Source organism: Bos mutus, chromosome 13 (genome assembly GCF_027580195.1).
Source record: "Bos mutus isolate GX-2022 chromosome 13, NWIPB_WYAK_1.1, whole genome shotgun sequence".
Lineage (NCBI taxonomy): Eukaryota > Metazoa > Chordata > Mammalia > Artiodactyla > Bovidae > Bos > Bos mutus.
This window is the reverse complement of record NC_091629.1, coordinates 45121579-45192033: the sequence shown is the minus strand read 5'-3', so window position 1 is coordinate 45192033 and position 70455 is coordinate 45121579. Positions and strand designations below refer to the sequence as shown.

Here is a 70455-nt window from a genome sequence, read left to right as displayed (position 1 = left end):
AAACAGTGAACTGCAGAGTGTGGTAACTGCAAATTTTATTTTTAGTAAAATAGTATTATATATAATATTATTATTTAGAAAAATTATGTTTTACAAAATTTGAATCATATATTTAACATTAAAGTTGATTCTTAAAGTATTTTCTTATTTTTCAATTTTAATGTAATTAATGTAATGGAATTATTGCAACAGATTGCTATGTGGGTATGTTTTTTTATTTTCTTTATCTTTGCAAGGAAATATATTAAAGTAATTGGAAAGTATGGATCAAATACTCTTTCCCTTTTTTTGTACTACAATATTTACTTTTACTGACATGATTACATATACAAAGTTCAATAAAGGAATATTTTCACCATCCACATTTCTTATCTGGCCATTACCATTAGTATTATTCATTGTGTTTCATGCTTACTGAAAATACTGTCATTTAACGAAGGTGGATGTTAAAAAATTATCTGTTCTGGGACTTGCCTTGTGGCCCAGTGGTAAAAGATATCTTGCAATACAGGGGACACGGTTCGATACCTGGTCAGGGAATTAAGATCTCACATGACTTGGGGCAACTACGTGCACCTCGACTACTGAGCCCACAAGCAAAAACCCAAACCTGAGCACGTGAACTAGAGAGGAGTCCCCACTTCCTACAACTAGAGAAAGCCCACACACACAGCAAAGAGGCTGTGCACCGCAACTAAGACCCAGCACAGCCAAGTAATTTTTTTTTTTTAATTTTCTGTTATAAGTATCAGATGAGCTAGGCAGGTCACTGGTGCTCTGAAGAAAAGGAACATGGGGTTAGGAGAGCTCTAAAGAGGCAGACAAGAGGCAGGAGTGCTGGAAAGGTGAGAGAACAGACTTCCTAGCACCCTGGGTGCGGAGTCAGCTCAGCCTTTTCCACAAATTGAAAGTGACTCAAGACTGAGAAACTCAAAGAGGAGAGTCAGATAGGTGAGCAGGGTCAGATCATGCTTGGCCTAGGTGAAAGTCCGGTGTTTATCTTGAGAGTAATGGGAAAAACACTGATGGGTTTTAAGAAGGGAAGATGCACAATCAGTTTTGTGACTGAAAAACAACATCCTTCTAGCTTCAGTGAGGAGAATGGAATGGAAGGAGACATGCTGGGTACAGGGACCAGAAAGGAGGCTGGACAGGTACCAGATAAGAGATGATGGTGGTCTGGACTAGAAGGGCAGTGGTGGTGAGCATCTCTCTGAGAATCTTTTTAAAGATATTTTTAAGAATAATTTTTTGGGGGGCTGCACTGCATCTTCGTTGCTGCGTGCAGGCTTTTCTCTAGTTGCCACGAGTGGGGACAACTCTCTAGTTGTGGTGCTGCAGATTCTCACTGCAGTGGCTTTTCTTCGGATGCACCAGGGCTCTAGGGCTTGGGGGCTTCGGTAGTTGCAGTTCCCGGGCTCTGGAACACAGACTCAATAGCTGTGGTGCACGGACTTAGTTGCTCTTCAGCACGTGGGATCTTCCCAGACAGGAATCGAACCCGTGTCTTCTGCACTGGCAGGTGGATTCTTACCATTGAGCCACCAGGGAAAACCCTGTCTGAGAATTTTACCGTCTATCTGCCACAGTCTGGATTAAACAGTTCAGCGGTGAGCCCGACCTTGAACTCCTGTGGCCTGCAAGGTTTAGACTCTGGGACCCCTATTTGAAATGATTCAGGGTAATCTGTGTGCACAGATAAATACCACATCTCAGTGGCAGCCTGGAGTTTTGGGGTTTGGGTTTCAAAATTTCACTTCCTTCCCTTGGCTCCCAGAGGAATCTGAGCACACTTATATTAGACCACTGACTGTGATTCATTTAATAAATATGTATTGAGTACCCACTGTGCACCAGGCACTCTCCTAGGGACAGAGCAGGAAACAAAAGACAAAAATCTCTGCTGTCTTGGAGCTGGCAGTCCAGTGGAGGGGAGAAGGGCAAAAAACAACTGAACAAATAAAATATTCTGAAATGCGGTGAGTGGTACAAAGCAAAGAGAAAGGGTGAGGAGTTAGAATATTGCAAGCAAAAATTAAGGAGTCTAACAATACCAAACTTTGGACAAGATGTCCAGATGAAGAGGATCTCTTCTATGTTGTTGGTGGAAAAGTAAACTGGTACAGCATTCATATATCTCAGATGCAGCCACCACATTTCCCATAAGATACCTGAGAGACCTTCCAGGTCCTGGGAGACCAGGAACACATTTAGGATTGTTAACAGGAACACTCTTCATAAGACCAAAAACCTGGCAATAACACAGATGTCCAGGAACAGGACACTAGATAGAAAAAGTGTAGTACATGGGATGGAATGGAATGGAAAAATGAATGAACCCTACACAGGTGCAATCATTTAGATGAATCTTACCACTATAATAATGAGAAAGTAAATATCAGAGTATTACATACAGCATGGGAAAGTTGCTCAGTCATGTCTGACTCTTTGCGACCCCAATGACTATACAGTCCATGGAATTCTCCAGGCCAGAATGCTGGAGTGGGTAGCTTTACCCTTCTCCAGGGGATCTTCCCAACCCAGGTCTCCTGCATTACATACAGCATACCTTCATGCTAAAGCTAAAGGCAAGATAATGTATTTTTAAGAAAACATTTTAAAAAGAGAAAGGAGAAATCAAAACCCTCATACACTGCTGATAGGAATGTAAAATGGGGCAGCAAATCCATTGAGACAGAAAGTAGATTTATGGTTGCCTAGAGCTGGTGGTTACAGCAGAGGAAGAGATGGAGGAGTTAATGAGTAGAGTTTCTTTGGGGAATGATGAAAATATTCTAAAACTGATTGTGGTGATGGATGCATAGCTCACTTAATATCTCGTTGAATTGTATATTTTAAATGAGTAAATAGTCTAGTATGTAAATTATATCTCAATAAAGCTGCTCAGCTTTTTTTAAGTGTAAGAGAAGACTTAGGATAGACATTACATCAGTTGAGAGGAAGCAGGGGATGGGATGGGAAAGGAGTTCATAGGGGAAGGTAGGTTGTTATCCATGTTCCAGTTCTTGTGTTGGGCTGCTGATGTCACCAGGTTTTACTGTATTATATACAAATAAGTATATACAACCATGACCCGAACCAATCATGGGCAATGATAAAACTGTCACAGACCTACAATTTTGTGTACCTGAGACACAGGGGAATGGGTGGGCAACAGCAGAGAGTGGTCAGGGCAGGCCATCTCCGGAGAGTCGGTGTGAACTAAAGCTAGAATGAAATGGACCAGCCATGTGGGGATGGGGGTGAAGAATTTTCTAGGCTGAAGAGACAGCGTGTACAAAGGCCCTGAGGTTGGTCCAAGCCTTCTGTGTTTGAGGAATATTCAGGAGACCAGTACTTGAAATTCTAATATCTATATCCCATTTAATCTGTAAAATAACCATATGAGGAAGAAACTGCTTTTTTCTATTTTAAGGGCAAGCAAAAGGAGGCGTTGAGATATGAATACAGGAATCCTCACTCCATCGAGCACTGAACCGTCCAGGCTACCGTTGTGAAGGTTTAAACTCGGGGATCGTCAGACCTCAGCTTCCAATAAAAGGCCGGAAGAATAGTTTGGTTGGGAGCAGAGCCTTTTCCTTCCGAGAGCCCTGTGCCTTTAAGAGTCGCCCCCTCCCGCCACCAAAGCTCCAATTTCCCTCCCGGGCACCCAGAGCATCACCCCGCCCCCAGCATCTGCGGAGCCGCACCCCGACCCTTCCTCCCCGCTACCCCAGACTTCCCGGCTGCGCTCTCAGCCCCCGCCCGCCCAGGGGTGGGTGAGGTCTACAGCCTGAGACAGGCACCTTCCAGCCTGGATACTGCCCACTATGCCCCAGCAAAATGCTACCCTAGAGACCCTCACACCGACCCCTCCCAGCTCCCGACTCCGTGGAGCGACGCTTCAGCGCCCCATCCCATCGTCGGGCCCACGTGCGCGCGGTGAAGGTGACCTCCCCCAGGGGCAGCACACGCCCCGCAGTGCCCGAGCGGGCTCACACGTGGTGAGATGGGAGCGCGCAGCCCCTCCCCGCCACGCGCCTCGAGCGTGCGCCTCGTACACGCCCCTTGGCCGGGCTCCGCCCCCGTGCCCGCGCACGCTTTTCCAGACTCGGGAGGGGCAATCGCGCCCGTCTGGCACCCGGCTGGCCGCGATGTGGGTGTGGGACCTGAGAATGGGGCACCCACGTATCTTCGAGCCTCGCCTAAGAACTGTGAAAAGCGGGAAGTTCTTCCTCCTCAGGACCCTCGGTTGGTAGGCGAGGTGTCCCGGCCCCTTCGTGCGCTGAGCAGGGAAGAGAGAGCTGGGACCGCGAGCCTAGAGTCCTAATCTGCAGATCTTTGGTGTTTCGTACCTGGAAAGTGGGCGGCATGTGCCCTTCTTTCTCAGGACTCGCGTGGTGCCTCAAAGGAGAAGAAAAATGTGAAAGAGGTTTGGTTCATCGCACCCAAAACATTTGTTGAGCCCCTATGTGGCTGGATACTAGGCAAGGGTTACATCAATGACACGATGAGGTTGTCCCCTTAAGGAGCTTTCCTGAGCCTACGTCTCCTCACCTGTTCTGGGACGGTTCAAAAGGACGCCCCCTAAAAAGGAGGGAGCCGAGGTCCTACCTGGCGGCAGGTGTCACTGAGTAAGCTAAAATTTCAAAGGCTACGCGGGGCGGGGACTGTCTTTGGGAGCCAGATGGGAAGCCTGCTCGGCGTCCCCTCACCCTCCCGCTAGTCCCCAGCCTAAGAAAAGAAACCGACTTCATCCGACACCCCCAATCCCAGCCACCAGACCGCCCAGCCTGGCAGCCCGAGCCCCGCCCCGCTTCGGCAGCCAGCGATTGGGAGATGCAAATACCAGGTTCTCTGCCCAGCAACGGGTGACGCGTCGCCCGAACGCGAGGCGTGGCCCGGCCGCAGCCCGAGCGGGCACCTCGGTGTTTACACGGGGCGGCCCCGCGCGCGCCGCAGCGGCCCGCAGACGGCGAGGGGGAGGGGTGGCGCGCGCGCCGGCGGGGCCGCGCGGGGAGAAAGACACTGGAAGGCGGCAGGGTGGGGAGCGGCGCGCGCGGGCCGCAGCCGAGCAGGAGGCTGCAAGGAGAGCCCGCCGGGGCCTGAGGGGTGCCGTTCCTCCGCCCCCCGCAAAACAATGTGTGGCGTGCTGCGGGGCACAACTTGCCGGAGGCGGCGGGGGCGCGCTGAGCCCGCCTGAGACCGCGCCGCTGACCTTCTCCCCCCCGCCGTCCGTTGGGCCGGAGCGCCCAGCTCCTCGCTCCCTAGCTCGCGGGGGCCGGGCTGAGCTGCGGGGCGGGGCCGCCCCTCCGTCGCTGCTGCCTCCTCCCCCACCCCCAGCCGCGGAGGATGCGGACGGCCCCCGGCGGCGTCTAGCGGCCCCGGGCCCAGGCGCGATGGTGCAGCAGCGGGGCGCGAGGGCCAAGCGGGACGGCGGGCCACCGCCCCCGGGGCCCGGGCCGGCCGAGGAGGGGGCGCGTGAGCCCGGCTGGTGCAAGACCCCGAGCGGCCACATTAAGAGACCGATGAACGCGTTCATGGTGTGGTCGCAGCACGAACGGCGGAAGATCATGGACCAGTGGCCCGACATGCACAACGCCGAGATCTCCAAGCGCCTGGGCCGCCGCTGGCAGCTGCTGCAGGACTCGGAGAAGATCCCGTTCGTGCGGGAGGCGGAGCGGCTGCGCCTCAAGCACATGGCGGACTACCCGGACTACAAGTACCGGCCGCGCAAAAAGAGCAAGGGGGCGCCCGCCAAGGCGCGGCCCCGCCCCCCCGGCGGCGGCGGCGGCGGCGGTAGCAGGCTCAAGCCCGGGCCGCAGCTGCCTGGCCGCGGGGGCCGCCGAGCGGCGGGAGGGCCTTTGGGGGGCGGCGCGGCGGCGCCCGAGGACGACGACGACGAAGACGACGAGGAGCTGCTGGAAGTGCGCCTGGTGGAGACCCCCGGGCGCGAGCTGTGGAGGATGGTCCCGGCGGGGCGGGCCGCCCGAGGACCAGCCGAGCGTGCCCAAGGGCCGTCGGGCGAGGGGGCGGCTGTCACCGCCGCCTCCCCAACTCCGTCGGAGGACGAGGAGCCGGAGGAAGAGGAGGAGGAGGCGGCGGCGGCCGAGGAAGGCGAAGAGGAGAAGGTGGCGTCGGGGGAGGAGCCGTTGGGCTTTCTGTCCAGAGGGCCCCCCGGCCCCGCGGGCCTGGACTGCAGCGCCCTGGACCGCGATCCGGACCTGCCGCCCCCCTCGGGCACGTCGCACTTCGAGTTCCCGGACTACTGCACCCCCGAGGTTACCGAGATGATCGCAGGGGACTGGCGCCCGTCTAGCATCGCCGACCTGGTTTTCACCTACTGAGCCCATCGTCAGCGGGGCGCGCACGCCCCCAAACCAGCTGTTTACATACAGGAATCAGGTATTGGGGCCCCTCGGAGGCCGAGGCTGGCACCCCATCTCCCGCACAGCCTCCCCCCTCCTAGACGTGCCCATCCCCCTTCAAATCCAGACAAGCCCTTCCCCCGCAGACACACCCCAAGACAGCCCAACCCCCACCCTTTCTCCGACATCCGAGCCCTTCCCCATCTTGCCCCCTCCCGCGAGCCACCAGCAGCCAGCCCCCTCCTCCGATACACCTCCCATCCTCTCCGAGAGACCTGTACCCCTCCCCCATATTGCACACGCCCCTCCTCTTGGCCGGAGGACACGCCCCTGCCCTTGGCTCTAGACTCCCTCCGCCTGCTTCCAGCCCGCCTTCTGTCTCGTTTAGGGGGGCGCTGCAGCTGGGCGGCCCTGCGCCCTGCTCTCTTGCCCTTCCCTCCCTGGGAGGGGGAGGGGCACGCTCCTTTTCCCCGGGGAGCACTGGGACCCCGCCCCCTTCTTGCGCATGCTTAATGCTTCTTGGGAGGAGGGGGCTGGTCCCTGCTGAACCACTAGCCTCGGTCAGCCGCTCTGGGAAGAAGGGGGGCGGATATAGAGCGATCCTGAGAAATCGTTTGATCCAGGAGCCACGGCTTCCGTTCAACCCGACGGGGCGTCACTGCCTTAAATGGGAGGAGCAGTCGGAAGGGGGAGAAAGACTAGCCAGCCCGGAAGGGTTGGTGTGGAGCTTGGAACTCCCAAGTGGCATAGCCCCTTTCCCCTTACGGGGTCGCCCAGCCCATGTGCACCCCCGCGCCCCCCCCCCCCACCGACTGCTTGACTGCCTCAACAGCCTGTCTTGGTTCCAAGAAGCCAACCTTTCTTTCCCCCACCTGGGAATTGGGGGCCAGGGTTTTTCTCTGGAAATCCTTCAGGAGAGAAAAAGAAAACTCAGAATCAAGACATGTAGTCGTTTGTGTGGGGACAGGGTCCTTTTGTCTGCCCCCCCCCCCAAGTGCCCTTGTCACCTCAGGGCACACTTCCAGCCTGGACTCCCTCCTAAGCCCACCGCCCCTTCCTGTCACCCAGATCCCTTTGCCTACAGTGATAGTATTCAGTGGGAGAAACAAACACGTCGGTACTCAACTAGGGGGTTGAGACTGAGGCATGATAGCAGATGAAGAGGCAAGAAGAGACTCCCTTTTTCAGCAGCTGGCTTGAGAGACCATCACCTGGGCCAGTGAGCCTGAAGGGAGGTTCAGAGTAGTGTTGTGCCATTGGCGCCCAGCGCTACTGTGTCCAGTTTGGGGTGCTCTTGGGAAACCCTGCCCCTGATGCTGTTACCCCTCTCCCTCCAACTCCCAGCTCAAGCTCCGCCCCTCCGGCCTCCCCATGCCCCCTTTACCCTCACTACCTGTATCTCACCGGCGTGTGTTCACCCTCCCGGGTGTGCACACACTCTCATTCACACACACAAATCTCAGGAACAAACGGTCCCAGAGTCCTTCGGGACCCCTGCCCAGGGTCTCTGCAGGGCTCTGCCCCACGCGTTCCCGTCGCTGACAAAGCCACCAGCTGCCTCCTTTAAGCTTGGTGCTCCGGCTCTGGGCCTTTTTGCGCGCGCTCTTTCTCTCTCTCTTTCTCTCTCTTTTTTTTTTTAAAAAAAACAACAAAAAAAAAGACAATGAAAAATCCCAGAAAACGTCATGTGAGTGAAGAGATGTCACTGTCTGTGGTCTTGGAGAACTAGTCTCGTAGCTGAGGGGAGGGGTCCCTCTGATCTGGGGCACTGGCACCCACAGCAGGACTTACGCCAGGACTGAATAAAGTGTATTTGCCCCATCTCGCCCTGTGGTTCTACATGTCTTTGCCTTTCCTCAACCCTCCCCAAACAGTTTGACAGATTCAAGTCCCTGTGACTTAGCACCATACAGGAAGAGCTCGAGGTTCCAGGCAAGGAGGCACCTGGCCCCTCTAGGCCTCTCTGCTCCCTCTGTCTCAGGACTCCTGGTCTTCATTAAGGATGGCAGACTTGTCCCTGCAGAGGCCAGGCAGGTGACATGAATGAATGAGAGTCTGGGTGGACACTGGCTTCATGACCCACTTCAAGGGGAGCAATTGCTCACCTCCTGCCAGTTGTGACCCTGTGGGAGTGCAGCCCGCTGTGGCCAGGGGGCTAGATTTTTCAAGAGAAGATGTAAATCTGGATGTTTCTGTGAACATCTCAATTTCAAAATGAAAGCTGATTCAAATACTTTTTTTAAATCCTTAGGGACCAAGTGAAACACGTGTGTAGGCACACCTGGTTCCAAGGGAATCAGTTTGACTCTGACCTTAATGAAGATTAAGAATCAGGGTTGACCATGGCTGACTCATGTTGATGTTTGTTAGAAACCAACACAATACTGTAAAAGCAATTATCTTTCAATTAAAAATAAATAAGTTAAAAAAGAATCAGGGTTGAGCCACAATGTCTGGGCCCAAAGCCTGATACCACCACTGAGCACCTGTGTGCCCCTGACCACATTAACTTTACCCTGACTCTTTTTTTCCATTTATGTGACATGGGGATGATAACACCTGCTTCAGAGTAAAGTTTGAGGTGAGAGGCATTTAACATGGTGCTCCATAAATTGTATTACTCCACTGTCCAGAGGAGGGATATTAGGGCAAAGGTGCAGAAGCAGCTTGTAAAGGGCCTTCAAACAGCCTGGGTCAGAGACAGGGCCCTAAATTTTGGTTTCTGTCTCCTAGTGAAGTGCTGTTTTAGGGTGCTGCCTCTCCCAGCTTGAATCTGCAGATGGTGTTAGGCTGGTAGCTCGGGGTCTGGAGCTGTGTGGGGCTGGTCCTCACGCCTAGCATGTAACTGGCCACTAGTGTAGATGTACTGAATGATTGAAGAAGAGCAGCAGAAGCCACGATGATTCCAGTCCTTGAGATTCTTACCTGTGTGTTTTGGGAACTGAGACCAAGGCTTTTCAAAACTTTTGTCCCACTGACCCCTGTCCCCCTTATTCTTCCTCTACCAGATCCAGTGAATTCCTTAGGTTGGACAAAGTGTGTTTGCCCAGTAAGAACCAAGGCCAAGTGTTCAGACCTCATTTAAAGAGGGTATTTGGGACTGGAATACCCATAGATGTTTTAAAAGAGGACTAGAGCAGGTTTGGGAGGTCTGGACATCTACAGAAAGGGCGTCTGGGAGTACAGGAATTATAGTGAATGCTTCCTCATAGTCTCTGTGATTGGAAACAAGATGGCCACAAACCAAAACAAAACCTTTAAGAAAGAAAAGGTGAGGAAGAAAACTGATTCACCCCGGGGCAGCCTGCATCTGGTGTCTGAATGTATGCAAGTATAAATCCCTGCCACTTAAGTTTCACCCTTCAGGTGGGACAGACACAGTATCTGCCCTGCCCTGCACCCTGGGTACTCACCCCTTCAGGGTGGCTTGGGCTTGTCCATGCTGGCAGCACAGTTTGACCTCCTGTACCCAATTCTGCCTCCACCCTCTTCTTTTCACAGGTCTTTATCCCTAATAAATATCTTGCACCTGAAACTTAGTCTGTGTCTGCTTCGGGAAAACCCAGTCTGCAACAGAGGGTGGAAGGGACAGGACAAAGGGAATAGGGTCACTGGCCCAGCAGCTGCAGCTGAGCTGGGCACCTTTGATGCCCACCCCATCAGGAGGAGTCTCATTTCCACCAACACTGTCTCCCGACCCCGGGGCTGCACACGTTCCACTCTCCACTCTTTCCGGTCGGCGTCAATTAGAAACCCCAGCCTCAGCCTACAAGCCACTCCAGAGTCCTCTGCTGGTGGTGTTCTCATTTGCAGTCTCCTAGGCTGGAGAGAGAGAGGCTAACGGTCTGTGTTTGTCCTTCACAATGCCCTGGGAGGGGGCAGGGCAGGGAGTGTATAAAACCCCAAGCTAGAGATGGTGCTCCTCCCTTCAGAGGCCTTAGTCCCACCCCCACTCCCCCCCCTGCCCCGCCCGCCCCCAGGGTGATGCGGAGGAGAGGGAACTAGGAATAGAAGAGAGATCATTTATTGTTTTGGTTCCTTCCATTTCAGAAGGAAATGGATTCTGACCTGTGAAAGGTGCAGGCAGACCTGCTTATGTGGACTCTGGGGACACCTAGTGGCTGAAAGGAGTAGCACGCATTGGTCGGGGATTGGCAGGGTGTGTCCCACCTACTCCAATCATCCATTCATGCTCTCTGATACATCTCTGGGTCAGATTCTTGGCATAGGCTGTTTGAACCATTTGGTTCCAGGGCTTTAAAAACGCCTATAGGCTGATGTATTGACCATCTGTTCCTATGTAACAAAATGCAACAACGTTAATGGCTTAAAACAACATGCATTTCTTATTTCATAATCTCCATGGGCCTGGAGTCTCTGGGTTCTCTGCTCAAGATCTCTCAAGGTTGCAGTCCAGCTGTTGGCTGAGCTGTGTTCTCTTCTGGAGCTCAGTGTCCTCTTCCGAAAATCACGTGGCAGTGGGCAGAACTCAGTTCTTTGTGGTTAAAGGACTGAGGCCCCCGTTTTCCTGTCAGCTGGTGCCATTCCGGATTCCTAAAAGCCACTCACGGTTTCTTTCCTCACAGGCCCCCTCTCAGCATGGTGGCTTATTTTGTCAAGGCCAGCAGGAGAATCTCTGCAGCTTCAAGTCCCTTGGCTCAAGGAAGACTTTCTTTTAAAGGGCTTACCCAAGGAAATGGCCCTTTTGATTCACTAAATTTCAACTAATTTAATCACTTTTACTTTGATCACATTTATGAAATTCCTTCACCTTTGCCAATAATGTAACTTAATCAAAATAATGCTGATTAGGACTGGTGCTGAAGCTGAAGCTCCAATCCTTTGGCCACCCGATGGGAAGAACCAACTCATTGGAAAAGACCCTGATGCTGGGAAAGATTGAGGACAGGAGGAGAAGGGGATGACAGAGGACGAGATGGTTGGATGGCATCACCGACTCAATGGACATGAGTTTTAGCAAACACCCCAAGATGGTGTAGGACAAGGAAGCCTGGTCTGCAGTCCATGGGGTCACAAAAGAGTTGGATGGAACGCCTGAACAGCAATCACAATAATGACATCTATCATACCCCTTGGTCTCACCCACACTGGGAGGAGGAGTTTGTGTTAGGCACACACAGAGGGGAGAGGGGAATCTTGGGAGCCATCTTAGAATTCCATTTATCAGGACTGTAGAGTCTCAAGCCTATATCTCCATCCCAACACTGTTAGAGTCAGTATGTCTACCTGCCTTTTTGTCGTCTCCCCTGGGATATCTAATTGGCATCTGAAACTTGGTATATGTAAAAATGAAGTCTAATTTCCACAATCTGGCCAAGCCTGATGCTCCACCCACATCTTCACATCTTATATTGCTAATAGGCCAGCAACCTACAGTCCATGGGGTTGCACAGAGTCAGACACGACTGAGCAACTAAGCACAACAACCTCTCGGTCATCCTTGACTCTTCTTCACAGCTTCCTTATCCTTATAGACCATTGGTTTTATCTTTACAGTGTGTCCTATGTCCTATTACCTCTCACCTTGTCCATGGCCACTCTCCTGGTCCTAGCCCCCACCATTTCTTGCCTGGTATTCTGTACCAGCCATTTCACTGAACTTGCTTTGTCTTAATTACAAAGGCTTGTTATCCACAAAGCCATCAGAGAAATCTGTTTCAATATAGATCGGACTATATACTGTCTCTGCTCAAAACTCTCCAGTGGATCCCATCTCATTCAGACGAAAAGCGAAAGAAAATCCTCATCATGGCCTGTGAAACCCTGTGGGATCTGGCCTGTGGCCTACCCTGGGACTCATCTCCTGCCACTTTTCCCTTTTCCCACCACACTCCACACGGGCTTCCTTGCTGTTCCTCAAAACTGCCAAGCACACACCCACCAGAGGCCCTTTGCACATACTGTTCACGCTGCTTGCAATGCTCTTCTCCCAGATATCCACGTGGCTTACTCTCTCACTTCCTTCGGTCTCAGCTCCAACGTCACTAACTCAGAGTGGTCTTCCCTGACAGTTCATATAAAGTATTACCCTCCCCCCGATGCTAGCTCCTTACTTTGCTTCATTTTTCATAATAGCATTTATCGCTATCTGGCACTTATCACATACAGTTTTTATTTTGTATGTATCTCTCCAACTAGTGTGTAAACTTCATAAGGAAGGAATGGCCTCTGCATTGGGCTCCATGCCGTAGATCACTGAATCACTCATTTGCTTACCCAAGCAACAAACAGTTATTAACATCCTGCTTTGCCACACTCTGCTAGCAGCTGGGTGTACAAAGGTGAAAAAAACAGACATGATCCATCCTCACTGAACCCTCAGGTCAGAGGGGCAGAAAGACCAATAAACACAGGGATGGAAATGCATTGATGAAGATGAACAGTGGGGTTTGGGGGGACACAGAGGAGGGCCTTAATCCAGTCATGGAGCAGGGTGTGGTTCGGTCACCTCCTTGAGGAGATGATGTGTAAGCTGTGACTGAGACCTCCGTGGGTTGTTGTGGTTTTAGGACATGGCTACCAGTTCTTTGACATCCGTCCCATGAAGTTCCTTCCCCTTGAATCTGAACTGGTCTTTGTGATCCGCTTGTTACTGCTAGGATGCAGGAATGATGCTGTAGGTTTCCAAGCCTAGGTCACACTGGACTACTGTAAGAAGTCCAATAACCCTGAGATTGTCACGTGATGAAGAAGCCCCCAACACATATTGTGCCAGGTGATACAGACACTGTCAAGGCTCCAGACACATGAATGAAGAAGACTTCAGATGACTCCAGCCCCTAGTCATTCAAGTCTTCCCAGGCAAGGTTCATAGAGCAGAGAAAACCACCGCCTCTTATTGTTGTTGTTTAGTTGCCAAGTTGTGCCCAGCTCTTTTGTGACCCCATGGACTTTAGCTTGCCAGGCTCCTCTGCCCACTGTATTTCCCAGGCAAGAATACTAGAGTGGGTTGCCATTTCCTTCTCCAGGGGAATCTTCTCGGCCCAGGGATCAAACCCGTGTCTCCTGCTTGGCCGGTGGATTCTTTACCCACTGTGTCACCTGGGAAGCCCCCACCCTTTCTTGCGTTGTCTGAATTCCTGAACCACAGAGCCCATGAGCAAAATGAAACGGCAGCTATTAATATTTGCACTATTTAATTTTGGGGACAGTTTGTTATGCACCGGTTAAAATCAGAAGAGTAGGATGAGGCAGATGCAGGGGAAGGAAAAAGCTTTCCAGACACCAGTAAGTTCAAGAGGGAAGACTTGGCAAGATATAGGACTTGGCTGATACAGGACTTCCCTGGTGGTTCAGTGGTGAAGAATCCACCTCCCAATGCAGAGGGATACGGGTTAGATCTCTGATCCAGGAAGATCTCACATGCTGAGGGGCACCCTGGAGCCCACGTTCTGCAACAAGAGAAGCCACCACAATGAGAAGCCTGCATGCCGCAACTAGAGAGCAATCTCCACTCGAGGCAACTAGAGAAAGCTCTGGCACAACAACAAAGACCCAGCACAGCTAAAAATAAATAATTTTTTTTTTTTTTTAAAGAGAGAGGCTGACATGGAAGGAAGTTGGTTGTGGCTAGAGGGAATGGTGGGAGAAAGGAGATAGACTGGCAATAGCGTCAATAGCAAATGCCCTGAAGGCATTTAGACTTTATCCCGGGTCTCCAGATTGCATCCCAAGGATCTTCTGAACACACAAAGCTGACCACTGTTGAAAACTTTGTGGTGGCTCCCTATCACCTACAGGATAAAGTCTAGATTTCTTGGCCTGGCCTTCAAGGCTGTTTGTGGTTGACGTCTTTACCGATTTATAGACTTCATTTTCAGCTACCAGCTCTATCCAGTGACAACGCCCTCCCATGCCATCTGTCTTTACTTTTCTTGAGAAATTGGAGGGACTTTGGGCTAATCACCTTGCCGTCTGAGGCCTTAGTTTCCCCATCTGTACAGTTAGGTGGTCGGACCAGACGTCTTTAGGAGAATGTCCAGCCTGGCATTCCAGGAACCTATGAAACCTGCATGTCTAACTTCTTCCAGGTTGCCTAGCAATGGACGCCAACCCTCTCCCCCATCCTCAGAGGTTTCTTAGCAACCCAGTTTCTCACCCTCGGTTGTTTTCGGGGTTTTCTGTTAACTAAATGAATCTCAAGTGCTGCTTTTTCTCCTCAAAAAAAGTCTGAGACCAAGGAATCTCTTTGGAGACCTGGATACAAACTCAGAATGAAAAAAAGCCTTTTTGAGTCAGTGGAAGATTTGCTATGAGAAGTTACACAGCCCCCGCATAATTTAACATTTCTCCTGCTGAGTGTCTCCTCTTGAATCTGGCCTCTGTGACCAACAGACTAGAGTTGAAGTGACACCGAGCCACTTTCTAGACTCTGCTGCTGCTGCTGCTGCTAAGTCACTTCAGCCGTGTCCGACTTTGTGCGACCCCATAGACTCTAGTCTTGAACTTGCAACTTTCACCTCTCCTTTCCTGGAATTCTCATTTTGGGGATCCAGTCACCAGGCTGTGAGGAAGCTCGAGAAACTGTGGAGAGTCCTGCATGGAGAAAAACTGAGGCCTCTGGCCCTCAGCCCCAGCTGAGCTCGCACTTGACAGCCTTTACCAACTACTTGCCGGCCATGTCAGCAAGCCATCTTGGAACTGGCTCTTCTCAGGCCCCAGTCAAGCCACCACAGCTGATGCTAAGTGAAGCAGGCTCAAACCTTCCCACTGAGGCCTGCCAGTTGCAGATTTGGGAGCAAAATAACGATCGTTGCTGTTTTAAGTTACTAAGTTTTGAGTTGGTTTGTTATATTAATAACAACCAGACAAATGCTTTGGCCCAGAAGTGACATGCATCATTCTGTTCGTAGCTCACTGGCCAGAACAAATCCCATTGCTTTGTCTAACCTCAAGGGTGAAGCATTTCAATGGTGAGTAGTGTATGTTTCTATCACAGTGATGCAATAAAACCTCTTTGATAAGATTACATATGAGCAGAGCTCTGAATAATGCCAGAAACTAGCTATGCAGATAGCTAGAGAAAAGAAAGAAAGAAAGACACAGAAGCAAACAGGTGCAAAGTCTCTGAAGCCTTGAGGTAGGAGTTTGCCCAGGGTGCTGGGTTCATTCAAGGAAGAACAAGGAGGCCAGTGTGGCTGGAGCCCAGTGAGTGAGGGAATGGAAGAGATGAGATCAAAGACGGAAGTAAGGTTGGGGTTCAGTTCAGTTCAGTCACTCATCTGTGTCCGACCCTTTGCAACCCCATGAACTGCAGCATGCCAGGCCTCCCTGTCCATCACCAACTCCCGGACTCCACCCAAACCCATGTTCATTGAGTCGGTGATGCCATCCAACCATCTCATCCTCTGTCATCCCCTTCTCCTGCCCTCAATCTTTCCCAGCATCAGGGTCCTTTCCAATGAGTCAGTTCTTCACATCAGGTGGCCAAAGTATTAGAGTTTCAGCTTCAACATCAGTCCTTCCAATGAATATTCAGGACTAATTTCCTTTAGGATGGACTGGTTGGATCTCCTTGCAGTCCAAAGGACTCTCAAGAGTCTTCTCCAACACCACAGTTCCAAAGCATCAATTCTTCAGCACTCAGCTTTCTTTACAGTCCAACTCTCATATCCACACATGACCACTGGAAAAACTATAGCTTTGACTAGATGGACCTTTGTTGGCAAAGTAATGTCTCTGCTTTTTAATATGCTGTCTAGGTTGGTCATAGCTTTTCTTCCAGGGAGCAAGCATCTTTTAATTTCATGGCTGCAGTCACCATCTGCAGTGATTTTGGAGCTCAAAAAAGGTTTGGGGGGGGCAATTAGAGGCCACAGTAAGGACTGGTTTGCAGTATCTATCACTGCATAAGCAAATTATTGCACAGCTTATACCTGAAAACAACATTGTTTTGTTATCTTTCAAGATTCTGTGCGTTTATGGACTTCAGTAGGATGGTTCTTCTGCTCGTGTGATGTCATCTGGGGGCTCGAGAAGCCTGGAACATCCAAAATGCCTCACGCACATGATGCTAATACAGTAGTTGGCCCTAGCTGTAAGCCGGAAGTTTGGCTGGGGCTATCAAATGCAGCATCGACAGGTGGCTCCTTCCCGTGGCTTGGGTTTCTTCTGCACGGGACTGGGATCCAAGAGGGAGAATTTCACAAGTGAGTATTCCACAAGGGGGTGAAAAGGAAGCTGATCCTCTTGAAAGCCAGGTCCAGAGCATTACCTTCATCCCATTCTATTGGTTAAAGTGGACGCCGGGCCAGCTCAGATGAGGAGGAGCAAAGTGACAAAGAGTTTGTGGCCATCTTTATCCACCAGTCTTTTCCTTTTACCCTGAGTAAGATGAGACTCTCTGGAGGGTTTGGAGCAGGGGAATGAGAGAATCTGACTCACAGTTTAAAGGATCATCGTGGCTGCAATGCAGAGAAGAGGCCACTAGAGGTAGAGCAAGAGCACAGGGCGGATGGGAATGGGTGATGCGGGTCCGAGATAGCAGTAGTTGTGCCGGAGGTAAGGCCCTAGCAGCAAGATTTATACCGCTGACACTTGGTTGTCCAATATCGTGGCCACTAACATGTGGCTGTTTAAAATTAAATTTAGAGGGAATTCCCTGGCAGTCTAGGGGTTAGGACTCTGTACTTCCACTGCAGGAGACCCTGGTTCCATCCGTGGTCAAGGAACCAAGTTTCACAGAGTGGCCTAAAAACAAAAACAAATTAAATTAAGTTTTAGAGTAACTAAAATGATATAAAATTTGGAATTTGCTTCCTTAGTTGCACTAGCCACATTTCATATACTTAATAGCCAAATATAGCCAGTTAGCTCTGATATAGGCAGCACAGATACAGAACATTTCTGTCTTTGCAGAAAAGTTTACTGGATAGGGCTGACCTGGACCTTCTCATCTCTTACAAGTTTTAACATCTAAAATCTTTGACTACAGGGTCCCACATTCTGACTTGGACTCCCTTCCTTCCCATCAGCTTATTTTTGGACTGCACTGAGCTCTTCAGCCTGGAATCCTTGCATCTTCTCCAGGTCCATCTGCTCCCCTCCTAGGCTGCCTTCTTCATGAAGCCAGGATCTGTCGTGAGGTCCATCACGGAATCTGCTCTCTCCCTTTCTCTCTGCAGCCCCCATCACCCTCTCCTGTGCCCCCACCCATTCGAAGGAACACTAACCCAGGAGCTGGGGTACCAGCAGCCTTCTTCTCTCCCAGTTCTGACATAGCCAAAGAAAGTCACAGCCATGCAGACTGCTGTCTCCACAGATCACAGCCATAAAACCATCAGAGCAAATTCAGATTCTGCCACATTGTGGCAGACTTTAGGCAAGGGACTTACCTTCCCACACCCAGGTTTACCATCTATAAAATAGGAATTATCATAGCTCCTATCTCATAAGGTTATTGAGAAGTAAAATTTCCTGGCACATAGTAAATGCTTAATACGTGGTATCCATCACCATCATTATCATCACTGAGTGCCCAAATCTTTACTGCCATTAAAAAAAATGGTAAAATATATACAACATGAAATGTATCATTAGCAACATTTGGTCTGTTCATAATGCTGTACAATCATCACCACTGTCTAGTTCTGGAATATCTTCATCACCCCAAAAGGAAGCCCACCAAGCAGTCACTTCCCATTCCTCCCTTATCCCAGCCCCTAGGAACCACTAATCTGCTCTCTGTCTCTATGGATTTTCTGAGCCTGGGCATTTCATATGGATGGAATCATAAAATATGTGGCCTTTGTGTCTGCTTTACCACCCTTGGAAATGGTACTTCAAAGGGAAGGTACTAAAACCTTCCTCTCTCTGCGGTCAGATGCTCCACCCTGGAGCTATAAGCCCTCTGTGTCTTAATTGATAACACCTCTTGTTTTCCTAAAGAACATTCAATTTATCACGTTTCTTGTCACTCAACTTCCTTCCCTCCTCACCCGCAAACAATAAAAATAGTAGTAATGACCATAATATCTTGAGTTCTTATTCTGTTCCAGGTGCTTTGCTAAGCGTTATCTATACACATCTCATTTTCACTCTTATAACCCTTTTGAGAGGCAATATCGTCTCGATTTTATCTCAGTTAGGGAAACTAAGGCTCACAGCGTTGAAGTCACGTAAGCAGAGAGTGGTAGAACTGGGGATTCAAGACTGGCTCTGTCTGGCTCCAGAGTTCAACTCACAAACACCACGCCCCTCTTCTCCGTGGCCTTCATTCTCTCCTTCCCTGGGTCTCAGAGGGCACTGACTTCTGCCTATTCTGCTGGCTCAATGCCAAACCACCTACCTATACATGTGACCTCATCCCTTCCCATGGACTCCCCAGTCCCATCCATCCCCTCTCTCACATCATCGGAGCCAAAGCTGATTCAGCCCACTGTGGACAGGAATCATCTGGCTGTTTTTTTGTTCCCTTGACTGATGCTTGAATGGGGATGACTCACAGACCAAGCTCAGGTGGGATGGTGGTTACTGCGGGCTCTCCATATGATTCTGGCTTTCTCACAGCATGGTAGCCTCAGGGCAGCAGATTTCTTGCATGGTACCTCAGGTCTCCAAAAACTAGAGTTCCAGGGGAAGTGCCTGTCCTTTCATGTCCTGGCCACGGAATTCAGAGCATCACTTCCACCATGTTCTATTGGTTGAAACAGTCATCGACTCACCCGAGATACAAAGAGAGGGTACCTATGTCCCACCTCATTGTAGGAGAAGCGCTAAAGAATTTGCAGCCATGTTTTAAAACTGCTGCAGGTTATTTCCAATCTTTTTTTTTTTTAAGTTTATTTATTTAGTTAGTTGTTTTTGGTTGCGCTGGGTCTTCGTTGCTGCACCAGGGCTTTCTCTAGTTGTGGCGAGTGGAGGCTACTCTTGGTTGCGGTGCACAAACTTCTCATTGCAGTGGCTTCTTTTGTGGCAGAGAACAGGCTCTAGGCACCCGGGCTTCATATTGCAGCATGTGGGTTCAGTACTTGCAGCTCACAGGCTCTAGAGCACCGGCTCAGTAGTTCTGGTGCACAGGCTTAGTTGCTCTGTGGCACGTGGCATCTTTCTGGGCCAAGGAGTGAACCCGTGTCCCCTGCACTGGCAGTGGACTCCTATCCACTGTACCACTAGGGAAGACCTGTTTCCAACCTTTTGCTATTCCAGCACTTCATTTTACCCCCTAACACCTCTGAATCCATTCATTTCTGTGCAAGGAGACATCATCTCTAATATGGAGCCTCCTTTGTTCTCCTTTGTACACAAAAGAACTGTACAAAAAAGATCTTCACAACCCAGATAATCACGATGGTGTGATCACTCACCTAGAGCCAGATATCCTGGAATGTGAAGTCAAGTGGGCCTTAGGAAGCATCACTACAAACAAAGCTAGTGGAGGTGATGGAATTCGTTGAGCTATTTCAAATCCTGAAAGATGATGCTGTGAAAGTGCTGCACTCAATATGCCAGCAAATTTGGAAAACTCAGCAGTGGCCACAGGACTGGAAAAGGTCAGTTTTCATTCCAATCCCAAAGAAAGGCAATGCCAAAGAATGCTCAAACTACCACACAATTGCACTCATCTCGCACACTAGTAAAGTAATCCTTAAAATTCTCCAAGCCAGTCTTCAGCAGTATGTGAACCGTGAACTTCCAGATGTTCAAGCTGGTTTTAGAAAAGGCAGAGGAACCAGAGATCAAATTGCCAACATCTGTTGGATCATCGAAAAAGCAAGAGAGTTCTAGAAAAACATCTATTTCTGCTTTATTGACTATGCCAAAGCCTTTGACTGTGTGGATCACAATAAACTATGGAAAATTCTGAAAGAGATGGGAATACCAGACCACCTGACCTGCCTCTTGAGAAACCTATATGCAGGTCAGGAAGCAACAGTTAGAACTGGACATGGAACAACAGACTGGTTCCAAATAGGAAAAAGAGTACATCAAGGCTGTATATGGTCACCCTGCTTATTTAACTTATATGCAGAGTACATCATGAGAAACGCTGGGCTGGAAGAAGCACAAGCTGGAATCAAGATTGCCGGGAGAAATATCAATAACCTCAGACATGCAGATGACACCACCCTTATGGCAGAAAGTGAAGAGGAACTAAAAAGCCTCTTGACGAAAGTGAAAGAGGAGAGTGAAAAAGTTGACTTAAAGCTCAACATTCAGAAAACGAAGATCATGGCATCTGGTCCCATCACTTCATGGGAGATAGATGGGGAAACAGTGGAAACAGTGTCAGACTATTTTTGTGGGCTCCAAAATCACTGCAGATGGTGACTGCAGCCATGAAATTAAAAGACGCTTACTGCTTGGAAGGATATGACCAGCCTAGATAGCATATTAAAAAGCAGAGACATGACTTTGCCAACTAAGGTCCATCTAGTCAAGGCTATGGTTTTTCCAGTGGTCATGCATGGATGTGAGAGTTGGACTGTGAAGAAAGCTGAGCGCCGAAGAATTGATGCTTTTGAACTGTGGTGTTGGAGAAGACTCCTGAGAGTCCCTTGGACTGCAAGGTGATCCAACCAGTCCATTCTGAAGGACACCAGTCCTGGGTGTTCATTGGAAGGACTGATGCTGAGGCTGAAACTCCAATACTTTGGCCACCTCATGCAAAGAGTTGACTCATTGGAAAAGACCCTGATGCTGGGAGGGATTGGGGGCAGGAGGAGAAGGGGACGACAGAGGATGAGATGGCTGGATGGCATCACCGACTCGATGCACATGAGTTTGGGTGAACTTCTGGGGTTGGTGATGGACAGGGAGGCCTGGCGTGCTGTGATTCATGGGGTTGCCAAGAGTCGGACACGACTGAGCAACTGAACTGACTGACTGACTGACTTGTTCCCATGCTTGAGCTTTCTATCTTGTTCTTCCAAGGGATCAGCAGCCAGACAGATTTTTTCAGAGTGCAGATCACAGCACATCCCTCCCCTCTACAACCTTTCCGTGGCTCCCTACTACTCTTGGGTTGAAGGCCAAATTCCTTACCTTGGCTTGTGAGGCCTTGAAGGATCTCAGGTCTGCCTTCCTCCTCAGCTTCATCTCCTGTCACAGGGGAGGCCTTCAGTCTTGACTTCCAGGAATTCCTCTTCCTCTCTCTCTCTCTCTCTCACACACATGCAATTAAAAGTGTGTAAGTAGTGCACACAAAGCACTTAGAGAAGCCCTTTGCACGCCCGGAGCATCATATATTTGCTACTATTAGTCTGTGTTCAATACGTGTTTACTGAGCTCCCAGTTCAATGCCAAGTGCCATGTGAGGCTCGGGGATACAATAATGAGTGAAGAGGAAGTGTCTTCACTTTGCAGAGTTCATGCATCCCTGTGTCCCCCACTTCCAACCCAAGGAAAGACAGACTGGACACTCAGGGCATAAAAGCACATGTGTGCATTGGTGCCTGAAGAAGCTTGGAGAGGCGTGGTGACTTTGCCAAGACCATACAGTAAGTGTGGGACAAAGCCAAGGCTGTGGGTGGACACATGACAAGGAATGAGGCTGCCTGGCAAGGGCTGGCTCTCTAGGGAGATGGGCTGGAAGACACACACTGCCCAGGACAGAGCTAGGGGTATGCTGGGAGAGAGAGCAAGGGAAGATCCTTCCAGAAGAGAAAGGACTTGTCTCCCCCAACACCTCCTCTCCCACACCAGCTCCCTTCTCAAGATAAGTGGCGCCCATCCTCAGCAAGGGATAGGGACTCACAGAGGGAGAGAATGGACAGAAGATGGGGGACTCAGTGAGAGGGTGAGGACTTTAGTCAGACATGGGGCTTCTGATGCAAGCAGGAGGGGACTTCTTAGTAAGAACCCAGGGGGAGAGAGGTGGGGCTCAACCATGGGTGGGGGCTGGGAGAGAGAGCAGGGAGCCTGTGAAGAGGATGGGGCTGTGGCCAGGAGATGAGCGAGTGAGGGGTCCCTGAGGGAGACGGAGGCCCAGAGGGAACCGAGGATGGAGTGAAGAAATGTTGGTGTTCAGTTGCTCAGTGGTGTCTGACTCTTTGCGACCCATGGACTCCAGCATGCCAGGTTTCCCTGTTCTTCACTATCTCCCGGAGTTTGCTCAAACTCATGTCCTCGAGCTGGTGATGCCATCCAAACACCTCATCCTCTCTTGTCCCCTTCTCCTCCTGCCTTCAACCTTTCCAGCATCAGGGTCTTTTCTAGAGTCAGCTTTTCACATCAGGTGGCCAAAGTATTGGAACTCCAGCTTCAGCATTAGTCCTTCCAATGAACATTCAGGGTTGATTTCCTTTTCTCCAAGTGAGGAAATGAAGGTTCAGCAGAGTCAAGGGTCTTCAGTCAGAGGACTGAGAGATTGATGGAGCAGTCAGGGGAGGAGTTTGAGGGGCCGCATGAGGGAGTCGGGTCCAGGGAGGTGTTGGGGTCCCCGCGAGGGGTCTGGGGTCTCTGAGAGAGAAGAGACTTCTTGGAAGGGGAGAGGGGCTCACAGTCCTGCAGGGGTCCGAAATCTGCAGAGCCAGCTCTCGGGGCGGGCTGGCGCCCCCGCCACCCCCGTGTCACCCCCGCCCCCCGACTGCGGCGCAGGCGCCAACACAACCCGCTTCTGCTCTGCTTGTGCTCGCGCTCGGCAGAGACCGCGGACCAAGAGGTGAGCTCAGCCCCGCTCCACGCGCGGCCCGACCCCCGCCCCGCCTCCTCCCAAGACCCGGAGAGCCCCCCATCCCTGCCGCACCCCTAGTTTGGCCGTGTCCCTCCTCGGGCAGAACAGCGGTGCCCCAGCCCTGGTGTGCCTCGGGCTTTGGGAGGTGGGGTCCCAGGGAAGGAGCAGGGGTCAGAGGTCTCATCAGCCACCCCGCACCAGCCCCACGCTCCGAGACCCTTCAGGGTCGATAGGCTGGGCGGAGGCCTCCAGGACAAGACCCCACCCACCTCTCTGCGGAAAACTCATCCCCACCTCTCTCTGCCTCAGTTTCTCTCTAGGGAGAAGGATGCGCTTAATCTTGACCAGGGAACCTGTGGTCGGGTGTGAGACAGTGTGCGCTAGGGGCGGGGAGTTGGCCTGCTTTCCTGGGCCTCGGACCACCCTCTCCCCGGCACCTTCTGGCCAGAGAGAAATTGGATGCTGGAGTGAGAGGGTCTGGGGGTCTGGGAAGGAGAACTGAGACCCCATTATAAGCGAGAGACTCCATCCATCTTCTGGTCCTTGAGCCTGTCATCGCTCACCTCTTGGCCGCAGTCTCCATCCCCCGAACCCAGGAGCCCCCTCTTCTTCCCGGAGCTCCTCCCGCTTCCTGCCTAAGGACAGCTCCCCGGCGGTTCCTATGGCAACCTAGGTCCGGAGTCCTCAGCACCATCTCCCTCCCTTCCCCAGACCGCCTGTCCGCCTCCCGGCAACCCTAAAAGGAGAGGGAGGGGCCAGGTCGACGAGCGCGGGAACAGCGTCAAGGTCACCTTCCTGCTCCTACGCCACTGGGATCAGGTGATCGTGTGTGTTTGGAGAAAAGGGACAGTGAGATGCAAGGGAGGAGCTAACCCAGGCGTATGAACCCCGCGCCCCTCCCTGCCCCCACCCCCCAGGACCATCCACAGTGGTTGCTGTCTTCTCACCCACCCCGGCCTCCTCCCCGGGGCGGGCCCCGCTCTGGCCAACCCCTTTGTAGAGTCCCGCCTCTGCCCGCCCCCCCCCCCCCCGCCCCTCCGGGGGCGCCGGCTCTCCCCACCGACTTCAGTCGGTCTTCTTTCTCCGTCTTTCGTTTTTGGTCTCGCGCTTTTCTCATTGTCTGTCAATTGCGGGAGAGAGGGCGGGGCGATGTCTTTTACGCTTTTTCCGTTCCCCGCGTGCGTTTTGGGTGAGAGTTGTGGAGACCTGCGATTTATGGACGAGTGTTAAAGCCGCACCTCTGTGCCATTGTGGATCCATAGGATTACCTCCAACACGCGCTGTGTGTGTGTGTGTCTGTGTCTGTGTGTATGGGTTTGTGTGGTGTGCCTCTTTGTGCTGTGTGTCTCTATATGGTCTACGTGTGGCTGTCTGTACGTCTCTGTGGTGTTTGTGTGTTTGTGTTGGGGTGTGTGTGTGTGTGCATCTATCTGTGTATGTCTCTCGTGTGTGTGTGTGTGTGTATGTGTATGTGTGTTTCTGTGGTATCTGTTTGTGTGCTGGTGAGTCTCTCTACACAGGATTTGAAGGCCACAGTCTAGAAACGAGAGGGGGCTAGAAATTTGTCTTATCCTTCAGTGTAACCACATTACTTCATTTTGTTTGAAGCTGTTCAGAGGGCCTTCGAGCCATCATGGGGTGGAGGGGAGCCCAGTCCCTCCCAGTATCTCCCAACCCCTTTGCTTTTAGTCCTAAAGATGTGTGGATACACAGTACCCTCCATTCCCTAGGCCTCTGTGTCTCCACTTGTGAGAAGCAAGATCCTTAGAAAGGTGTCTATAGAAATCCGATCTTGAACCTCAGCCCTGTAGCCTGAGGGCCTCTGATTGTCACCTTCTATGGAGTCAAGATGTCTTGGGACTTAGAGATTTTTGCCTTCTGAAAGGGCAGCCCTGGGGAGGGATTTTTGAGGACCTTGCAGTTTGGGGAGCTCCACCTTGTGGGACAAGTGACAGCCATGACAGTTAGCCCCCAGAGTACCTTGAAAGGCGGGGAAATTAAGGGGAAGACATTTGGAGAGGAAATGGAGATGAGGAGCTCTCACTCTAGACATGGGACTTGAGAGATTCAGGATAAAACAACGAAGACATCACGGTGATAATCACAGAAGCTATCATTTCTTGGCACTGGACACAATAACTGTATGAAGCAGGTGTATGATCAGCTCTGTTTTACAGATGAGGAAACTGAGACTCAGAGAGGTGAAAACACTTGCTGAACGTCACACAGCCAGGACGTGGTGGATCCTGGATTCCAAACCAGCCAGTCAGGCTCCAGAACCCACAGTCCCAGCCTGGGCTACCTCCAGAGTTAACACGCCCATTTATTGCCACCAACAAATTGCCAGGCTATGGGCTAAACACGAAAGGCCTTGGCTTATTCTCACTATACTCAGGGAAAGACAGGCCAGAATTCCAGAAGGGCAGGCTCTGCTAAGAGTGTGAGTTGCTTAAAATGTGTGGAGAGGTAAAAGGAGCACGAAAATTCAGGGGTCCTTGGAGAGTCTCCATGGGCAGCCCTCGCTGACCCCTCCCTCTGTCCATTGCACCTGGCCCACCCCACAGGGACCCAGGATGCCGAGCTGTGACTGTCCCTGTGGCTGCAGCCGAGGCCCTAACGTGGAAGACGGCAAATGGTATGGGGTCCGCTCCTATCTACACCTCTTCTACGAGGACTGTGCAGGTACCACCCTCAGCGATGACCCCGAGGGGCCTCCCATACTGTGCCCTCACCAGTCTTGGCCCACACTGTGCTGGAAGGTAAGGAGGGAAGAGGAGCACTCGTCATATCCTGTGGTTTCAGGGAGGAGGGGGACCAGTGGATGGAAAGGAAAGGGACTGTGTAGCAAGTCAGAGTCTTGCATGTTCAGGCAACAGGAAAGCCAACTCAAATGAGTTTCAAGAATAAAGGGGAAATATTACTCATTTTATAGTAGAGACCAGGGGTTGGGTGTCTTCAGGCAAAGTTCGATCCGGCAGTTCAAACCATCACACTGAAGACTCAAGGTTTCCTTCAGCCTCCCCGTAATACCCTTGCAGCCCCTTAGCATCAGGCAGCCCCCACGTGTTCTCCAAATGGCTGCTTCCGTGATAACCCTCAGTGTCTTATTCCACACCATCTGAAGGAAATTAGAATTTCCTCCTGTATTTCCTTCAGAAAAGAAACAATGCTTCTCACAAAACAAAAAAGTACTGGCAAGTTTTGCATCAGCTCTGATTGGGTCTGCTTGGCAAGTTGCCAAGCCCTGAGCCAAAGACTACGGCCAGAGCGATGGTATGTGCTGACTGGTAGGAAGAAGGATTCACCTCCTTCAGATCTTCCTGTGGCTTCCCAGTGAAATGTTGAGGGACTGTTGCCAGGGGAGTGGAAGACATGGGAGAAACAAACAGTCGATGTTCTTAGCAGTCACGGAGAGGGGTCAGTTAGGGAGCACCGTGTGGGTAAAGGTATGGAGGTGGCCGGGAACCAAGTATTTACAATGCTCTTTGATAAATACTGTAGTAAGTTTGAGACAGAGGGTCCCTCCTCTCTGCTTTCAAAAGGCTTCACTCTAGTGGGAAGGCGAGGTGCCAGCCTGCACAGTGAATGCACAACCTCAGCCCCAGTGTACATAGGATGCCAGGACAGAAAATGCCCTCAGTGCCTGGGGTGATCAGGGAAGACTTCCAGGAGAAAGGATATATTTTAAATTTTTGAGCACCTCCTTATTGCCAAGCAGTGTGCTAGGTTTTGGGGGACACAGAATTTAAGACGATGTGGCCCCTGTCTTTGAGGAACTTTTAGTTATGATTCATTTAGTCATTCTGCAAACACTCCCTCAGCTACTGCTCTGTACGAGCACCGTGTTAGGCACAGAAGCCCCCTCGGGAGCCCAGATAGACTGTCTCTGATGTTGTGGCTTTCTCCACTCTCAGTCTGGTATAGCGGGCAGACACCATATACATAATAACCAAAGTACATGTCCAAGTGTGCACCAAGGTGAGTGCATTGAAGAACAAATGGGCACAGAGTTTGCATGAGTACAGAGCAGGGCGCTTGACCCTGTCCAAGGGTGTACTAGGAGAGGTGAGGTCTGAGATGCCTGTGATCTGAGGGATGTGTAGAAGTTAACCCAACAGAGGGATAGAGGTAGAGGGTAGATGGGACAAAGGGATAAGATGGGACCCAAAGGATGATGGAGGAGGAATCAAGGCTGGCAGAAGAAATCCACTGCTGGGTGGGGGCTTCAAGGGAAGTTAGTCCAGAGTCCTTAAGGTTCCAAACAGAACATGACAGTTTGTGCCTCTTGTCAGATCCTGGTAGGTGTGTCTGTGACCCGATCTCTTAAAGGGTTACCTTAAAGTCCAGTTGGGATCCAAGGTGATCCCTTGGCCCAGGGCCCCAGCTGACTCTGACTACCTCTGTCTGCCTCCCTCCAGATCAGCTTATCCTCTGGTGCCCTGCTTCTGCTGCTGGGTATGGCAGCCCTGATCACTGGCTACGCAGTGCCCCCCAAGTTGGAGGGCATCGGAGAAGGCGAGTTCCTGGTGTTGGATCAGCAGGCGGCCGACTACAACCAGGCCCTGGTCACCTGCCGCCTGGCAGGCACAGTGCTCTGCGGGGCAGCTGGGACCCTGCTGGCCATCTGCCTGATCTGGGCCATGACTGGTTGGCTGGGCCAGGACACCAAGGCGGAACCCTTGGACACTGAAGCCGACGGCCACGTGGAGGTCTTCGGGGATGAGCTGGAGCAGCAGCTGTCCCCCATCTTCCGTGATGCCAGTGGCCAGTCTTGGTTCCCGCCACCCACCAGCCACTTTGGGCAATCCTCTGTGCAGACCATCCAGCCCAAGCGGGACTTTTGAGTTGCCCATGCAGCCAGAGGAGGAGCCAGACCTGGGGTCTAGAGGCTTCCTCCTCTCCACCACAGCCCACCTTCCCACCATATCCCTAACTTATCCCTTTCAGTGGGGTCCCTTCCATGGAAGCCCCTAGAAGGCCCAACCCCAAGTCAGAAAGTCTGGACCTCACATCTCTGTGTCCCCTCCCAGGGGTGGGGCCCTAACTCATCCAAGATGCCAGCCTTCCCTGAGTCCCCACAAAACTGCCCACCCATCCCTCCTCTACAAGGCCATTCAGAAACAGAAAACATCTCCCTCACCCTATCCACACTCTTTCCTCTATATGACCTTGGGCAAGTCCCTCACGCGTTCAGACCATCGGTTCCTGCCTCTGTACTATGAACGATGTGGACCAGATTCTAGAGTTCCATGACTTTCTTTTTCTCCCCAGGATATAAGTATTATCTGCCATAGGCAAAGATGGGGGAGGGGTAGTAGGGTCCTTCTTACCCACTGACCCCTCCCTCTGTCAGCTGCACCAGGATGCCTTGGGATGAGTCAAAGATTCTCACTAGGACCAGGATGGTGTGAAAGTATTGACCCCCTACAGTATGCTTTCTATGCATTTTGCTGTCAGAGCCCCTGAGTCCACCCCATCCTGAGCTAGTCCCAGTTTACAGATAAGGTGGTTGAGAGAGGCTGGCAGTCTGCCTGCCTGAGTTTGCAGGAACTTGGACCCATGTCTCTAGACTCTAGATTTTGTTGTACGGCTGGAGCAGAATGCCACACCTTCCTGGCCTTCAGGGGACCCTGCAGGGATGGCACAGGTTTGGCCCAGAGAGACTTGCTGTTGTTGTTGTTCAGTCATTCAGTCATGTCCAATTCTGCAACTCCAGGGACTGCAGCACGCCAGGCTTCCCTCTCCTTCATCATCTCCCAGAGCTGGCTCAAACTCGTGTCCATTGAGTCAGTGATGCCATCCAACCATCTCATCCTCTGTCATCCCCTTCTCCTCCTGCCTTCAGTCTTTCCCAACATCAGACTCTAGTCTCCCAGAGAGACTGGCTGATGCCTAATGGTCCCAGGTGGCTCAGAAGATACTTTGGACATGCATTTAAATGGTCTCTAAGAGCTAGAAGACAGGAGAACTGGAATGTCTTTGCCCCTCAGAGCCCACCCACCTAGAAACACTGCAACAAATGTGCCTTCTGAAGGCACTGGTCCATCTCCCCAGCCAGATGCAGCATCTCTGTTCCCAACCACTAGGGGGAGCTCCAGGACAGCTGGAGAAAGAGGCCCAAGGCTCATGCCTCTACCATCTCCCCTCAGTCTCACCGAGTGGGGGTATGGGAGGGTAGGGGGATTTGGGGCAGGCCATCCTGAGAGGGTCCTCAGTCCTCCTCCAGCAGGCAGGCTCTACTGCTTCCCCCCATCTTTCACCCTCCCGGCTCCACCCCCCACCCCCCGCCCCGCCTTTCAATAAACAGTTGACACGGATACTGACTTTGCTTCTCTTCTCCCTGACCACCAGGGGCCGGAAAGGGAGGAAGGAGACTTTTATGACACCTACTGTGTGCTGGGCAATTAGGTCCATTATTTCTCATTCGCTCCTCACAATAATCTTTAGAGAAAGTGGATGATTATCATCATTTTACAGGTGAGATGGGAAATTTCTCAGCCAACTTGACAAATTTCTGTCCTCATCTCTGAGAAGGATGGGAGGAGGGGGTTCTGAGAGCCAGAGCTGGAGCTAAAAGTGGGATCTTGTCCAGGAAAATAAATACAGTTAGCCTCCTCTGGCACACCCTGTTCTCAGGGCCTTACAGACAGGAGCTCATTGAACCTTCACGACAACCTATGAGGTGCGTCCTAAGTCGCTGCAGTCATGTCCAACTCTTTGTGACCCGATGGGCTGTAGGTCATGGGAGGGTGTGAACTGGTGCAGCCTACAAGAGAGGCAGCTTAGCAACATCCAAATAGTATATTGACCCCTACCTCTTGAGCAGGTAAATCTGAAGGTTCAGTTCTACATGTTGGAACTGCAACATTGTAACAGAGAACATTTGGAAATAACCCACCCGTGTTTATTGACAAGGACTAGTTCATAAACCATGGTAGCCTTACATACTGGGACTCTACATAAAAGAATGAGAAAGCACTTCATGGACTGATCTGAACTGATTTCCAGGTTAAATTGTTAAGTGAAAAGGCGCCAGGTGCAGCACTGTGACCACCTCTAAGCCACTTGCATAAAAAGAAGAATAGGTATGGACATTGCTGGCATATGCATAAAATCTCTCCTGACTTTGGTTGCCTTTGGGGAGGGCACTGGGGACTGGGTGGCTGGGTGGCTGGGTCGGGGTGGGAGGGACCCTGGTATCACATGCTCTTTCATCCATTTTGAATTTTGAACGGTGTGACTATTAACGTTTTTTAAAATAATTAACCTTAACATTTTAAAAATAATAAAACTGAATACACTTAATAAGGGAGAAGGTACAGATCTTTCTCGCAGAAGAATTTTTAATTAATAACTGCAGAAGGATTGAGAGAAATAGGGAAATCGCCCTGAGCACACTGCAGGAATCATTGCTGCAGGTGAAACCCACCTATGAATGCTAAAATGAGCCAGTGAAACTTGAAAGCTAAATAGTAGATCTGCATAGTCTCAAAGTATCTCCCCTCCAAATATTTATTAACTTCCGTAGGTGGGGTGGTAGTAGTAGTTAACATGTGTCCACACCCCCGACCACCATCCCCCCCGCCCCTCCCCCACCCCTGGGCAGTGAAGTTCCCCTCCCCCTAGAGTGTGAGCCAGACTTGGCAACTTGTTTTCTGAATGTGGAAAGAGAAAAATGGTGACCTCACAGTGGAAAAATCTGCCAGGCACTACCTTAAGCAAATGATCAACATTCGTGTCTCCAATAACAAGTTTAGTTGGTTTTATATGTTACCAAGTCCAACCTTGATCTGCTTGCCGCACGGCAGATCAGTAAGTCAAGGGACGGTGTTGAGGTAGGGAATAAAGACTTTACAAGGAAAGCCGACAAATGGAGAAGATGGCAGACTAATATCTCAAAATAACGCTCTTATCAGAGTCTGGATGCCAATTTCTTTTATAGGGCAGAGAGGGGTGTTGTAGCCACATGTTCCGGGAAACAAACTCACTCAGAAGGACAATGCAGATAGTGGAGTGCAGTTTATTATACCCGCGGCCCCAAGGCAGAGTCTCCTCTTAGCCAAGGACCCCGACCAGCATTTGTGAAAATCTTTTACACCCCATGTGTACGTGTCTGAACCCACCACTCCAAATTCCTTGAGACTTACATAAACCAAGGAAAATACAATCCCAATAACCCCATCATTCACGTGCTATGTGCTCATGTGCTCAAACAGTCAAAGAATTAGCCAATAATCAAACCCGAGGTCACACTCCAATAGATACAGGAAAATTTATGGCCTGTCCGGAGGAAGAGGTAATTAGTGTATGTTTTCTCTTAAGCGATGAGTAACCTAGATAGATCTTCAAGGTTCCCCTGTCTGGAGGGGGTCTTATCCTTCTGTTGTTGTTTTCATAGGCACTAAACACAGAGTTCAGAGTCCATTGGAAAGGTGGCCGAGCATGATCAGCATGAACAGGCCTAAGATGGAGTCCTGATGCTGCTGCTAAGTTGCTTCAGTCGTGTCCGACTCTGTGCGACCCCATAGACGGCAGCCCACCAGGCTCTACCGCCCCTGGGATTCTCCAGGCAAGAACACTGGAGTGGGTTGCCATTTCCTTCTCCAAAGATGGAGTCCAGGCCCTATGAATTCCTTCTTCAGGGGGAGGAGGTGAGGAAGTCCATAAGTCTTGCAAGTATCTCCTGGAATGGCCAGTCCTGGGAGGGGATGTGTTAATTTCTTCTCTCTGGTAGCCATTCACAGGTGGACAGGGTCAGAATGTTTTCCTGAACGAAGGCACTTTGGCTTAACCTTTAGGCAGAGGGTTAGGGTTCCCCGAAGCAGGCCATTGTATATATACAGTATACTTTTAGTGAACAAAAGCAACACAGGTTAAACAAAGTAAAAGAAACAGATCCAACATATAGTTCGATTTTTGTTCTTCCCTGTAACCTACGGACCCCTGAAATGATGCAATGAGAAGCATACTTCACCTGTGTTGGGTTCTTCTCCAAATCCAGAACTTCAGCCTAATTATGGGAAAACCCCAATTGAAGGACATTCTACAAAACATGTGACAAGCACTCCTCAAAACTGTCAAGGTCACAAAAACAAGGAAAGGCCAAGAAACTGTGAATGATTGCAGGAGAGCAAGGAGACATGGCTGCAGGGTATGTAGAAACTCCCCCTACTGTGTTTGCAAGTCTTCTGTAAATCTAAAATTATTTCCAAAAAAAAAACCTTTAAAAAATAATATAATTGTTCTGGTTAAGATGGAGTAACAGGAATCAGGTTCACCCTTCCCACTGGAAGAACCAAGGAATCCGCCAGGAAACCAGTGCATGCCAGGAGACCTAGAGTCACCCCAAGTGACCTCCCTGAGAGAGTTTCAAAGCCATGGCATAGATTTCTACTCTCTGTCTCAATAAATGAACAAGTAGACAATCAGTAAGGATATGGAAGACTTGAACACTATCAGCCACCTTGGCCTGATTGACATTTGTAGGGTGTGCCACCCAACACTGGAATACTCAAGGCTTTGGGCCTCAGTGGCTCCTGGAAACCCAAGGGGCCGTGGGGGCACTAAATAGACTTACAGCTTATAGCTGCCTCAAGGGTGCCCTCTAGTGTTCCTGAAAGGTGATGGCGACTCAGCAGTTTGACAGCTTCCTTGCACCTGAGGGAAGCTGTTTCCACCAGCCTCAGTTCAGTTCAGTAGCTCAGTCGTTGTCGGACTCTTTGCGACCCCATGGACTACAGCACGTCAAGCCTCCCTGTCCATCATCAACTCCCAGAGTTTACTCAAACTCAGGTCCATTGAGTCAGTGATGCCAACCAACCATCTCATCCTCTGTCGCGTCCCCTTTTCCTCCCGCCTTCAATCTTTCCCAGCGTCAGTGTCATTTCCAATGACTCAGTTCTTCACATCAGGTGGCCAAAGTATTGGAGTTTCAGCTTCAACATCAGTCCTTCCAATGAATATTCAGGTCTGATTTCCTTTAGGATGGACTGGTTGGATCTCCTTGCAGTCCAAGGGACTCTCAAGAGTCTTCTCCAACACCACAATTCAAAAGCATCAATTCTTCGGCACTCAGCTTTCTTTATAGTCCAACTCTTGCATCCATACATGTCCACTGGAAAAACCATAGCCTTGACTAGACGGACCTTTGTTGGTAAAGTAATGTCTCTGCCTTTTAATATGCTGTCTAGGTTGGTCATAACTTTTCTTCCAAGGAATAAGTGTTTTTTAATTTCATGGCTTCAGTCATCATCTACAGTGATTTTGGAGCCCCCCCAAATAAAATCTGTCACTGTTTCCACTGTTTCCCCATCTATTTGCCATGAAGTGATGGGACCAGATGTCATGATCTTAGTTTTCTGAATGTTGAGCTTTAAGCCAACTTTTTCACTCTCCTCTTTCACTTTCATCAAGAGGCTCTTTAGCTCTTCTTCACTTTCTACCATCAGGGTGCTGTCATATGCATATCTGAGGTTATTGATATTTCTCCTGGCAATCTTGATTCCAGCTTGTGCGTCATCCAGCCCAGCGTTTCTTATGATGTACTCTGTATCTAAGTTAAATAAGCAGGGTGACAATATACAGCCTTGACGTGCTCCTTTCCTGATTTGGAACCAGTCTGTTGTTCCATGTCCAGTTCTAACTGTTACTTCTTGACCTGCATACAGATTTCTCAAGAGGCAGGTCAGGTGGTCTGGTATTCCCATCTCTTCCCACCTACATGCCCTCTTATCTCTGAAGTGGGAAGACCTGGGAGAGAAAGGGAGGCTGATGGGCAGGGTCCAAAGCCTGAGCACCAAAGCCTGAACACCAAACCCATCGCCACCCAGAGGCTATTCCTCCCTCCTGCGGGCTTGCATCTCCTCCCTTATTCCTGCTGGGGTGGTGGGGGGTATGTGTGTGTTTATTTCTCAAGTCCAGATTCAAGGGAGCTCCTCCACCTCACCCCTTACTGGATCAAAGAAGGGGTGACCTGGAGATACCATCTGCCTCTAGGGGCGTTGTGCCAGGGCAGGGAGCTGAGATGCCCTAGGGTGTGAGAGAGAAACAAAGGATATTCACATGGGTGGGGAGGTATTAGCAAAGGTGGGGTGAGAGCCTACTGGGGAGTCCAGGAGCCAGGAATTCAGCAACATTCATGCCCCAAACTCTTCATCCCAAATGAGAGCGGGCTGAGAGTGAGGCAGTCTACTGGGGTTCAAGTCTCTGTGTGAGCCTGAGTGTTTCTTAACCTCTCAGTTTCTTTGTCTCTGAAATAGGGACAACAAGGATACCAATCCCTTGAGATTGTTTGAAGACTTAAGGAGTTTTCAGCCATGCCTGACACCCAGAAATGCCTAATGTTAAATAAATGCCAGTTATTGTCGAGGAAGAACAGAACTCTGTGGTTCAGAATTAGCAGGCAATGCACAGGTTCTAATTGGAGATAACTCAGACAAGGTCCTGCCCTCCAGGGCCTCACAATGTAGAGGACAGGACAGCCCTGTAGGCAGACAGCAGAGTCACTGCTGTCACTGAAGGATGGGGTCATGTGGCCTCACAGAGGACAGACTCGGGGAGACTCAGAGAGGAGCACACACCGCGCTTGTCTGCAGTGGGCTCTGTACTCACCTCTTCTCATTATCTAACTCTTCTGGCCCTCAGACATCCATAAGGTGGTTGCCATGATTTCCAACTCCGAAAAAGGAAAACTTTGCTCAGAGAGTTGAAGCATCCTGCCCAAGTTCACACAGATGAGATCGGAACCCAAACAGTCCAGCTCTAGAATGTTCCATAACACTGGCATCCATAGCTGTAAAAATAACCCAATCAGCACAGATTCTACCAGCTAATCAGCCTGATAAGGGATACGTTTGTACTCAGAATCCCTCACAGGTCCACACAGACAAAGGCAAACATATATGTGTCTACCCAAATAAACACCAATTCCTGCCATGACAGATGCTGAGAAAATCCTCTGGAAATCCACCCCAGGGATGGTGTGCACTGATAGAAAAAATGACTTCACAGACACATCTATCCATATGCATATTGATGGGACCATACACAAGCCTTAAAATAAGCATGTTACATGAGTGTGTGCACACCAATATATATTCACGAATACTCCAATAGGGGTGTAAATTGTGATGACATTCTGTAGACATACCGACACAGTGTGTATTTGCACTTACTTTACTACTGATTTTTTTTTTTTTTTTTGGCTGCCACATGTATTGAGCATCTACAGTGTGTAAGTAAGTAAAGATAAGGCTCAGAGAAGTGAAATGTCCTCCCCAGGGTCACACGGCTACTAAATAGATATTGAAACTCTGGTCCTGTGATATCAGGAAGTGGAGTCTCTCTCTTCTGTTGTGCAGGTGTGTTCATGAGTGAACACTCTGCATGACTGTGTTCATGGTTCCCACACTGACATTCTCTATGACCTTGAACACATTGTGTGTTGTTCCCAGCCACATCCTCAGGTGTCCGTTCACAGGTGTGCTCCATGGGTGTGTGTGTCGATGGGACCATTGACTCTGGTTCCGCTCCAAGTCTCAGCCTGGGTTGGCATCAACTGAGGGCTGCGAACTTCCTGTCTCAGCCTCACCAAGCCCCAGAGCACATGATTCAAAGCCAGGCCCTGGGCATCAGCCCATCAGGAGCCTGCTGATGGAAGAACTCATAAGGTTTCGTAAGTGTCTGGCCCAGGACATATGATCAGGGCAAGGACAAGGAGGGAGGAAACCAGGCTGTCCACTGGGTGTGCATCCGGGGAGTGTCCAGGACTGGGTTTGGCAGGAGAAGAGCTGCCAGGACCTGGAATCGAAAGAGCACTGCGAGGATACAGGCTGTGTGAGGGAGGGAGACAGCAGCGCAGCCGCATCCTGGAGGCCCTGAGTGAATGGTGAATGAAGGAAGGGGTAATACATTCATGATGGAAAGAGGAAGGGGGTGAATTTATCCTCTCCACAAGCCTTGAGTGTCTCCCCTGGGCTGGCCCAGGGCTGGGCCTGGGGATGCTCGGTGAACAGGATGGACACAGTCCTGCCTTGCCAAGCTGAGAGCTCCAGGGAGACCAGTCAGGCTGGAGGCCTGGGAGGACCTTTGACCCACAGAGTGGCTCAGCGAGCGTGAGCAATCCTCAGCATGCTACAATGTGTATGTGTGTGTGTGTGTGTGCACACATGCGCTCACAGCCTGGTATCTGCCAATGCCTGTGAACACCAGTGCAGCCTCCTCCTTCCTCTTCCAGCCCCCACCTGCCCCTGCCCTGCCCTACATGGAAGCTGCTCCTTCCTATCAGCCCACACGCTGGACCCCAGGGCTAAAGACCTCCCAGCAGAGAGGCCCCCGGTGCCCTCAACGCCCACCTCTCCACCAGGAGCTCCAGAGTTATGAGGAACACATGCAACCCAAAGTCACCTTCCTAGTCCTGTGTGCAAGGGGTGTGCCCAGGCATGTGCTCCGCATCCCAAGCACTGGAAACATTCTAGGGAGGCCCAAACAGATGTGCAAATGGCACTTTGGCCACTGAGTCCCCACTCTGGGCACAGGCACTGTGCTAAGTGCTTCAGAGATACACTGACCAGCCGGGTAACCTTAGGCATGCCCTTCAGCTTCTAATCTAAAAACTGGATCGAAAATAACCACTTCCAATATTGCTGTTCGAATAACTCAAAGCATCATGATCTCAGTACATGATAATTATTTTTCCTCAGTCCTTGTCTTCCCAGCTATATCACCTATTCTTCAACAGCATCCACTGGGTCTCATATCTCTGCTTCTCCCAAGAAATGGCATCACACAGGACTCACTGTAAGCACTGCTGAGCAAAATTGCTTATTTTTCATATATAACCATATTAGCCCCTAGCCTTTATATAATCATACAATTTTGAGCTTTTTTATATGTCAAGCATGTGCTGAGCACTTTGCATTCATTCATTTAACAGTTCTTAATTGAATACATAGAAGGTGCCTGGCTGTGTTCTAGACACAGAGCAGCAGCACCCCTGCCCTCAGGGTTTCTTCCTTCCAGTGCAGGCAGGAGGGACAGACAACAGCAATTTAATTCACAGAGATCATTTCAAACCTTGACAAGTACTATGAATAAAATAAGATGGACTTATGGTTTAGAACGGGCTTCCCAGTTTGCTCAGTGGTAAAGAATCTGCCTGCCAATGCAAGAGACACAGCAGATGCAGGTCTGATCCCTGGGCTGGGAAGATACCCTGGAGAAGGAAATGGCAATCCACTCCAGTGTTTTTGCTTGAGAAATCCCATGGACAGAGAAGCCTGGAGGACCACAGTCCATGGGGTCGCAGAGTCAGACACAACTGAGCGTGCATGCATGTGTGGCTTAGAACAGACTGCAGGGACCGGGGTGGGGCACGGTGCTTCCAGAGGTCAAGGAGGGCCTCTCTGAGGAAGTGATATTTGACCTGCAACCTGGAGGAGGAGGAGCCTGGAGAAGTTCCACACAGATGGAACAGCCAAGGCAAAGGCCCTGGGGCAGGAAAAAGTTGGTTTGTTCAAGGAGTAGAGAAAAGGACACACGGCTGGAGTGGAAGGAATGAGGCAGGAGGAGAAGGAGATGACTCAGCAAGCCAGGCAGGAGTCTGGGACTGCTCCTGAGAACTGTGCAGACTCCTGGCTGATTCCAATCGGCTCGGCAGGGCGCTGATTGGAGGCTGAGTAGGGATTCCAGCTCCCGTCTGTCCATGCTGCCTCAGAGACACATCCATATGATTCACACCAACGTATGCACATCAGCACACACTCACTCTGCACTCTGACCCACAATGAGGCGTGTGCGCTTGACCATCGCTAAGTACCCAACTGCAGAGTGACTAGCTAAGACAGCCTGAGATTCTAGTGTTTTCACTATCTTTTTTTTTTTTTTTTGCTGCACTGGGTCTTCGCTGAAGTTCTCAGACTTAGCTGCCCTGAGGCATCTGGGATCTTGGTTTTCTGCCCAGGGATCGAACCCATGTCCCCTGCATTGAAAGGCAAATTCTTAACCACTGGACCACCAGGGAAATCCTTCCCTGATGTCTTAAGGGACCAGGCAGGAGGGCTGAATGTTACCTTCACCCAGCCTTCCAGAAGCTCTGGGCCTAGGAAAGATTAAGTGGCAGGAAGAGGGGAAGGGCTTCCTGAGGAAGGGGGTGGGAGATTTGGGGTGACCTGTAGGGGTGCAGAGATGGGAGAAGATGATAGAGACAGCCCATCTGGGAGGAGGAGGAGAACCAGGATCAGAGGGAGCAGAGGGAGTTGAGCGTTTTCAGAAGCACAGCCCCTGACAGGCTGACCTCTGGGCCTCCTTGCACCTCCCTGGGGTCACCTCCCAAGATGGGGTGCTCACTGCCCACCACGGAGACAGCCAGGGCAGGACAAAATTTGAGGACTTCCTCTTCCACTTCTGCTTCATAGGTGGCTATAAAATTCGAAAAGATTCATCTGTCAGAGAGACAGAAAAATCTGCATGCAGCCACTTTCATTTTTTTTGAATCAGATAGATAAAGATCAAAAGTTTCCATAACACCCTGTGCTGTCCAAGTTGCGGGGAAACAAGCTCTCACATGCTTCACATCAGGAGGTAGATTAGCACAATCTTAATGGAGTATCATCCAGAAATTTCCACCAAGAGTGCAAATGGACAAATTTTTTGAAAAAATAATTTTATTTATTTAATTTATTTTTGGCTTTTTTCTAGCTGTGGCAGGTGGGGGCTGCTCTCTAGTTGTGGTATGTGGGCTTCTCCTTGTGATGGCTTCTCTTATTGATAGCATGGGCTCTAGGGCTCTATGGTTTGTGCTAGATGACATGCAGACAAAGCCCTAGCTCTGAAATTCTGTGTCCTCCCGCTAGACCAACCACCTAGAGAGCAGACACTCTGTCTTCTTGTTGTTTAATTTGGTCAGTTCGCTTAAACTGAGTGGCTACCACCACCAGATTCTGGGTTCTTCATTTCTTTCCCTCCACCCCACATTCCAGTGCCTGGCATGGGAGTCAGTGCACTGTAGGGATTCGGGACAAACTTCTCACAAGCTTTGGTAGTTGCGGGTCCTGAGCTCTAGAGCACAGGCTCAATAGTTGTGGCGCATAGCCTTAGTTGCTCCTTGGCTGGCACATGGCCTTAGTTGCTCCTCGGCATGTGGGATCTTCCAGGATCAGAGATCGAACCTATGTCTCCTGCACTGGCAGGTGGATTCTTTACCAGTAAGCCTCCAGGGAAGTCCTGCACAAACTTTTGATTTAGCTTCTGGGATATTACCTCTGCCTTTCTCTCTACTCCCACATGGATGAACATCACAGCGTTGTTTGTAACAGTGAAAGACTGGAAATAATGACATGTTCAATCACAAGGGATGGTTGCAATAAACCAGTACATCCCCACGAGGAAATATTACAAAGCTGAAAAAAAAAAAATTCAGGGAATGCTTTTCTGAACTGATGTGGAATAATCCACAAGATAAATTGTTAGATAAATAGGAAGAAAAAAGAAACCTGAAGGACTGTATGTATGACCCCATTTGCATAAAAGGGGGAAAATAGTCATAACTTATGTCTTAAAGGAAACGCATGAGATTGATTGCCTCCAAAAAGAGGAACGAAGGGGCTGGAGACAGAAATGAGAAGGAGGTTTTTAAACCCCTGTACCTTCTGAGTGGAGTTATTTCTCCACTGATCTCCAGTAGCATATTGGGCACCTACAGACCTGGGGAGTTCCTCTTTCAGTATCCTATCATTTTGCCTTTTCAAACAGTTCATGGGGTTCTCAAGGCAAGAATACTGAAGTGGTTTGCCATTCTCTTCTCCAGTGGACCACATTCTGTCCACACTGTCCACATTCTGCCCACATTGTCCACATTCTGTCCACATTGACTTGTGGATCACAATAAACTGGAAAATTCCGAAAGAGATGGGAATACCAGACCACCTGATCTGCCTCTTGAGAAATCTGTATGCAGGTCAGGAAGCAACAGTTAGAACTGGACATGGAACAACAGACTGGTTCCAAATCAGGGATCAAGGATCTTTTCCATGGGGACATGGAAAAGAAATGCAAAAAAGCAAAACAGCTGTCTGAGGAAGCCTTACAAATGGCTGTGAAAAGAAGAGAAGCAAAAGGCAAAGGAGAAAAGGAAAGATATTCCTGTTTGAATGCAGAGTCCAAAGAATAGCAAGGAGAGATAAGAAAGCCTTCCTCAGTGATCAGTGGAAAGGAACAGATGAAAACAATAGAATGGGAAAGACTAGAGATCTCTTCAAGAAAATTAGAGATATGAGGGGAACATTTCATGCAAAGATGGGCACAATAAAGGACAGAAATGGTATGGACCTAACAGAAGCAGAAGATATTAAGAAGAGGTGACAAGAATACACAGAAGAACTATACAAAAAAGAGCTTCACAACCCAGATAATCATGATAGTGTGATCACTCACCTAGAGCCAGGCATCCTGGAATGTGAAGTCAAGTGGGCCTTAGGAAGCATCACTACGAACACAACTAGTGGAGGTGATGGAATTCCAGTTGAGCTATTTCAAATCCTAAAGGATGATGCTGTGAAAGTGCTGCACTCAATATGCCAGCAAATTTGGAAAACTCAGCAGTGGCCACAGGACTGGAACAGGTCGGTTTTCATTCCAATCCCAAAGAAAGGCAATGCCAAAGAATGCTCAAACTACCACACAATTGCACTCATCTCACACGCTAGTAAAGTAATGCTCAAAATTCTCCAAAATTCTGGTATGTTAGGTCCATACCATTTCTGTCCTTTATTGTGCCCATCTTTGCATGAAATGTTCCCCTGGTATCTCATCCAGGCTTCAACAGTACGTGAACTGTGAACTTCCAGATGTTCAAGCTGGATTTAGAAAAGACAGAGGAACCAGAGATCAAGTTGCCAATATCCGTTGGATCATCGAAAAAGCAAGAGAGTTCCAGAAAAACATCTATTTCTGCTTTATTGACTATGCCAAAGCCTTTGACTGTGTGAATCACAATAGACTGTGGAAAATTCTGAAAGAGATGGGAATACCAGACCTCCTGACCTACCTCTTGAGAAATCTGAATGCAGGTCAGGAAGCAACAGTTAGAACTGGACATGGAACAACAGACTGGTTCCAAATCAGGAAAGGAGTATGTCAAGGCTGTATATTGTCACCCTGCTTATTTAACTTAGATGCAGAGTACATCATAAGAAAAGGTGGGTGGTGTGAAGCACAAGCTGGAATCAAGATTGCCAGGAGAAATATCAGTAACCTTGGATATGTATATGACACCACCCTTATGGCAGAAAGCAAAGAACCAAAGAGCCTCTTGATGAAAGTGAAAGAGGAGAGTGAAAAAGTTGGCTTAAAGCTCAACATTCAGAAAACTAAGATCATGACATCTGGTCCCATCATTTCATGGCAAATAGATGGGGGAAAGAGTGGAAACAGTGGCTGACTTTATTTTGGGGGGCTCCAAAATCCCTGCAGATGGTGACTGCAGCCATGAAATTAAAAGATGCTTACTCCTTAGAAGAAAAGTTATAACCAACCTAGACAGCTTATTAAAAGGCGGAGACATTACTTTGCCAACAAAGGTCCATCTAGTCAAAGCTATGGTTTTTCCAGTAGTCATGTATGGATGTGAGAGTTGGACTATAAATAATACTAAGCACTGAAGAATTGATGCTTCTGAGCTGTGGTGTTGGAGAAGACTCTTGAGAGTCCCTCGGACTGCACGGAGATCCAACCAGTCCATCCTAAAGGAAATCAGTCCTGAATATTCATTGGAAGGACTGATGCTGAAGCTGAAACTCCAATACTTTGGCCACCTGATTCAAAGAACTGACTCATTGGAAAAGACACTGACGCTGGGAAAGATTGAAGGCGGGAGGAAAGGGGGACGACAGAGGATGAGACGGTTGGATGGCATCACCCACTCAATGGACATGAGTTTGAGTAGACTCTGGGAATTGGTGATGGACAGGGAGGCCTAGCGTGCTGCGGTTCAAAGCACACTAGGGGTGGCAAAGAGTCAGACATGACTGAACTGAACAGAACCTTTTGAATTTTGAGCCAAAACATAAATAAAAATATTTTCAAATCTGCCTTCTTGAAAATATTGTATTCTCACACATTTCCTGCTCCCAGTTAAGTTCTGTCCTCCTGGACAGAACATCCTAGGAGGGAAAAAATACCTGTCTGCCAGGACAGGCGACCCAAGTATGAATCCTGGTTCTTTTGTTGGCCCTTCAGATGACCTCAGGCAAGACATGTTCCTCTCTGGTTTGTACTAGAGGACACGCAGACAATGCCTCAGCTCTGACATCCTGTGTCCTCTTGCTAGACCAAGGACCTGGAGAGCAGACACCCTGTTTTCTCGCTCTTTTATTCATTCAATTTACTTAAACTGAGTAGCCACCATCACCAGATTCTGGGTTCTCCATTTCTTTCCCTCCACTCAGCATTGCAGTGCCTGGCATGGGAGTTGGTCTCCTGTAGAGGTTCAGGACAAAGTTCTTAGCTTACGAATGAGAAATGGATGTTTGGGCAGATGTGTGGTGAATAGTGGATGGACAGGTTGATGGTAGATGATGGTTGAATGGATTCATCAATAAACAGTAAATGGATCGATCTTTAAGACAACAGGCTTCCCTTGACTATGCAACCTTCCCCACAGCTACCATTCATTCTTGTACTTCATTTTGTAGCAAAAGTCTTTGAAAAAATTGTTTGTACTCACTGTCTCTGATTCTTAGTCTCTCTTAAATCCATTCTGATCATATTTCTACCTTCCCATATCCCAGTAGGAAGAAAATATGCAATAAATAATTAACATAAGAAATACTTAAAGTATAGGGCATGTTAGAAGATGATAGGTGCTAGGGGAAAAAAGTAAAAAAAGATTAGAGAAGGAGAATCAGGACAGGGTGGGGGCATCTTCATCTTCATTGAAACTGCTCTTGTCAGAGTCACTAAGTTTCTAAGTTCAGTGCTCAATTAACTTCATTTTCTTGACTGATCAATGACTTTTGGGACATTTGAACACTCCCTGCTCCTTGATACACCCTCTCTCTTCCCTTGGCATCCAGATTTCTGCATTCTCTTGGCTGTCAGAAGTACACTCCTCAATTGTCATTCCTTTGCTTCTCCCAACCCTTCCTGTTGGACTGGTCAAGGACCCAGTCCCTGCTGCTCTCGTCCAGTCTCATGCCCGTGACTCCAGATCTATACCTTCAGCACAGATCTCTTGCTTGAACTCCAGTGCATACATCCAACTGCCTACCTGATGGCTCCTCCACAATGTCTAAGAGACATCTCAAATTCAGCACAACCAAAGCTGAACCTCTGGTTTCCCCCGGCCAAATACTGTGCTCTCCTCACCTGATGGCAGCTCCATACTTGCAGTGTTGAGGCCAAGGAAGCTTGGAGGCATCCTTGACAACCCCTCTCCCCTCACGCTCCACATCCGAAACATCAACGAGCCTGTTGGTCCTACCTTTAAAATATACCCACAGTCAAATCCATCTCATCATCTGCATGACCACAGCCCTGCTCTGAACCACCAGCATTCCTCCACAGAATTATTGCAATATCCGCTCCTCTCTCCCCAGAGTCTGTTCAAAGGCCTCCAAAGCTCCAGAACATGTGAACCCCAATTCACCTCTCTGACCCCCTCTATTGTCTCCTTCCTTCACTTGTACCACTCCAGCCCCACCAGTCAGGTCTCCCCTTGGAACTTTTCACAGCCTTTCCTCCTGCCTAGACAATGTGCCCTCCAGTCTCATGGCATCTCCTGGACCACCTTCCCCACTGCCTGCCCCCACCTTGTCCTGATTCTCCTTCTCTAATCTTTTTTACTTTTTTCCCCTAGCACCTAACATGCCCTATACTTTAAGTATTTTTTATGTTAATTATTTATTGCATATTTTCTTCCTACTGGGATATAAGCTCTTTTTTGTTATTACATCATCTGTTACATCAGATGTATACATGTTATTTTCCCTGCAGTATTCCCAGCCTTTAGAACAATGCCTGGCAAGTAGTAAGTACTCAATATATATTTCCTGAATTAATATATAAATGGTTTGATTGATGCTGGAAAGATATATAGGTGGTGGTTGGTCGGATGTTTGAGGGTTGAATGGCAGGTAGATGGAAGAATAAAGCTACGGTAGGAGAAAACTGAATGGATAAGCAATGGGGAATGGGTTACAGGTAAATAGTAAATGGATGGATGAGTGATGAATAAATAGGTGGAGGGATTTAATTCATTCAGCTACTATTTACTGAGTACTTACCATGTGCCAGGCACTATACCAGGTACTGGAGATATACTGGTGAGCTGAATTAGCAGGTGCCTGCCCTAAGGGAGCTTACAGCTTAATAGGGGAGACAGATACATGCATAAATAATATAATAATTATTTATATAATTAAACACATGTATAATTCCAAATTATAACATGTGCTATGAAGGGAAAAAACAGGGTTCTCTGAGAGAGAAAAACATGGATATTGCTGTTGTTCAGTCGTGTCAGACTCTTTGCAACCTCATGAACTGTAGCAGGCCAGGCTTCCCTGTCCTTCACTATCTCCCTTTCCTTGAAAAATGGCAATAAATGGGAAAATGGAGGTAGATAGGACTTGGGCTGAGCTGCTTAATCTTAATGGTCTCAGCTAGCCACATACACCATCTGTTTCCAGACCCAGGGGCCCCTCACCGCCACCTGTATCTCTAGCCTCAGGGACATAATCCTTTGTCTCCCTGCACTGACTCAGCACCTGCCTCAGCCCCAGGCCCCCTCCCCTTCACCGCTCCTCCCCTCCCCCCCCCCCCACCGCCCCACCAGTGGCCCTGCCTGACTCCCTGTCCAGCCACCACCCTGCTGAGTCACAGTCTTGGGGTAATCCGAGGACAGCTCCATGGGGCCCCAGCTCAACCCAGCCCCTTGGCCATCCTCATCCTAGGAAGGCGTAAGATGCTCAGAAAGGAGGCCAGCAGATGCCAACCTCTCGATGCTTGTGCCTGAGCACAGGTCCTGATTCTCTGGGCCTGAGGTAAAAGTTGGGGCTTAGCTGAGACTGGGGTCAAGGGTAATGGATTAGAGCTAAGTCTGTCTGCAGGACTGTAGCTCTGTCAGGAGCTGGCATTGGAATTTAGGTCAGGGGTCAAGATGGGAGAAAGTGGGTGCCCCATCTACTTTCAGCACTCAGCCTGGGACCAGAGTCAGGATCTAGCCATGACTGGGGACAGTGATCAGGGCTTAGGCAACATCTGAAGGTTTAGGTCAAGATTTAGTCAGAGTCCACAGTCAGGGAATAAGGCTTGGTCTATGACCAGGGCTCAGTTCAGGGCACCGGACTAGTGTCCTCTTTCTCCAGGGAGGGGCTGAATGTGTGGGTTGGCCTGGACTGGTTGAGAAGCTTCTTCTAGTCTAAGTTTCCGTCCCCTCCCCCCCTGCAACCCCCCCCAGGACAGATGAGCAGCAGGAGCCCCAACCCTCCCCTCCATCTCTGGCCCCAGCTAGGTCATGCCCCAGGGTCCAAGCCTGGCTCAGTCTCCCAACAATAGCTAACCATCCCCACTCTGTTACCCCAGGGTATGGGGTAGGGGTAACGTGGGGTGAGGGTAGGGCTGTGGGACAGGGCTCTGTGCCTGACCCAGGAGGGTGCCTTGCGCAAGGCTTTCTGATGCAACTGGCTGCTGGCTGAACACCTCAGCACCCTCCACCCCACACCCTGAAAGCTTTTCTCAGAAAAGGAAGGCCAGGCAGTGTCCTGGATTGAACACTCATAATCCCCTTCCTTCCCTGACCCTGGTGGCTTCAGGACAGGCAGGAGGCAGGTCAGAAGGAAGGCAGGGCAGGGATCACATGAGTCAGCAGCTCTACGGAGCAGGACTCCAGAATAGCGAGGGGGCGGAGCCGGGGCTTCCTCCGCCCCCAGGGGGAAGGTAAAGGTGGGAGTGGGGATCCCCGGAAGTCCGGAGAGCGCCACCCCAGCACACACAAAGCCGTAATTATGTGGCTGAACCCTGAGCCAAACAAGGTCACCAACTGTCCTGTGCAAGGTCAGAACCAGAACGAGATTTTCTCCTGGGTTTCCGGCTCCACCCACTACAGATGGGGATCTTTCACTTGAAGAGGACGTGGGACTTCCCCGGGAACTTTCTTTCTTGTTGAGACTCCTGAATTGGTGGACCGACGTGAGCTTTTTGTTGTTCAGTTGCTCAGTCGTGTTCTACTCTTTGCGACCCCATGGATTGTGGCAGGCCAGGCTTCCCTGCCCTTTACCATCTCTCGGAGCTTGCTCAAATTCATGTCCATGGAATTGGTGATGTCATCCAACCATCTTGTCTTCTGTCATCCCCTTCTCTTCCTGCTTTCAATCTTTCCCAGCATCAGGGTCTTTTCTAATGAATCAGCTCTTCCCATCAGCCGAAGTATTGGAGCTTCAGCTTCAGCATCAGTCCTTCCAATGAATATTCAGGACTGATATCCTTTAGGATTGACTGGTTTGATCTCCTTGCAGTCTAAGGGACTCTCAAGAGTCTTCTCCAACACCACAGTTCAAAAGCATCAATTCCTCGACGCTCAGCCTTCTTTATGGTCCAACATGACTACTGGAAAAAACAGAGCTTTTCCAAAGACATGAGCTTTGGAGCCATACAAATCTGGGTTCAACACTCCCGCTTTACTGTGCGAACCTGGGTGGGTTACTTCCTCTCTCTGATACTTGGTTTTCTCACTTATAATATGGGCATAAATTTACTTTTAGCCCACAGGATTGTGGTCAGGATTCCATGAGAAAGTAGATGGAAGGCACAGCTCAAGCATGCCACAGGGGGACACTCAGCTCTCAAAGGTTGTCTGTTTGGGGGCGGGGTTAGCAGCCTGGGCCCCATGGAAATAATATTAATCACATATCATCAAGTGCTTACCATGTGCCAGGAACTCTTCTAAGCTCTTTACCTGAATGAACTCACTCATATAACTCTCCATTTAATCCAATAATAGCTCTCCATAATGGTATGCAGTCCAGTAACCCTACCAGGAGGAATCTATCCTCAATTTGATTCATAGATGAGGGCTCTGGGTCTCGGAGTAGTTAAATGACTTGCTCAGTGTCATCCAACTGGGACCGGCCAAGGAGGCTGTGCATCCAAAGACAGTCTGGCTCCAAATCCCACTGCCTAGCCCCTCCCTTAGGCCAGTGATGTCACCTCTCTGAGCCCCGGTTTCCTCACCTGCCTCCAGGGATGAAAATAGCAACCTGGTGGAGAAGTTTGTGGAGGCAGAGATGATGTAAAGGAGGCACCCACACAGGGCCATGTTGGATCCATGGGCACAAGAATCACATTCCTTGTGAAGAAAACCCAGGCCCATGGGGTAGAGATGGATCACCCAGCACAGCCATGGTCACCACAGGGCCCCCACTAGGCTGGTGCTGTGCCCAAGCGCTGGTTTTCCTGCCTTTCGTGGCGCCCAGCCTGAGCCAGATCCTGATGCTGAGGGATTTCTGCCGTGCCCTTGGGAAACCCTAGAGAAGGGGGAGGTGCCCAGTCTCCTAATAAATGCTCCCCAAGGGGAGCCCAGGCACGGAGTTGTAACTCTTGAATAATCCACAATTTCCCCCAAATTGATTGGCCCAGATCCATTTACCCGTCTGTATTATTAGTTTCATAGTGTTTTTCTTTCAGTCAGCTCATTAAAAAAAAAAAAAAAAAAACCCGTAGGTAAAGTTATGTAAAAGGGAAAATTTTAATCACTGACCTCAACTGGAAAACTGCTATCATTTGCCATAAAGAGGAAGTAACTGTATAATTAAATATGAGGAAAGCAAAACAAAATTCTTAAATCCCAGCCAAATCTCATTTCTTGCTGAAGGCTCTGAACTGAGCTCTGCTCTCCCTTCCTTGCCAGTGAGGTGTTAAAAAGACAGATGCTGTTAAATGAGACTTTCTTCCCCAGTAGTTGCAGAAACTAGAAGAAAATCAGAAGGAAATACGTGTATTACAATATGATCAATGTTATTTAGTAGTGTCTTGAGACCCTAAAACCTCCTGGCATCCTATGTGTATAACATATTGGGGAAAACCCTGACCTAATCCAACTCTCTTCCTATTTTACACATGAGAAAATTAAGGCACCCAAGAAGGAGAGGAGGTGACTTGCTCACCATCTCATAGGGCAAGTGACTTCAGCCAGACCTGGAATGCAACCAGAACTCTTCATAAGGTATCACTTCACTTCTGTGGGGAAAAACCTAAAGAGGAACGTTTGAAGGACACCACTGGTGGAATTTCAGGCTTAGAACAGAAACCAGGGTCGTCTGGGTGCAGAGGAAGGAAGCAGGAGTGGCTGCTATGACAGCCATTCACGACCCCTCCTCCCTTCCTCCCTCTGAGTTCCTCCTGGAGGCGCCAAGCATCCTCAGAACTACAGCAAACAGAAATGCAGCCTGCTTGGCTCAGGCGTCTAGGTAGAGGGATGTTCTGAGCCTGGAGAGAAGGAAATTCATGAAAGCCAAACTCTCTTTTCAGAAAAGTGCACATTTTTTGCATTTAATTTGAGTAAGGAGTGTTGGTTACCATTTATTTTCTCACTTTTTAACAAATGCTTATATCAGATTTATATTCCAGGCACTTCACAAACACTGTCTTTTAATCCTCACAACAAACCAATATTCATGTGTTAGTCATTCAGTTGTGTCTGGCTCTTTGTGACCCCATGGACTGTAGCCCCGCCAGGTTTCTCTGTCCATGGAATTCTCCAGGCAGGAATACTGGAGCGGGTTGCCATTCCCTTCTTCAGGGGATCTTACCCACCCAGGGATTGAACCCGGGTCTCCTGCATTGCTGTCTGAACCACCAGGGAAGCCTGACAAAATAATGAATTAGGTACTATTATTATCTCCTTTTTACAGATGAGGAAACTGAGACACAGAGAGTTTAAGTAGCTTACCCCAAGTCTCCCTCCTCAGGAGTGGTGAGATTTGAACCCAGAAAATGTGGTTTGACTATGAACATAAGGATGCTTCAGTGCATTTAATCCTCAGGACTACAATGCAAGGAAGGTATAATTAATTTCATGTTATAGATGCAGAAAATGAGGCTCAAGATTATTTGGCATCCTTGTTGTAGACTCAACAGGCTCTTCACATTTTGCTATACTCCTTGGATTCTGAGCCAAGGATTCTCAGTCTCAGGATGACAGCATTTGCTGCAGGTAACTATTGACCATTTAATGTGGCTAGAGTGACTGACAGGCTTCCTAGGTAGCTCCATGGTAAAGAATCCACCTACCGATGCAGGACCCACAGGAGACACAGGTTCAATCCCTGGGTCAGGAAGATCCCCTGGAGGAGGAAATAGCAACCCCCTCCAGTATTCTTGCCGGGAAAATTCCACAGACAGAGGAACCTGGAGGGCTACAGTCCATGGGGTCGCAAAAAGTCAGACATGACTTAGTGACTGAGCATGCACACACGCACAGGGTGACAGAGGAACTGAACTTTTCATTTTTTTGAATCTTAATTTTAAAACAAGTGAAACAGTTCCTCCATTAAACACAACTTAATTGTTTTGATACTTTTACTATAACCACTGACAATTTTACTTTAGTCACTGACAGTTTAGCTTCCATGTTGATTTGTAGCCAAACTAAGTGTAAAATATATGCCAGATTTTTAAAATTTATTTATTTTTGGGTGTGCTGGGTCTTCACTGCTGTACATGGGCTTTCTCTGGTTGCCGAGAGCGCAGGGCTACTCTTCATCGCAGAGCGCCGACTTCTCACTGCTATGGTTTCTCTTGCTGCGGAGCACTGGCTCTAGGCTTGCAGGTTCGTAGTTGTGATGCATGGGCTTAGTTGCTCCTTGGCATGTGGAATCTTCCCACACCAGGGATCGAACCTGTGTCCCTTGCATTGGCAGGTGGATTCTTTACCACTGAGCCATCAGGGAAGTCCTATACCAGATTTTGAAGACATTACTATGAAAAAAAATTTAGGTTATCTCGTTAACAATTTTTTACCATCTGTTGAAATGATCATAAGCCATATATACACACACACACACACACACACACACAAATAGGATCAAATAGACTATATTATTAAAATTATTTTCACCTGCTTCTTTTTATTCTTTAATGCATAATTGAAAATTTGAAACTACATATTCGGTTCACGCTGTGTTCTATTGAAAAGTCCTGGTCTAGAGAATTGGAATGTGATACCCCTAACTGTAGGTCCCCAGACCTGGGGTCCATGCCCAAGGTACAATTCCAGCGACCATACCACAAGTGTTAGAGGAGGCTGCCAGGTTGCAAAGATTGTGAAATGTCCCTGGACATTGTGGGCACTGGAGTCAGTTGCCCCAGATTCAAATCTCAAATCTGCCTCTTATACTAAGCTGGGTGGTCTTGACTCATCTATAGACTAGAAGTGACATTGCCCATTTCACAGTTCCATAAGTACCCCAGGGCCATTGCACATACTTTTTCCTCTGTCTCTTCTCACATGTTTCCACTCCCCCTCTTTTTTAAGATCTTAGTTTAAATACCACCTTCCTGATAAGTCTTACTAAAAATAGCCACCTCTCAGTCTTATCTGATAGAGAATAAATCTATGCTATTTATTTAAGAAAACACATGATGCATAATCTATTTTAAATGATTCTGGTTTATTGATTTTATTTTCCTGAGAGATGTCTGTCTCCTCCACTGATTTATAAGATCAGTGAGGGCAGGGATAAGTCGGTCTTGTCACTGATGAGTTCCCAGCACTTGGATCAGGGTCTGACACAGCATGGGACAAAGTTAGGACTGTATAAGCAAACCCAGCCACAGTTTGGTTTCAGAGAGGTGCTGGGAAAACAATATGCAATCTTTCCTTGCCCTCTAGAGCTGTGGGTGTGTCCATAGGAGTCTAGGTCCTCTTGCAGAAAATGAGTTCATTCATTCCTCCCAGGTTTGGGAGTCTCCAGGGTTAAATGGAGAAGGCAATGGCAACCCACTTCAGTACTCTTGCCTGGAAAATCCCATGGAGGGAGGAGCCTGGTAGGCTGCAGTCCATGGGGTCGCTAAGAGTAGGACACGACTGAGCCACTTCACTTTCACTTTTCACTTTCCTGCACTGGAGAAGGAAATGGCAACCCACTCCAGTGTTCTTGCCTGGAGAATCCCAGGGATGGGGGAGCCTGGTGGGCTGCTGTCTATGGGGTCGCACAGAGTCGGACATGACTGAAGTGACTTAGCAGCAGCAGCAGCAGGGTTAAATGAGATCTGAGAACAGCCCCCTGCTGTGCCCTGAAGACTCTGAGACACACATGAGCTGGTCCCTGGAGGTCTGCAACCAGGGAAACAAAGGTGACTCCACTTGCCTCCCATTAACCTCTGCCTGAAGGAGTTATTTTTTTGACATTGGTGAATTCAAACATCATGGCCTTAAGGGGACTGGACTCTCTGGGGCTGCATAGGGATGCTTCACCAAACAGCAAGTGGCACCGGGGCTTCCCAGCCTGGGGTGCAAGTCCTATTATTATAGGTACCATTCCTCTCTCAGCCTCTACTGTCTCCCACTCTGTTTACTGAGCTTCTACCATTCGGTGGTAAAGAATCCGCCTGCGATGCAGGAGACACGGGTTTGATCCCTGGGTCGGGAAGATGCCCTGGAGAAGAAACTGGCAACCCATTCCAGTATTCTTGGCCGGGGAAATCCCATGGACAGAGGAGCCTGGTAGGCTACAGTCCTTGGGACAGCAAAAGATTCAGACACGACTTAGTGACTGAACAGCAGCAGCAGTACTATGTGCCACAGAGTTCAAAGCATTTGACACGTGTTAGCTTATTTCCATTTCCTGATGTCGCACAGTGGGTTTGGCAGAGTTAGAGTCTGGGCACACTTATGCAGACTGGTTCCAGGGTTTTGTTGTTGTTGTTGTTCAGTCGCTCAGTTGTATCCAACTCTTTACGACCCCATGGACGGCAGTATGCCAGGCTTCCCTGTCCTTCACCATCTCCCGGAGTTTGCTCAAACTCATGTCCATTGAATTGGTGATGCCATCCAACCATCTCATCCTCTCTCGTCCCCTTCTCCTCCTGTCCTCAATTTTTCCCAGCATCAGGGTCTTTGCCAACGAGTTGTCTCTTCACACCAGGTGGCCAAAGTATTGGAGCTTCAGCATCTGACCTTTCAATGAATATTCAGGGTTGATTTCCTTTAGGAGGGACTGGTTTGATCTCTTTGCAGTCCAAGGGACTCTCAAAAGTCTTCTCCAACACCACAGTTTGAAAACATCAAATTCCAGGGTACTTCCTCTTAACTTCCAGGCTACACTGCCTGCATCAAGTGAGTGCTATGAAGCCCACTGGACCCCAGGCCTCTCCAGGGCACCACAATGGTCTTTTGAGCCCGGAGTCAGCCCCTAAGTCTGTGGTCTTTGCAAAGCTCCTGGGTTGTTTTTTCATAGCTGTAGAATGGGTTGAATGGAGCTTCCCGCCGGCCCAGGGTTCTCCTAAACATTCAGTAAAGCACTGGTGGGAAAGTGCTTTATTACCAGGGGAGTACCCAGGGAACTGTTAGGGTTTGCTTTTTTTCTCCTCCACCCATCCTGAGAAAGGGTGTTCTTCCTTCCATTTCACAGATGGGAAAACTGAGACTCAGAAAAGCAAAATGCTTTCTCTAAGGTGATAGGGAGAGCCAGCCTCTGGCATCGCTTTCAATCTTCGACCGCTGAGCGGGAGGGGTCGGGGGGTGGAGGCAAAACACCCCTAGAGGGCTAAGGGGAGGGGTTCCGGGACAGCTAGCTGTTCGCAAAGGAGGGGCGGGGCGGGCTTGGAGGTGACGGGCGGGAGGGCGGCGCTCAGCTGGGGATGGTGCAATCCCCGGCCTGAGGGCATCAGGCGGTGGCTGATTAACTCAGGTTTACATCACCCGGGCCGGAGCTGGAGCCCTGCTTTCCGCGCTCCAGAGACACTCGCAGCGGAAGCGGCGGCGGCTCCGCACACGTCCTGCTGCTGCCGGACCGAGGCCAGAGCCGCACCCGGAGCCGAGCTCGGCGGCGGTGGAGCAGCGCGGGCCACCGAGGCGTGCCAGGCGACCCTGAGCTCTTTCTGCGCCAGGACCCCGCCTCGTGCTAGGGCAAGGTACTCGGTGGGGGCGGGAGGGGCGGGCAGGCGGGGCGGCTGAAGTTGCTGCGAGTGACACACACACACACACACAGACACAGACACACACAACTTTTAAGGAAGCCCGCCGTCGGGGGAGCGACGCTGGCTGAGTGTTCCCGCTGGGTCCAGGTGACGCGGTTCCGCAGGGCGCGGGGTCGCCGAGTGTGGCCGATCGGGCTGCGGGACCGTGGATCCCCGCGGGGTGGGGAGGCGTGTCCCGGGGAGGAGGGTGTGCGCTCCGAGTCTGTCTGAGTGTGGGGCGGGCAGGAGAGGTGTGTGGTTGGGTGCGGGGAGGTCCGTGGTTGGGTGCGAGGAGGTCTATGGGGTCCCTGGGAGTCGGGTGGTCCCGAGTACCTGTGAGATGTGTTCGTGAGGATTTGCTGGAGTCGGCTTGGGCCGATGGGTTCCGGGTGGGGCCGTGTGTCCGAGGACCGTGCGGAGGCCTGGGCACTGGGCGGCAGGTACTGGCCGTGCCGGGACGCACTGGGGTGCCTGTGGGCGGGGCGGGTGCGGGGTCAAGGGCGGCCTGGACGCTGTGCGCGCGCACAGATGTGCCGAGTCTGATGACCACCAGTTCGCCAGCTGTAGGATGCGCGCGTATTCTGGTTCTGCCAATGGTGTGTGTTGTACCTGTTGATTCTGGGGTGTGCGGGCAAGGCCGCTTATCTCAGCGCCAGGGCCCAGCCTCCTTCCCTTTGCCGGTCCCCTCCCAGTCCTCTAGCAGCCCCTCGGTTTCCGCTTAACCTTCTGCAGGGGGTCGCGGGCGGGAACCGAGCGGTACTCCTGCCGCCCCGCCGCTTCCGCTCCCAAGAGAGGAGCCCAGCTGCTGAGGGTGCGGCGAGTCCGCCCACTGCCTTCTAGGTGGGAACTTGGAGTGGGGGTGGGGGGTACAGACTGAGCGTGTGGCCTTGTTGGTATCCGTCCTACAGTCGTGAGTATAGTTGGGAGAGCTCTCGGTGCGTGTGCTTGCACCCTTGCCGGTGGAGGGTACCCTTGACCTTGGCAAGACTTGACACCGGTGTGTCACTTAAGGATATGGATGCCCCTCTCTGCCCTGCCCGTGTGCCATGGCGGGCCGGTTTGGAGGAATGTGTTTGGGAGGGGCGCGTGTACACCTGTCTGCCCTGGGTTATGTGAATATGTGTTTGGTGTGACCCACCCTATTCCCCTGGGAGGGTCAAGGACCAGCAAGAGGTAGAAACTAGGCGCTGCCTGCATCCTACTGCAGAGATTCTAATCTTGCCCTGTGGCCTGTAAATTCCTGTATTCATCTATAAACTCAGTTACCCTATCTGTCCAGTGGAGCTCATCCCAGGCAGGACCAGACTCTGAGCCCTGGATAAGGCCAGAGCAGCCTGGGGTACTGATGTAGTCATGGGAGAGTCACTCCAGGGAGTCTCGCTTTGCAGGACACAAAGCATCTACACACCTAGGGATCATCTTGCTTTACTCTTGGAAGAACCAGTGCAGTAAAGAGTGTTATCCTAGCTTCATCCCTGGGGAAGTTTCTGAGACTCCCAAAGGTAGCACTTCAGCATCTTCAGCTGTGAATAATAATAGTAATGAGCCAATGGTAGTGAACATTTCCTGACCCCTACCATGCAACAGGGCCGTGTTAATTTATTTGTATTTTCATTTCATCATCACAAAATCTTATGGACTTTGCATCCTGTTTCCACTTTACAGATGAGGCACAGAAAGTCTGAAAAACTTGCCTAGGGCTACCCAGCCAGGAAGGGTCAGAGACAGGATGAGATCCAGGGAATATCTGATGACAGCCACCCCCTACTGCATTCTCACCAAAATGGGATTATGCCTTTTTGTTCAAGATGGTGGCTCCCTCCCTCCCAAGGCAGCCCATGCATTTGGGAGCAGCAAGACTGGAGAGGTGGGCATCAGCCTTAGAACTTTCTCTGAGTGATGTTCCCTCTAATCCTGCCTGGGACTGTTTGGAAGGTCTTTACCTGGCTGCAGTCCATTGTCCTCTAACACCTCATACCTGGGCTCCTTGTTTCTCCCCTGGAGCCTGGATGGGTGGGCACATGGGTGTTGGAGAGAACCTTTCTGCCCTAACATGCCATTGCCCTCCTCTACGCACCACACTGGCACACAGTGACATAGCTGTGTGGGGACGGGGCGGGGGGCGGTGCTTCCTCTGCAGTTAAGTAAGTGAATCCTGGGGCTTCCAGCCACCTTGCCTCCCTGCCTCATTCTCACCTGATGGTAAAACTGAGCTGGCTGGTGGACTAACTCCACACGTAGATCCTGTGATTCTCGTAGGTCTTGGGCCATCAGTTGATTGCAGACGAAGTTCACATTTGAGAAAAGAAATAAACTCCATCTGTTTTGAAGTACCCAAGCACTAAATAAGTGTAGAATCTTTATTTTAAAATACTGAAATTGAACATTCCCTTGCCTCCCTACTAAATCCCTTCCACTCCTGGAGTCTCCCAGAAGGCCAGAAGCTGCTGTGGCCAATTTAGCCTGGGTCCTTCTAGACCTTTTCCTGTGCATTTACACACCTGTGTATACAAATAGGCCTTTTCTGGTGGCTCAGATGGTAAAGAACCTGTGTGCAATGCAGGAAACCCAGATTCAACCCTGGGTTAGGAAGATCCCCTGGAGAAGGGAATGGCTATCCACTCCAGTATTATTGCCTGGAGAATTCCATGGACAGAGGTGCCTGGAGGGCTACAGTCCATGGGGTCACAAAGAGTCAGACACGACTGAGCTACTAACACTTTCACACATATCATATTACACACTTGTGGGGTTTTTTAAATAAATGAGATCATTTCATGTATATTTTTCAGCAGCTAGCTCTGTTCACTTGACAATATATTTAGTCATTCCAGAAACATCCATGTACATTCAGTATATACATCATTCATGCATCATTCTTCATCATCCATTCTTCTCTCCCTCCTCCCATTCCTCCCTCCCTTTCAGAGGTAATAACTGCCCGTGCTACAGCACTCAACAGATACAGTACAAAGTCTTTCTTCCTCTTCTCACCAATCTTCAAGTCCATCTCTCCTCTGTACTTTTTTTTTCACTTTACAGTTCACTCTGGAGATTTTTCCAACTAGCACATAAAGGATTTCCTCAATCTCTTAAATGGCTACAACTATTTTACGTATGGTGAAATATAATGTATTTAACCAGTCCTAAAAATGGATGTTTAATTGATTCTATCATATGGGCTGTAGGAATAACTTTGTACTTGCACCATTGCATCAGTATGTAGAGAGTTCTTGATCATTTTTAGAGCTGTATAGTATTCCACTATGTGGCTGTATCATGATGGCTTGCCCAACCTCCAACTGCTCAACATGTGGGAGAGTTTCCTACTTTTTGCTGTTAGATACGACACTGATGAGCAGCCTTTCACGTATTTAATTTTTTTGGTGAGCATTTTATTTGGAAGATAAATTCTCAAAAATGCGACACCGAGTCAAGGGTATATGCTTTTGTTCATTTAACGCACACTGCCAGGTCACCCTTCATAAAGGCTGTGCCAGTGTAACCTCCCACCAGCAGAGGAAGAGAAGAGCCGCCAAGTAGCCTGACTTCAATGCCTTTCTCCCCTTCTTTCTAGATGCGAGCAAGCCCCCTGGCTGTTCCAGCAAATGCCCCCTCCAGAAAGAAGCGGTTGGAGCTGGATGATGACCTAGACACTGAGTGTCCCAGCCAGAAACAAGCTCGAAGTGGGCCCCAGCCCAGGCTACCCTCCTGCCCGCTAACCCTGAACCCACCACCTGCTCCTGTTCATGCTCCGGATGTGACCACTCCCTCCAGGCTTGGACCCTATGTTCTCCTGGAGCCTGAGGAGGGGAGCCGGACCTATCGCGCTCTGCACTGCCCCACAGGCACGGAGTACATCTGCAAGGTACATGTCCCAGAGGCCATCTCCATGAGCATCACGGGGGCTGGGAAAAGGCGTTGGCTCTAAAGAATTGCCAGGGCTGAGGGCCCCTTATAGTAATTTAGTTCTGTGTTTACTGGGAAAGCAGCCAGTGAATACCCAGGCCAAGCTGAAACCAGAAAGGTAAACCAGATGGTCCCAGCCCTGGGGGAATACAGAGCTTAGGCTGTATAGTGTGATAAATGTTGCTGGGGTGAGGCTTAGGGACCAGGAGTGCAAAGAGAAACCTCTAGTATATTAGAAAGCAGAGTCAGAAAAGGCTGAGGAGGAGTCAGCCAGGGAGAAATGGGAAAAAGGGGTTCCAGGAAGGGGAAATAGCTGTCAGAGGCCAAGAGGAGTGAACATGGCACTTCAGAGCATGAAAAGGACTTCATCATGGCCAGAGTGAGTGGGAAAAGGATGCAGACAGGGCTGACAGACGAGAGCTAGCAGCCGCGGATTGTGAAAGCATTAGGAAAAAGCCCTGCTAGGCTGTGGGGAGCCACTGAAGGTATTTGCACCAGGGAAGGATGAGATATGGTAGACATTAGAACTCCTGGGACCATGGAAGTCATTGGGCCTACTCGTGACCATTTTATAGATGGAAAAACTGAGGTCAAGAGAGAAGGGCCATGCATGAAGCCACATGGCATCAGACCTGGATCCTAGGGCAAGGTCCAGGGCTCCTGACAGAAATCAGGGTTCTTGACAGAATTCAGGCAATAGGCAGAGCCACGTGACCCCTACAGGACACTGCCAGGTCTCGGCCCACAAGGACAGAGATGAGAAAGCATTTGTTGCTGTTGTTTCAGTTGCTAAGTCACGTCCGATTCTTTTGCAACCCCATGGACTGTAGCCTGCCAGTCTCCTCCGTCCGTGGGATTTCCTAGGAAAGAATACTGGAGTGGGTTGCCATTTCCTTCTCCAGGGTATCTTCCCAACCCAGGGATCAAACCTGCATCTCCTGCGCTGGCAGGCAGATTCTTTACCACTGAGCCACCAGGGGAGGCCCTGAGAAAGCATAATCGTAGGCATTAACTGTGCACAAGGTACTATATTGATCGTGCAGTCTGCATCCTCTCTAATATTCACACAGTCTATGAGGTAGTTACTATTATTGGGCCCATTCTGTAGAGAGAGGACAGGTTCTGAGGCTCAGAAAGCTGTGGTTACTCGAACGTGAAAGTGTTAGTCAGTCAGTTGTGTCTGACTTTTTGCGACCTCTTGGACTCTAACTCACCAGGCTCCTCGGTCCATGGAGTTCTCCAGGCAAGAATACTGGAGCGGGTAGCCATTCCCTCCTACAGGGGATCTTCCCAACCCAGGGATCAAACCTAGGTCTCCTGCATTGCAGGCAGGTTCTTTACTGTCTGAGCCACCCAGGAAGCCCTGGGGTTACTTGCCACCTCACAAAGCCAGGAGGTGTCAGAGCTGAAATTGGGCCAAGGCAGGTTTAACCCAGAGCCTTGAACCCCATGCTAGGACAGGTGGTTCAGATACAAGCAGGGCAGGTTTGCCCTGGTGGGCAGAGGTAAGGAGGATAGGGGAGACCCAGGTACACAGGGAGGGGTAGACGGGAGCTGGGTCCCCTTGGGAAGGCACAGAGAGGCAGGGGGACTGACGCCTCCATCCAGTTGGCCGGGGGGTGAGGGGAAGCAACAGCAGTGGCTCCAGTTCCTGCTCATGGGGGTGCAGTGGGCGGGGCCACATCCGGACATCAGACACCAGCTTTACCTGGGCTCTGGGCACTTGATGCAGGTTCCTAGGTCTACCCTAGGTATTCTAGGGAACCCATGAACTCTGGGTCCTCTTTCTGTAGCATCACAGGTTTTTTCTGGTCCCTCTAGGGAGGGAAGTCCATACCGAAAGGAATGACCATGGCAAGCTGGAGTCAGAAGCTTTCACATGACCCCAGATATTCAGGAACATTTAGGGCAATCTACTGGGAGTGCCTGTCCTTACACCCAGCATGAACTGTGGGAGCTGACCTGTTGTTTCCACATTGCCTAGGCTTTTCTGGTCAGCATGTAGAAAGATCAACATCCTGTCTTTCTAGATTATTGCCTTATTCATTAATTCAACAAACTCTCAGTGAGCACTTGTATACTCTGTGCATCATGCAATATGCACCACATATGGCTAAAAAGTGGGCCAAGCTGTGCCATCACAGTTCATGGGGCAGGTGAATGAGTAACATATATATCAGGTTATCTTAACTGCTATGGAGAAAAACTAGGAGCTAGGAGAAAGGGGAGAGGGAAGAGGGGAAGGGGAGAAGGTGCAGGTGATCTTAGGTGGGAAGTCCACCTTGGAGGAGGTGACCTGAATAGTGTCTTGAACTGAGGAAGCCAGCCCTGTGGGTATCTAGAGGAGAACGCTCAGGTAGCAGAAAAAGCAAGTGTAAATGCTCAGAGGCAGGGATGCATTTGCCCTGATTTTTAAAAAAGTCTCTGTTTGTGAATTGTTTACTCGAAGCCACTCCAATTGCTTTAGGACATGTACTTACATCTTTTCATGGATTAAATGTGTATATGCTTTATTTATTTTTATTGGCTATATGTCCTAGACAAAATGACAAGCAAAGGGTTTAAAGGCAGATAAACCAAAGTGCATAGACTGCTCTGCCAGTGATGAGCCATGTGGCTTCCAAGTCACCATCCTCTGAACATCCTTTCAGGACTATGGAACGGCTTCCATCTAATGTCTATAAGCCCCTAGCATCTTTCCCCACGACCTCACCACGCTCACCACAGGCCCCACCTTCCTTCACATTCCAGCCACACTGAGCTTTGGCTGGGTTTCTGGAGCAGCTCAGTTTCTTTCCTACCTCAGAACCTTTGCACTGCCTTTGCACCTGGAAAGCTTACTCCTTGGGCATCTCAATCACTCAGGTCACTTCCCAGAGTCCCTTCTGGACTATACTTTCTAAAATAGGTGTCTCCTGCCAAGATATTCTTCATTCCAGCATTCCTTTGCCATGCTCATCAGAATTTGTAAGTATTTAGTTTTTTGGCCTGTTTAACTGTCTCATGTATTGGACTGTGGGCACCAGGAGGGCAGGGACCGTGGCTGTCAGTCAAGTTATAGTCCCAGTGGCAGGCACAGGTGGGCATTCAATGCCTGCTTGTGGGATGAAGGAAAGGGTGGGTGGGCAGTGAATGCTAGAGAATGGTAGCCATGATGGGTGATGACGACCATAAGGTTACTTCTGTATTGTCTACTCTTCCAGATTCCTCTTGTTTGAGTTACTTTTGTTCTGGTTACCTGATATACTTTTGAATATCTCAAGTTTAAGAGCACATGAGCTTGTAGCTAAGAGCACAGATGATGGAGAACAGGGATTTAAATCCCAGCTCTGCTCCTTGCCGGTCACGCAGCCCTCAGCTGGGTCAGTATTGAGTGACATGCAGTGGAAGCGCTGGGCACAGGGCCCAGCCCACAGTAGTGCCTAAAGGATCGGCTGTGACCTGCTGCAAGGCCGGCCCCAGCTGCCTGCCCCTGCCGCCTGCCCCCTGGAGTCCCCACCCATGCTCATACCAGGCTCTGCCCACAGGTGTACCCGGCCTGCGAGAGGCTGGCGGTGCTGGAGCCCTACTGGAGGCTGCCCCATCATGGCCACGTGGCCCGGCCGGCGGAGGTCCTGGCCGGCACGCAGCTCCTCTACGCCTTCTTCCTGCGGCCGCACGGGGACATGCACAGCCTGGTGCGCCGCCGGCGTCGCCTCCCGGAGCCCGAGGCCGCCGCGCTCTTCCGCCAGATGGCCGCCGCCCTGGCGCATTGCCACCAGCACGGGCTGGTCCTCCGCGACCTCAAGCTAAGGCGCTTCGTCTTCACCGACCGGGAGAGGTGAGTGTGGCCCCCGAGGAGGCCCCTTTGTTTGGCCTTGACTGATGTTCTGGTCACACTTAGATTGAGGTGATGCGTTTTTTGGCAAGAATACCACAGAAGCCATGGGGCCTTCTCAGCCGGTTCTATCAGGAGATTCGGGCTGCTGAGAGGAACTACTGTGATGTTAACCTCGGTCTTTGGTTACAGTGGCTTCTGCCAAGTTGTCCACTGGAAGGCTCCTAATTTACCCTTTGTGTACCTTGGGTAATTCTTTGTCATTAATTTGTCATTAAAAACCTTGAGGGTTTTTATTGACAAACTGCTATCTATTCCATAGCAGTTACTCTTATGATATTTGCCTAAGGGTGGTTTTCTTTTCTTTTTAAAAATGTTACTATTTATCTGGCTGCACCGAGTCTTAGTTGCAACATGTGTAATCTAGTTCCCCGTTCAGGGATTGAACTCTGGGCCCCCTGTATTGGGAGCGTGGAGTCTTAGCCACTAGACCACCAGGGAAGTCCCTGAAGGTGGTTTTTCCTTTTAAAGATGGTATTTCCTTTTACATTTTATACTAAAATGACCATGCTTTGAGTAATAGGTAGAATGTAAATTTTATAATGATTTTTAAGCTAATATGCAGCTTTTCAAATAATTTCAAGCTTAGGGTGAGTACAACACCCCCAGACCTCCCAGAAGTGAGAAAAGTGCTTTCTTCCCTTTTCAAGGCAAAAGTTTGAGCCCACCATCAGTAAATGATAGATAATGGAATCATCCTGGGGCCAAATTCTGGCTCTACTTCTTTAACCTGCAGTTTGGCCTTGAGCAATGGCTTCATCTGCCTGAGCCTTGACTTCTTTATCTGTAAAATGGGCCAATAATGCTATCATCTCCGCTCACCCCCAGTGCAGTGATTGACAGGACTGGTCAGCATTTTCAGACCGGCACCCAGGAAGTAGTACCACAGAAATGAGATTAGTAGCAATGGCAATGCTATGCTTACTATTAAAGTAATCTAGACCACTCTGTGGGAGTTATTTAAAGCAGAAATTGCTAAGGTTGGTCCACACACTTTTTTTTCTTTGCACCACATACCTGTTCATTTGTGGGGTTTTTTTTTTTTTTGCTTGTTTCCTGTTTTTCTTTCTTTCTTTTAGTTGAAGGATAATTACAATATGGTGTTGGTTTCTGCCATACATCAATATGGGTCATGTTCGTTTGTGGTTTTAATTGAAGTTGGTTGCCAACTTTTTAAAACCTGTTTTTTTTTTTTCCTTTAAAATATGATTTCTGGGTTCTTTTGTGGAAAAGGGGTACCATGGAGGCACCCTGGGAACTATATGAGCAGCTTATAGCACTGGCTCTGGGCAGGAGAGAGCCAAGGTTCAGTCTCAGTCCTGCTCCCTTGGCTGCAAAATGGCATCTTCCTCACAGGCTGCATGAGGGGGAAATGAGGTGTGATAGATACAAGCTTAGCTCAGGGTGAGGTATGCCGTGGACACTCCCAAATATTAACTGTCGGTTTGTGCTGAGATAGTTGACACAGTCCCCACTTCCTGTTTCTCATTTTGTTTCCTGCCTAGACCCCAAGTTTGCATCTGGCTTCAGAGAGTTTTAATGCCCTCAGCCCCTCAGCACAGCCCCACGTCCCCAGCCCCCAAGTCAAGGTTCAGGCAGGTGAAGCCATCACTCAAGGCCAAATTGCAAGTTAACAAGTAGAACCTGAATTTGACCCCAGAGACATTTGGAAAAATGTGTTCCTCTCAGAGTCCTAGTTCAGATTTAATTGCTGTGTGACCTTGAGAAATGAATAAACGTCTCTGAGCCTAGACTTCCTCATCTGTAAAATGGGATCAGCCAACCAGCCTCACAGGACTGACTCATGTCTGGCAAATGCCAGCTGGTACTGGGGAAATGGGTGCCACTCAGGGTGACAATGTGGGGTAGTAGAAGCGGGGGTCCCACTGGCTGACTCCCTGTCTCTCTGCCCATGTAGGACGAAACTGGTGCTGGAGAACCTGGAAGATGCCTGTGTGCTGACTGGGCCTGACGACTCCCTGTGGGACAAGCATGCGTGCCCAGCCTACGTGGGCCCCGAGATCCTCAGTTCCCGGGCATCCTACTCAGGCAAGGCGGCAGATGTCTGGAGCCTGGGTGTGGCACTCTTTACCATGCTGGCCGGCCACTACCCCTTCCAGGACTCAGAGCCTGCCCTGCTCTTTGGCAAGATCCGCCGTGGCGCCTTTGCCTTGCCTGAGGGCCTCTCGGCCCCCGCCCGCTGCCTGGTCCGCTGTCTCCTCCGAAGGGAGCCAACTGAGCGGCTCACAGCCTCAGGTATCCTGCTGCACCCTTGGCTGCGGGAAAATGCCATCCCTGCAGCCCTACCTCGGTCCCGCCACTGTGAGGCTGACCAGGTGGTCCCCGAAGGGCCGGGGCTGGAGGAAGCAGAGGAGGAAGGAGAAAGAGATATGGGTCTCTATGGCTGATGTCACCTTACTGGACTCTCAGCTGCAGACAGCAGATTGAGTCTGGGGTATCTCTAAGCTCTCTTCTGCCTCTTTGAGCTGAGCCAAGCCTTAAGTGCCTTCTGGGAGAGAGAGAGGAGGAGGTGTGTGCAGAGCATGCTGGACACAAACACCTGTGCAGATGAGCTCGTGCCCCACCGAGTCCTTCTCAGGAGCTCCCTGTGCCAAGCCCTGTTCCGGATGCTGGGAACACAGCAGTGAATAACAGAGACAAAGTCCTGCTCAGAGCTGACAATACTTTCCATGCCCATGAGTCAGTGTCTACACTGAGCACCCACAGTGCAGGGGTTGGCATCCACTCGTGCTGATACCCAGGCACCTCTGACATGGAACAGTCCCTGTCACAAACAACCCAGCTGCCTTTGTATCTCATGCCTTTTCAGAGGAATGGAAGCATCCCTGTGCCAAAGGCTCCAGGCCTCTCCCCTGTGATTCAGGACCCTAGAGCCCAGACCAGGCTGGGAATTTTCCTCCCAGCAGCTCTGTCCTCTTGGCCAAGGGCTTCTCCATCCAGGCTTGAGCCAAGGATTTAGGCTGGAAGATCAGGAGTGCAAAACATGAGGCTGGTCCTCATCTTACTGAAAGAGTAATTTGGAGTGAGGGCCCAGGCCTGTCCATCTCTGTGGACCAAGCACCAAGATCAGGCAAGTTCTGTCCCCTGGCCTCCTGGAAAGTCTCAGGTTCAGGACCCTACATTAACACTATGGGTTTATATGCCATGAGTGTGTATTTTTTATCTTGTGCCTCATAAAGGAATTATGAAATGCTGTCATCTCTCTTACATATTTCATCCATCTTCTCCTCCCCATCTCTTATGAGTTTTCCGTGCCTCTGCAACCAGCCTCAGGGTGAAAGGTCGGAGGCCTTGTGTCTCAATCTCAGCCGACTGGTTCATGAGAATAGAAGACCCAGTGGGTCTTCTCTCATTCACTCTGTTCTTTCTGGATGTTCTGATGTCTCAGGGTACTGTTTGACTGCAAGTCACTGAAATCTTGAGTCAAAGTGGAAAGAAAGAAGGAGACGAACCAGGAAGTCAACAGGCAGAGAGGGGATGGGCTTCAGGGCTCATTTATTTATCTGGCTCAGTGGGTAAAGAATCTGCCTGCAATATAGGAGAACTGGGTTTGATCCTTGGGTCAGGAAGATTCCCTGGAGAAGGAAATGGCAACCTACTCCAGTAAAATCCTGGAAAATCCCATGGAAAGAGGAGCCTGATGGGCTATAGTCCATGGGGTCACAAGAGTCGGATACGACTTGATGACTAAACCACCACAGAGCTGTTAGAAAGGACCCTGGCTCCCTACGTTCATTCTGTCTTGGCTCTGCTGTCCTAGGTAACTGCTGGCACAATGGCTACAACCATCTGTGGTGTCACCTAAGACAGACCCATGACCAGAGAGGAAGGAGGAGGGTGGTACCTGAGAACTCTTTCTCTGGAGTCAGGCTGCCTGGAATTAAATCCTGGCTCCAACACTCACTAGCTGTTTGACCCTTGACAAGTTTCTTAACCACTCCATACTGCAGAGACTTCATCTGTAAAATGAGAGATAATAGTACCTAACCCAAGAAAGTTGAATGGGTTATTTTATTTAAAGCACTTAGAATTAACAGTGCCTGGCAGTGGCAAGTGGAGAAGGCAATGGCAACCCACTCCAGTACTCTTGCCGGGAAAATCCCATGGACGGAGGTGCCTGGTAGGCTGCAGTCCATAGGGTCGCTAAGAGTTGACACGACTGAGCAGCTTCACTTTCACTTTTCACTTTCATGCATTGGAGAAGGAAATGGCAACCCACTCTAGTGTTCTTGCCTGGAGAATCCCAGGGATGGGGGAGCCTGGTGGGCTGCCATCTCTGGGATCGCACAGAGTTAGACACAACTGAAGTGACTTAGCAGCAGCAGCAGGCATAACAAGCCCTCAAAGTTAGGTATTTCTCTCCATAGCTTTTCCATGGGATGAGGAAAGCTTTCCTAGGAGCATTCTGAACAGACTTGCCCACATTCCTCACTGGCCAGACCTGGGTGTGCCTTCTCCTGACCAATCACCAGCAAAGGAAATGCAGTTATGTTAATTATCATGTCAAGTCTCCAGCAGTTTCCCTGAGGCTCATGCTACATATTGGGAGTTGGGATGGTGGGGGAAAGATACCTGCACAAAATCAAATTCTGAGAGGGAGGAGTAGTGGGAAAAAGTGCAGAGGAAGAGAACTGCAGAAGCTCCCTCAATAGCTTGCTAACTGCAGACAGGTGAGGGTGGCTATCCTAGATTGCCCAGCCATCAGTTGACCCTCCAGCTGACTGAAAATGCAGAGTTCAGTTAGGTTGACCCAGACCAGAAAATTTCCCCAACTGACCCACAGGATCAGGGGCTAAATAAAATGATTGTTTTAAGCCATTGAGTTTTAGTGTTTTGTTACACAGCAAATGCTGATATAGACAGGGACAAGTCAGCCTCCTCTCTGTGCACCCAGCATGACCCAGAAGAGGGCCCAGCTGTATCTAGGGTCTCATGGAGCTGCCTCCAACCTTTACCCTTCCATCCAGCCTCGAAAAGACCCTGCCCCATCACAAGCTGTGCGCAAGTAGCAAGAGCAAGAGGGGACAGTTCATATAAAACGGGGGCTGCCAAGTGGCAGGTCTTTATTACACAGAGACTCATCACCATCTCACAACAGCCCTATGAAGCAAGTGCTTTTGTCATTTCACTGACAAGAAAAATGAGGTTCAGAGAGAGCACAAGATTCATCCAAAACCACACAACAGGGAAAAACTCACCTGGTTTTTGCCTTGAAGCAGGAGCTTTTGCCAAGTCTACTCTGAGGCAGCTGAATGAGAACTATCACATAAAAATGTAAATCTTCTCTCACCAAGCAATGCACATAGCCATACCTCTGGCCGCAACTAGTAGGGACTTTCATGTTCTGTTTGTATTCTTTGGTTGATCACTGTGTAAGAGATTTACAATATCAAAGGTAATGCATATGTGTTACTGGGAGGGAGGAACTGTTAGACATTTAATTGGGGATTTTCTCTGCAACTGGGAGCTAAATACAAAAGATCACACCATGACCTGCCCAATTATTCATTAAACTAGCAATTCAACAACTATTCCTAATGCCACTTGTAGGGTAGGCCCCATGAGAGATGGATGCAACATGATCATGCCCTCATGGACTTCAGTCCAACAGAGGAGACAGATATTAAACAGGTAACCACACAAATGAAGAAATTAATTCTATCTGTGGTATGTTCTTTGTGGCAAAGACAGGCATCACCACTGTGTCCCGTGCTCCGCTACATGCCCTGTCTTCCCTTTCAGGCAGCGGGACAAGTTCTGACTAATAATGTGTGTGTAGAAGTGACGTAAGGGTGGTCACTTCTGGGCTGAATCGATTGAGAGCTGGTAGGCCTCCATACCAGTCTTTCCCTTCCACCTTGAGGCCTTGTGTTCCCTTAGCTATAAAATAGAGGAGATCCAACCAGTCCATCCTAAAGGAAATCAGTCCTGAATATTCATTGGAAGGACTGATGCTGAAGCTGAAACTCCAATCCTTTGGCCACCTGATGCAAAGAACTGACTCATCTGAAAAGACCCTGATGCTGGGAAAGATTGAAGGTGGGAGGAGAAGGGGACAACAGCAGATGAGATGGTTGGATGGCATCACCGACTCAATGGACATGAGTTTGAGCAAACTCCGGGAGTTGGCGATGGACAGAGAGGCCTGGCGTGCTGCAGTCCATGTGGTCGCAGAAAGTCGGAGACGACTGAGCGACTGAACTGAACTGAACTGAACGGAGAGGAGGACTACCAGATTCACACTGGATTTTACTGAGCAAGAAACAAAGCTTCCTGTGTTAAGTCTACAATTTGGAGTTTGTCTGTTGGGCAGTTAGTGTCAATTACCAAGAATAAGAAAAACTTGCTACAAGAGAAGGAAGGAGAGTTCTCTTCCCCAGTAACTAGGCTGTATCAATCTGCTGCTTTACAACTCCCCAAACGTCATGGTTTGTGATTGTCTGGGTCAACAGACAATCAATGTGATGCTGGTCGTTCCTGCAATTGCAGACAGCGGACCGCTCCACGGGGCAGCTTAGCCTCACTCACTCGTCTCCAGGGAGAGCCTTGGCTGGGGAGGACCATTTCTGCTCCATGTGATCCCAGTGCCGGCTCCTTCATGTGGTGGTCTTGGGGTTTCAAAAAGCAACAAGGGGACTTCACTGGTGGTCCAGTGGTTAAGCATCTGCCTGCCAATGCAGGGGACATGGGTTCAATCCCTGGTCTGGGAAGGTCCCACATGCCCAGGGGCAAGTAAGCTCCTGTGCCACAACTACTAAGCCCGCTCTCTAGAGCCCTCAAGCTGCAACTACTGAAGCCTGTGTGCCTAGAGCCCATGCTCTGCAATGTGAGAAGCTGCTGTAATGAGAAGCCCCTGCACCACAAAGAGTAGCTTCCTCTCTGCAAAAAATAGCCCCCGCTCGCCACAGTTAGAGAAAGCCCATGTGTAGCAATAAAGACCCAGCACAGCCAAAGATAAATAAATACATAAATAATAATAAAAACAACCTCCCTAGGTGATGCTGTTGAGCATCTCCAACTTGGATAAGTTGGAGAACCTCTGTGTTTGGAGAAAGCCTGCCTCCTCGGGGACTCAGAGAACTCATGTTAGCTCCTCTCTGTGTCTGTTTGTAAAATTGGTGTAACCTGGGCATAAATTCTACCTGCCTGTGATGCTAGCATGGGTTCACAGATGTGGGGAGCTTTACTGGGTCAAAATCTGAATCACCACCTCAGTTGTGCCAGCTTCCCGTGGAAAGAAGCGTAGCCCTATTCCATCCTCGCTCCCTCTCCCCTCAGCCTGTTTTGTGGTTCTTCACAGCACTTAGCACCACCTTGCAGGACATTCTCATCTGTTTGTCTGTGTGGGTTTCATAAGTCTAAGTATCTGCTTTGTTTATAATTGTCTCCCTGACTCCAATAACAGCGCCTGGCACACAGAGCCACCCAATAAATGTTTGTGAGTAAATATGGTTGCTGTGCAGATCCTACATGCCCAGAGCAGAGCCAGACACTTATTAGGCATGGTTAATGTTTACTGGGCACATATGACATGCCAAGCATGGTTCTAAGTGCTTTATGTGCCTTATCTCATTTGATATGTGATAGCCAGATGGCCCTCAGTGATCCATAGCACCTGGTATCCATGGGATTATATAATTCCCTCCTACCCCAAGCTGGGCTAACAGTAACTAATAGGAAACTAAAAATAAAGAGCATGACTTTAAGGATAGACCATATATTATGGCTTCTACCTCGCTCTTCTGGATCATCTATTCTGCTGCTGCTGCTAAGTCACTTCAGTCGTGTCCGACTCTGTGCGACCCCATAGACAGCAGCCCACCAGGCTCCCCCGTCCCTGGGATTTTCCAGGCAAGAGTACTCGAGTGGGGTGCCATTGCCTTCTCCGATCATCTAGGAAAAGCCAAATGCCACGTTGCTAGGACACTCAAGTAGCCTATGGAGAGATGCATGTGACAAGGAACTTATACATTCTGCAATAACCAGCACCAACCAAGTCTGTGAGTGGGCTTTAATCCTCCAACCTCAGTCAGGCTTTCAGATAACTGAAGCCCCAGCCAACATCTTAACTATAACTCCTGAGAGACCTTGCGCTAAAACTACCTAAGAAGCTGTTCCTGAAATCCTAATGCATAGGAACTCTGTGAGATCTTCATGTTTATTACTGGCTTCCCCAGTGGCCCAGATGGTAAAGAATCTGCCTGCTAAGGCAGGAGACCAGAGTTCGATCCTTGATTCAGTAAGATTCCCCTGGAGAAGGGCATGGCAACCCACTCCAGTTTTCTTGCCTGGAGAATTCATGGACAGAGGAACCTGGTGGGCTACAGTCCATGGGGTCACAAAGAGGTGGACACGACTGAGCGACTAACTCACACATAGGACTGAACGCAGGCTTGCGTGATTACAGAGTCTACCCACTGAGCTGAAGGGTGTCCCAAATGAGTGCCAACTCTTCCCTTGAAGGAACAGGTTAAGACCAGAACGCTGAAAAAAAATGTTTCTGCCTCCAGTACAAATGTGTTCTGGCTGAGAGGAACGTGAACCTAGGAAACCAGCAGGCTCGGAAGAAGAGAAAAGCCAACAGGAGTGAAAACCAGCAGAAACAGACACTCAGAGTTCAGATAGCAATACTATCAGATACATATTATAAAAGAGAAATATTTAATGCACTTAAATCTATAACAAGCTTGAAACTATAAGAAGTTATATCAAGTAATGTAATGAATTTGAAAACCTAAAAGGATTTGAACTTCTAAAATGAAAAATACAAAAACCAAAATAAAACATTCAACAGATGGGTTAAACCACAGATTAGATGTGGCTACGAGGGAACTAGTGAGATAGAAAGCAGACATCAATCACAGATTTAAGAGACTCCATATGTTTTCACACACAGACACATCATAGTGAAAATGCACACCACCAAAGACAGAGATCTTAAAAGCAGTCAGAGGGAAAAGAAAAAAACAGGGATTACTTTCAGAAGAACAGCAGTACAACGTGGATGAACCTCAAGAACATTATGCTAAATGGAAGAAATCAATCACAAAGAACCATACATTGTAAGATTAAATTTACATAAAGTATCCAAAATAGGAAAATTTCTAGAAACCAAAAGTAAACTAGCGCTGGGGGGTAAGAGAGTAGGAGATAGAGAGTGTCTGCTAATGGATACAGGGTTTCTTTGGGGGCGGTAAAAATGTTCTAAATTGAGATGGAGATAGTTGCACAACTCTGTACTAAAAACCATTAAATTGTACACTTTAAATGGGTGGATATTATAGTATATAATTTATTTCTTGGTAAAGCTATTTAAAGAAAGAACAGCAGTTAGACTGACAGGTGATGATGTCTCAACACCAACCATGGAAGCTGGAAGACAACAGAATGCTATCTTCAAGGTGCCCAGCTAGAATTCTATATCCAGCAAAAATGTCTACCAAGAGTGAGGAAGCCCAAGGGCTTCCATGGTGGCT

General features: G+C 49.5%; 3 protein-coding genes across 4 annotated transcripts; all 3 read left to right on the top strand.

Moving 5' to 3' along the window:
- Positions 1–4999: 4999 nt before the first annotated feature.
- Positions 5000–8189, top strand: SOX12 (SRY-box transcription factor 12). Its single transcript, XM_070381529.1, has one exon. The coding sequence runs from the start codon at positions 5400–5402 to the stop codon at positions 6345–6347; it is 948 nt and encodes a 315-aa protein (XP_070237630.1). The 5' UTR covers positions 5000–5399; the 3' UTR covers positions 6348–8189.
- A 14726-nt stretch (positions 8190–22915) lies between these two features.
- Positions 22916–29276, top strand: NRSN2 (neurensin 2). 2 transcript variants are annotated; one of them, XM_070382107.1, is made up of 3 exons: positions 22916–22989; positions 25566–25760; positions 27420–29276. In XM_070382107.1, the coding sequence occupies exons 2-3, from the start codon at positions 25575–25577 to the stop codon at positions 27843–27845; spliced, it is 612 nt and encodes a 203-aa protein (XP_070238208.1). In that variant the 5' UTR covers positions 22916–22989; positions 25566–25574; the 3' UTR covers positions 27846–29276. The 2 variants fall into 2 exon arrangements, with proteins under 2 accessions (XP_070238208.1, XP_070238209.1); XM_070382108.1 differs by lacking the exon at positions 22916–22989 and adding an exon at positions 23702–23820.
- Positions 29277–52866: 23590 nt separating this feature from the next.
- On the top strand, positions 52867–68404 carry TRIB3 (tribbles pseudokinase 3). Its single transcript, XM_070381528.1, has 4 exons — positions 52867–53127; positions 56750–57040; positions 60609–60901; positions 62877–68404. Exons 2-4 carry the CDS (start codon positions 56750–56752, stop codon positions 63364–63366), a joined length of 1074 nt encoding a protein of 357 aa, XP_070237629.1. The 5' UTR covers positions 52867–53127; the 3' UTR covers positions 63367–68404.
- The last annotated feature ends 2051 nt before the right edge of the window (positions 68405–70455 follow it).

Coding starts and splice junctions, on each gene's coding strand:
- TRIB3 (XM_070381528.1), top strand. CDS start 56,750: ATGCGAGCAAGCCCCCTGGCTGTTCCAGCAAATGCCCCCTCCAGAAAG. Junction 57,041..60,608: donor GCACGGAGTACATCTGCAAG/GTACATGTCCCA, acceptor CTCTGCCCACAG/GTGTACCCGGCCTGCGAGAG. Junction 60,902..62,876: donor GTCTTCACCGACCGGGAGAG/GTGAGTGTGGCC, acceptor CTGCCCATGTAG/GACGAAACTGGTGCTGGAGA.
- SOX12 (XM_070381529.1), top strand. CDS start 5,400: ATGGTGCAGCAGCGGGGCGCGAGGGCCAAGCGGGACGGCGGGCCACCG.
- NRSN2 (XM_070382107.1), top strand. CDS start 25,575: ATGCCGAGCTGTGACTGTCCCTGTGGCTGCAGCCGAGGCCCTAACGTG. Junction 25,761..27,419: donor GGCCCACACTGTGCTGGAAG/GTAAGGAGGGAA, acceptor GCCTCCCTCCAG/ATCAGCTTATCCTCTGGTGC.